The following is a 60,948-nucleotide window of genomic DNA, read 5'->3' as shown; positions in this document are numbered from 1 at the left end:
CAGTGCCATGAAAGGCCTTCCCAAGCAAGGTTTATTGCGGCCGAAGATTTATACGAAGTAATTACATCAAGTTGAAGTAGATGGGCAATGTTTACTTTCTCAAATCTTAATCACCAAAACTTGACCATAAAACTCCAATACCCAATTATCGTGAATATTGCTTTTGGTGAAGGGTCAAGAAGAGCGGTGGAGGAGGTCTAACAATATTAGGATTAGTCAAGATTGGTGGGTCGAAGATATTTATAAGGTGATGAAAAAGGTATTTTGATTTGTTCATCACTTTGGAATTTGTTCTTTTGGTCCCCAAATTTAGCCCTATCACAATTTAGTACATAATTTTTGGCTTAATTTTTCAACTAAAAAAAAAAAAAAAGTTAGATAAATCTCAATGTCACTTTAAATGAGAAGTGACTAGACAAGAGCCGCATCTTTTTTTGAAAGGGAGCCGCATCTTAATATATATATATATATGAGTATATTAATTCCTACCAAGTTATAAATATAGATATAAATGTATGTCATAAATACACAAACTTCTCTCAAATTATCATCCAATTTGTAATCACCCCCAAACTGATCTCATTTTTCACATTCACCCCCCTCAAACTACAAAAAAAAAAAAAAAAAAAGGTGATTTACCTTCTCCATAAGTGAATTGTCTTAAATACCCCTGATGAAACAAAAAAAAAGTTAAAAAATTGAAAATTATAAAATAATTTTCTTCAAAAAATATCTTGATAAAAACAATTTTGATTTAATCTTTCTTTTTTTAAAAAAAAAAAAACTTAATGTAGGTTATTTTGTCATCTGTTTTAGAATTTTTAGGGATAATTTTGTCTTTTTAGGAGAAAAAGTAATACATTGCAAATGTTTTTAATGGTTAGCACTTATTAATAGTTAAAATATATTTAGAGGCATAAATAAATAAATAAAGTTATGCCCTTCTTCCTCATATTTAATTAAAGGCATAATCTTTTTTCTTTTAAAGTACGGAACATCGACATCATTCATTCAAACATATCTTGCACGTGGGTTCAAAAGTTTGAACGTAATCCGCGTGTGTTCACACCGCGTATAGGAAGTAGGAAGTAAAGTTTGGGCCAAATCTTCTGTTGGATCCTTAAAAGTCATTGAATTTGGACCGCACAACTCTGGCCGTCTCTCAAGGTCTAAACGTACACTCGTCAAAATAAGACAGATGAGATAAAATAAAAAATATAAATTAAAAAAATATTATTATAATAAAACTTTTTAATATTATTTTTATTTAAAAATTTAAAGAAATTAAATTATTTATTATATTTTATATGAAAGTTTAAAAAAATTATAATGTTATATGAGATAAGATGAGATGATATAAGATGATCTGTGTAATTAAACTAGACCAAAGTTTGTGATGTAGATTTAACTTCACATTTCGATTGATAATTTTAACATAGTTTGGAAAATTTAATATGAATTAGACAATAAGAAAAATTAAAAATTTTAATACTCATCATAATAGGATTAAGGTGAAATTGTGTTGACTCGATTATATGAAATTAATAAAAGGTTAATTTTGTGTCTACAATTACATGATTAACTCGTAAAATTAAATTACATTTTTATAATACCAAAATGTAAATCTGGATTTGCATTTAATTGACAACAGTTTAAGACCATGTTAATAATAACTAATTATGATAATCAATGAGAGGGGCTTTATCGTGTTAGTATTATTTGTAGGAATGAAATCTATTATTTGACCTATTTGACTATAAATTAGAAATGAGTCAACACGATACGACTCATTTCAATCAATTTCATGTAAATAGATTGAATAACTCACATAATCCATTTGATCTTTGGATATGGCATGGATTTTTTGATATGACTGGTTCACATAACGATATTAATATGCTAGAGAGATATTTTATTTTTACGAATCTTGTCCAAGGGTGTGCTCATTCAGTCAATTACACAATAAGCGACAACGAGTACACTATAGGATACTACTTTGCGGATGGTATCTATCCCAAGTGAGCAACATTTGTGAAGACGATTCCATAACCCCAATTTAATAAGAAGAAGAATTTCACCTCAGTACCAAATCTACAATAAAAGATATCGAGCGTGTATTCAAGATATTTCAACAATGATTTGCAATCGTCCGTAGAGCTTCTCGAATTTTTAAAGTCAATGAGATAACAAATATAATAAAAGCATATGTTATTCTACATAACATGATCATTAAGGACAAGCGTGGTGATAGTAGGGGTCCGAACATGGAGTATAATGAAGTTGATGATCAAATTTTAGAATTGTCGTGCAATCCAATCTCGGAATTTATGAACTTCATCCAGCACCATTATGAAATTAGAGAGAACTCGACACATCATCAATTGCAAGCATATTTAATTGAACATCAATGAGAGATTTACTCCCAACAGTAGAAGGAATTTCCTATTATTGGATTATCTATATTTTCATTAGTAGCAACTATGTATTCCAATTTAACATACCTGCATTATCTGTAATTTTTATTATATGTTTTCTTAAGCCTAACATATCATGTAGTGTCGAAATTAATGATAAGCAACATCTATCCATTTTAACCTACCTCCATTGTGTACTTGCTAAATGTACAAATTATAAAATACAACAAGTGCCAAATGTCTCCATGTTAATCATCAATATGCAATCTCAATATTTATCAATTCAGCCAGTTATAGAAACAATAAAAATACAAGTTATACAAATGTTCTTTTTGAAAAAAGAATAAACAACAAAAAATGTGATAATCAATCATCCAAACCAGCTTGTCTCGCCAAGATCTCCATTTGAAATCGCTGAAAATATACCTGCTGAATGCCGAGCAACGTGTGCCGAGCAACGTGCTCACATCAAGCAACATTATTCTCTTCTCCTATTTTGACTAGTCGATTTCCACATTATCTTTCTCCAACCTCAGTCTCTTTTCCTTTTATCTACTTTATTTCCTTCTCTCTCTCTCTCTCTCTCTCTCTCTCTCTCTCTCATATGTCATCTTCTCGACCTTGAGTCAGAGAAGCTCTTTCTCCTGATCACGCGACTCCTTCAGGAGAGTAAACTTACACTTACTTAGCTTCAGAATCTCATTTGATGAGCTTCCTTGGGCCTTACACTTTCATTTCTCAGTTTTTCTTCCAATTGGCCTATCCAATTTGATGACATCATTCTCCACAACATTCTTGGCCTCTGTACTACCAACTGAATCGAGTGTAGCTGCTGAGGTATGCGAATATGTCGGGGACATCGTTGACCTTCGCTTCAACCCGTCCTTTGTGCCACGGTGACTCCATTTTGGTTGGTCCTTCAACTACTCCCAACAATGCTTGAATTGATTGGTCCTTGGGTGAGTATTCAAAATGATTGTGCGTTCAATGGATTCTATTCCCGCAGGTTCATATAAGATCTTCTCTTTGTTGAACTTTCAATTAAAGTATAAAATGAAATAATTAAGATCAATCAAAGGCAAAAGAAACAGAACGCATAAATATAATAATAAGAGTAAACAATAATATAAAAGTGGAAGCTTATACCTTGTCTTGCTTAGTCATGCCACTTTGATTCAAGGATTCAACTTGGGTGAGTTTAGCACAAAATTTGTTCGTTGCCTTCTGAATAGTAGACCATCGATGGGTTAACGACCCAACAGTTCGCTCATTTGTATTTTCTTTGTACTCATTGAAATATTGACTAATTTTTTTTTTCAAAGTTAGGAATGTTTTTGGTCTATTCCCTGGATAGAACCAACGCTACTATTCAGCCATGCGGAAATAAGTAACTTGTCTACTTCATGTGTGAAGTTTGCACCTCTGGCTAATTTTTTTTGAGGGGGAGGCTTTACTTGGTGCAAGGGGATGGGTGGAGAGTCATCTAAAGTGACAAAATGTTGTTTAAATTGACCACAAAAAGTATGGTCAAGTTCATGCTCCCGAGTCAGGAGGCTTGTGAAGAACAAATTTTCATGGTTGGATGAATCCATATCTAAAAAAATGTAGACACAAAAGAATTGGTACACATATTAGACAATTAAGATCAATACATAGAAGTGATTTTGGTAGTCGTTTCAGGAATCCTATGGTAACATTTGACCACACTTGGCATTTTCCCTTGCATGGTTACAACAACTGGTTGCCAGTATTTATTGGCTATCTGGGTTACCATGCCATAGAGAGGATGTCCTAAAGTGCCAAACGTCTCCAAATGATGAGGATTTCTAATCATCATTACCTTTTGGGTTAGACAACTCAACCCCAATAGTTAATCAGTTTGCAAAATGAATCAACATAAATACACAACATGGACAAGCAGAAAATGGCTTGTACTTTATGTGTTTTAAATGTTGCTTAGAATGGTTAAAAGAGTTTACATCATGTGTGATACAGAAGCCCAACTAAGAAAATGGCTTCAAAACCAAAAAACCACAGTTGTCTTTTGTGAAAACAATCACAAATAGTGGGCTGGCCATTTGGGTTCAGATTACCCTACCATATCAATGGAGCCCTATTTAATACACTTGTTAAATAACCCTCTCCCATAGAGTGATTGAACCATCATCGCAACATTGGATAGAAATCAATGACACTATACAAATAATGATAATTAATGACACCTTAAACAAACTGATGCAAGCAATTAAGAGTAGCTAAAGAATCTAAAAATGTATGAGTTCAGTACTATTTCTACATGTTTTATTATTTCGGGGTAGTCCCAATATGGACACATAGCACAACAAAAGCACAAGTACAAGCTAACTTACACACAGCATAACACAAGCACAAGTCATGGACACACAACATAAGCTATGGACATAGAGCATAACACAAGTACAAGCCATGGACACAGAGCTCAGCACAAGCACAAGCCATAGACATAGAGCGCAACTCAAGCACAAGCCATGCACATCATAGCATAGCACAAGCACAAGCACAAGTCATGGACACACAACACAACACAAGTATAGCAACACAGCACAACACAGAGCACCAAAAACCACAATATAGATCTTACAAGTCACAACAACCTCCATTCACAAGCCAAACATAGAGCATAAGCGACACAAGCCAAGAAATAACGTATACATTTTCAAACCTTAGATCACAACCCTTCCACTTCACAAGTTCATACGAATATAGGGAGAAACCCAAAGCTAGAAGCTACAGGAACACGGGGAGAAAAATTAAGCATGAAATTCTCATTGGATTCATGCCATGGGAGGGGAAATTCAGATCAAAATCGTTCAAGAGATAGGACAGGTTCCAGCCATTGGAGGGGGAAATCAGATGGTCAAACTGTGATAAGAATGAGAGGGATACTTATATGGGTACTACTCTGTCGAGAGAAACCAAATAGAATTATTTGTGGTGCAAAGGCAACGTCGGAGAATAGGGCAATAACGAGGGGAGAGAGAGGGAACGGGCGGGACCAACAACTGAAAGGGATGGAGAAATGGATTGGGATGTACAGTGGTTCCTCAAAAATGGGAAACCATTGTAGCACCCCTAAAAGAAAACCCTAAAATAAGGAATGAGATGGGGGGGCTTTTTTTCCATCCTCCCTATATTTTCCCCTAAATTCTGGGGAGAACAGTATTATAAGCATCCGAATGGGGGTGCTCTTAAAGCATTCACATCTGGTTTTCTATAAATTTTTTTATATTTTAATTAGAAATCACATTTCCTATAATTTTCTTCTAAATTTTACTCATCTTTAAAAACCATTCTTCATCTCATTCCCAATCATTTCTCTATTATATTAAAATAATAATTTTCTATTATTTCTACATCTTTAACTATTTCTTATAGAATATATATAAAAACTGATTTAGGGGATGAATAGTAACTTCCCAAATATAGGGAGTCACTCTTCACATCCTAACCTATACCTTAAAATAGAGAACTAGATGTAGTGCTTATTTTGTCAAAAAGTTAAGCTGATGCCCTAAAATTTAGAGATTTGGAGAGTATAGGGAATTGGATGAGAATACTCTCGATAAGTACTCATCTTCAAGCGTAGCTTCTAATCCAATGCCCAAATCAAATTTTTGTCCAAAAACCTCTTAGTGAATCACCAAGATTTAACATGTTCAACAACCATCCCAACGAAACATTCTTCCTTTAAATAATTATGCATGATGAACGATAATTAGTCAATAAAACATCATGACAATAAAATCATATAATGATTTGTATTCACTTTATATTAAAAATGACAATAAAATCATGACAGCAACATTCTTCCTTTAAATTATATTCATTTTAGTCACTTTATTAACTATTAAAAAAATTAAAAAAAAATAAAACACATGAGTGGTCAAATTGAGGGGGCACAGCATTTTCCATGTAAAAAATAATAAGTAAATAATTGCTATATCAAGAATATTTTTAACTTATCTAAATAATTAGATAATAAAAAGAAGAGACCATAAAAAGACAAACTATCGAATGTCAAAATCCTTCAACTCTAGAAATACTAAAAATTAAACCTTTCTTCGTTTAAATAGGAAAAAAAGGTTAGACCCATAGCCCAATAACATGGGCCCAAGGTCATAGATTCATTTCAAAATTGGAAGGACCATACAAAATAACTAAGGAATACATCTGTCATGCTCTTGTAACTGAATAACCACCACTTGTAACCAACCCCTCTAAAATCCAAGTCTTCCGGTACATTTGAATCCCAACTGCCAGCAGAGTTTTCCACTCATATACCTCCACGTGTATGATCCATGCTAGCCCCACACTCTCGCCTTATATATGAATCAAAAAAGTCAGTTATAATTCCCACCCCCTACTTTTCCGATCAAACCAATAAATCGCTGAACTTCAGACGTTAATCTGGAAGAACCAATCGAGAAGAAAGAAAATTACTACATTGAGACAAGAGAAACGCAATGACCACAGTCGCAGTATCTGCACCCACTGAGCCCCAGAAAAAGAACAGAATTCAGGTCTCCAACACCAAGAAACCACTCTTCTTCTACGTCAATCTCGCCAAGGTATATTGTAGATGATGCTTTTGTTGTTTTACGATTAAAATACAATTTTCTTGATGATTTATTATGCTTTAATTTTTTGGCTTCCACGAAAATGTAGAATGAGAAAGAGGTGTGGATCTATGACAGACGAGCCTAATGCTTTGGATTTTGATTCTCCTCCTTGTTCTCCTATATTGAATCAATAAATTAGATAGCTGTTCTTTCTTTCATTTTTTTTTTTTTTGCCGATGGCAATGTCCTAAATGCAGGAAACGATTGGAAACAATCTTTATCCATCGTTCTTGATCCATGCGACTGCTTTGATTGCAACTTGAATGTTATTGGTCGATGTCATATATTCGTGCGTGTGTGCGGTAGAGTAATTGGGAAATTCGATTTATTATTGAATGCTTCTCATTACAAGTGCTTTAGATATATGCTTTTATCTAATTTCTTTTTTTGTTTGATTAGAGGTACATACAACAACACAATGAGGTTGAGCTTTCTGCCTTGGGGATGGGTACATTTTCTGAAACACTCACATCTATTTATGAAGCTTTATAATTGAATATACATTATATATTCCTCTCTTTGGTCACTAGGCCTAGTTTTTTGGGCAATGTAATCCAGCATAACCGACTATTGTGATGCCATATCATTTAGTATTTCTTGTGCTATATAATAATTGGTTGAAAAATTCATGAATGATCAGTCATTGGAACATCACCATCTCTGTTGAATGCCACAAGTCTGAAGATTGCATGGATAAATATAATTTTGACTTTTACGTTTAGCACGTTTTCTCTTTTTTGTTCCTCTGCATCCAAAAATCAAGTTGAATTGGGTGGGTTTTAACTATATTTTCTCTTCCGTTGATTATAACTATGGTCAATTCTGAAACCGGTAAAGAAAATGTTGTCGCTTTATTTGAATGGATAGAAGGTAAACACTTCCTCCAATAAACTGTGCCGTGGACATTAGGAACTCCACAAAATCCAAGTTGGAGCAAAGATTGTTATTCTCCCACAATAATATAAAGATTAAATTGTCTATTATGCGCATTTGGTTCACCTAAGTGATGCTGGGTTCAGTCAATATTACCATTTTGATCTTCAAGAGTCTTTCTTTTCATTTTCTTCGGTATTCTTCACAGAACTAATGATAAGATCACATAATATGAAAGAAACTTTTAAACAATGACTTTTCTCCTTTATCTTATTCAATTTGTTTTTGCTCCTATTCAGGCCTTTTCTCGCCATCTAGCAGTTCAAACATCCATATTGTAGTCAAAGAATTTTTATATTATAATTGTTATCATACTTGCTCAAACTTTCCCATTATTTGATTTCAGCAATTACTACTGTTGTCACAATTGCTGAAATTTTGAAGAATAATGGACTGGCTACCCAGAAGAGTAAGAAGTAACACCTTCAAATGCTAAAAATGATTTCACAGACATTGTTGTGATAGTTGATTTGATGATTTTGGTATATAATGGAATGAACAGAAGTTTGTACATCTACGATTGGGATGAAAGATGAGAACAAAGGTCGTCTGATTCAAAAGGCCAAGGTAGGTTTCTCTCTTTGTTGGGTGGGGGGTACTTTGATTCGATTGGCTTAGAAAAATTGTTGTTATTTCTGATCTCTTTCATTTTTTTTGACACAATTTTCATGGACTTTAAGATTGAGATTGTTCTGGGAAAGTCTGAGAAATTTGACTCCCTGATGACTGCTGCCACAACTGCACCAGAGGCATCATCAGCTGAGGATCACAAGGAATGACAACTTAGTCATAGAGTCATGACAACTCCCTTTGTTGTACTTTTGACATGATTCACTTTTATAATTCGCCTTGTAGAGATAAATAGCCAGATAGAGATACCTTCTTTAAATGGTGCTTTCTTCTAGTAAGGAACTGTTACTAAGAGTTGAGAGGCAGCCACTTCAATCAAGCAACTGGCTTTACAAGGCAGTTGCAGTTGTATGCTTTTGTTTTTGACAAATACCTTTCCATCAATAGATCCATTTATCTTCTTACCTCTTTTTCACAGAAAACTCTCATTTCAAGACATTTTCCATGATTTGTTGAGTCTGATACCTCTAGACTCAAGGCATAAAAATTCATTTAATTTCATACTCATCAAGGCATGCAATGGAGAGACAGAAAATGAGATGCTAAGGAAATTTAGTCCAACCTTTAGACTCTTAATTTGTCACGAAAATCTCTCTCTAAGACAGTTTTGAGAAGCGCCCCCTGAACAACTCTTACAGACGGAGAAAACCTAAAGGAGAGACTCTCATCACAATGTTGGCTTATCCCTTTCTCGATCATCTCTTGTAAACAACATATAAGTAAATTAATTAAAAGTAAAGTCATTGCAAAGAACTCGATTCACTCCATTATTATCAAACTATAGAGAATCAAACTCAATGGAGCTGATCCAAATAGTGGAGAAAAACCGTACGTGTTCTGGAAATATAAGATGGGTTTGGCAAGGGGACATTGACCATCGACTCGGTGGCCATTGAAACTTTGGAGAAAGGGTCCTGTTAGCTCTTTTAAAATAAAAAAACAAATTACTTTTTTAATAATCAAGAAAAATAAAATAAAATATCTAAACAGTAATTTTGAAAGGACTATCATTTTAAAGTCACAATACTAAAGCAGATCGAAGAAAAATTTGGGAGCTAATTCAATGTTGCACGTTCATCATTCTAAACCTTTGGACTGCTGCCGTGGCAAAATTGAATTGGAAGAACTGACTATTAAACCGTGCAATTCAAAGGGCATAAAAAGATCGTTTCTTTTTTATGACACTGTTGATAAAATTTGGATAATAAAAGATATATGTGAAATTACTTTGTAAACTAGAGAATATATAAAAATAACAAGAACGAATTAGAAAGAGAACTCAATTTTGAGACACATTGTGATAGATGCTTTTCTTATTTACAGAGAAGGATACGTACTTGTGAAAGAACACAACTAAAACAAAATGATACTTGTGGAATGTCATAACTAATATAAAATGAAACGATACGTACTTGTGAAAAGTCACAATTAAAATGAAAAAACACTTGTTAAAATTCACAATTTTTTAAATTATAGAGAATACATTGAAAAGATTTCTAATTCACCAAAGGACACAACCCTTCATTTGGTGGCCAAGTGGTTAAGGCTTCTATCCTTAAGAGGCATACATTGGTCCAAATTATCATGACACATTTTCATTTAAATATTAGCAACCGAACCAACACATTGAATAATGATAATGGTTCACATTATTTTTTTACGTAATAGTAAATATTTTAATTATTCTAAATTTAAAACCAACAATCCCCTACCACATTAAAATATTTTGAAAGACAATATAAAAGAAAAATTTATTTGGGTTAAGTACTATCCATCAATATAGGTAGCTTGTGGCTTTGAATGTCTACCTAGTGTTTGTGTGTTTCTATCTGAAAGCTCTATGGTGAACCAAGTCTCGAATACGAATCTTTTAACTCATGCTTTTCCACACCACACACATAGTAAGACAAATATCAAATTCCTATCAAGGTGGTCCATAAAGGTCGTGCACCATATCTTGAATTCACAATCACTCTAGGGAATAACCCAATTACCATAGATTGCGGCTCCATGGTCATGGGTGGCCGAGGAGGGTGTGCTCGCCACTGGGTGGCCAAGCAATGTGCTTGGCCATGGAAGGTGTGCTCGCCTCTGGGTGGCTAAGCAACACACCGCGTGATCACGGTTCATTATCCCTATCGTGTGACTGGTGGGAGAAGGTGCCCACTGGCATTTTTTGTGGTCGAGGACCACTACCCTTGCATGGTGGTGGTTGTTGGAGGGCGTTGCGGTCCGTGGGCAAGGGTGGCATTGTGTTGACTGTCTCCATGGATAAGGGCCACTCAGGTGGCAACAAAAATTGCTAGCAGTCCACACGGTGGCCACTGGCAGGTTCATCAAGCTCCAGACGGGCTACCGTGAGCCTCTCGGGTGCATGGCAACGTGCACCCGTTAGGTGTGCCATGTTTGGCCCCTAGTGACGGGGCCTAATTGGTCAGAGACAAAAACCTCCCGGCGGCTTAGGTGGAGGCTGCCGATAGGTTCACGCACAGTTAGGACATGCATGTACAACAAGTACTGTTCTTGCCCGCCTATGTAAGTGCATCTATACTATGTATAGTGTGCATAGTGTTCTGGACTTGGCATCTGTGTGCATGTGCACAGTGCATTTGAGTGCACGGTACTTGCCCATGTTCTTGCTTCTCTATTTGCATAGTGCACTAAAAGTGTACTAAACACTTGCAGGACAGGTGGCCGAGGAACTTGGGTTCCCAGCCTTACACGTTGGGTGGATAAAAAGCACTTAGGTGCAAAGTGCACTTAACCATTTAAGCAAGAAAAGGTTCACTTGCCTAACTTTTTGCAACAGTACTGTTCATAAAAATAAAATTCGAAAGGCTGAGAATACTTATCTGGAAAAATTTTATTTGCTCATTTGGAGATTATTTAGCATGTCAAAAAATCATCATTTTCCCACTTTCGGTGTAGAAAGTAAATCGCATCCCACAGACGGTATCATCTGTTAATGCAAAAAATTGCATAACAAGCTAGAAAGGGAGAAAGAGTCATTCCCGACCTATTGCAACGATTCTGACCTTAATTGGTGTGGTTTGGAGCCCATGATGACAGTTCGGTGCGGCTATATGACATCCGTATATACATCCACGACAATGAATAGGAGAAAAATGTAGGACAAATAAAAGAGATGGAGATATATAGATTTACGTAGTTTGGTATAATGTTTACGTCTATGGGTTGTTTGAAGGGTAAATTCACTATAATATGATTACTTTACAGTCTCTCATTATCTTTCGTCTTCGTTGTACAATGGAAGTTTGAAATCTTTTTTCTGGAGGAGATCTTCTCTCTGGAGCTCTTGTCAGGAGGTTGGAGAAGTTGAAGAAGAAGTCGAACCCCCAAGTCATCTGGAATTTTCCTATTTCTTCTACCCCCTTGTTTCTTTACGTCATATTTCTTCCTCCTTTATGCCATATCATCTCTTTTTCCCCCTGACACACTATCTTTCCTCAGCCTTTTGTCCCCTCCACTTCTCATCTCTTTCTTCCTTCCTGATGGACTCCCACCATTGGGCTGGGCTTGAAAAGCCATTTTAGGCCTGAGATATTTTATCCCCTTCAATTTTCTTGTAGATTGTAAACTCATCTCATTTCAAGCTAATCATTAATGGAATCCATTACTTATTTAATTTTCTATAAAAAAGTTAAACTCATCTAAATTTACTTTGTAATAGCCCACTAGAAATTCAATAGTGGAATTTCTATTAGTTTTAGGAATCTCGTGAAGATTTCATAAGTTTTCATGAATCAACTAATCATATAGATTTCAGTTTAATCACATAGTTAATGTTATCATTGTTGTGCCTAAACTTTGACTCAAACTAATGAACCAAAAATTTAGTGCAGTTTTACCTGCAAGTATACAGGTGTTGTAGTACCTCACAGGGTCGAATCCACAAGGATTGACTTATGTGATAAAAAAAATAAACTCAAATAATGAAAAGAAAATACTAAAAGAAATGTGCGATCGAATATAAAATAAATTTCTAAGATGAGAATTTTTGAAATAACGGAATAAAACTAAAATGATAAAATAAATTGATATGAAGAAAGATTAAGGTTTCGAAGTTCCGTCTAATAATTTAGAATATTGTTTCTGATTGATTTATTTCAATTAAATTAGAATAATGATTCCGTTTAATTGATAAATTTAGCATTTAAGGTCAAGAAAAAATAATAATCACTAATGATTAAGCATAAGCGATTGATGATTACAACATTCACAAATCTATTTGACTATCACATGGATTCTTCAAATATTTACTGTATTCAGAAATTACAATGAATCAAGATAAATATATAGATAATCAAAATATCCAATAATAAAATCCTTCAATCGATCAAGCTTATAATAGAAATTCCAGTGACAATCCGAAAATAATATTGAAATCATTAAACTTCACCTGTAACCTTAGTATGAAAATTTAGCTAACCATGTTCATTTCAAGTGCTATAGAAATTAAATAACCAGTTTCCATGATAATACTAAAATAAAATATAAGAAAATAACTACAATAAAGTAAAAGTGGAGAAAAGATTGAGCTAAAACATAACTCCCCAAATGAAGTGCATTCAAACGTGGGTCTCGGCGTTAGACGAACAAGTTTCTCCCCTCTCCATTCCGTGTCCTAGCTGCCTCTTCCGTTGCATGTTCTGTCCAGCAAGTAGCTCACATCCAGCTCTCGAGAACTCCAGTTTATATGTACGTTCACGTCAAACCAGCTCCTCCCTTCTCCTTTCACGTGCATCTAAGCTCACAAATATTCTTTACTCCCTTTTTTTCCTTTGGTTCAACTCCACCTAAAAACCAAAACTCAATGCTCTGTTTTGGGGTAGAAAAATAGGGGCTTTAAATGGTTGGACTCCGTGAAGTGTACACATGCTACCATGTATAGTGATGGAATAAGACGGCTTGAGGTTGAAGGAAGACGATCTGCATGTGACGGGGTGGCGTTGAAAGGCAGAAGCAAGAAATTGAGTGGTGCGGGTTGGATGCGCTGGAACGTGGTGGCTTCACAGGTGAGCAATCCAACGTCTCTCTCCGTCCAACTCTCTGCTTCTGTGTTTTTTTTCTTCTGTTAAAACGTCTGGAGTTGTTACGTGAGTCCTTGTTTTCACCTCCAAAAACTAGAACGGGAGAGTCTTTCTTTCTTTTTTTCGTTTCCGTTCCTTTCCCCTCCAGAAAACCAGTCTCCTTCGAACGTTTCCTCTGGTTTTCGTCAGCCTTTCTTTTCTCTTTCGTAAGCCTCTGTTCTCCATCCAAGCCTTTGTTTTCATGTCCAAAAAACCATAACTCTTCTTTAATTTTTCTTTCATTTTATCTCTGTCCCAGTGTGTTTTTTTTTTTCGTCAGCTCCCTCCCTGTTTCAGCTCTCAATCCCTCTCCTTTTCTTGGCTTTTCATAGAACCAACCTCCGTGTTTTCCTCCCCAGATCTTTCTTCCAACGTAAGGAGATTTCCTCTTTTTCCAAACCTACCCCTTGACTTTCAGCCCACCTTCTATGACTTTCACGTTGCATGTGCTGTCTACCGAAAACCATTTTCTTCCTTACGTAAAAACGCCACTTTCAACATGCATTATCGTTCAAACCATAACCAAACCGCATGCATCTATGAATAACCAAAGTAAGAAAGTTACCACCGAAAGTTATTTAACTTTCAAAGTCATCTTTATTTTGTGTTTTTTTTCAGCTGCCCAAGTCCACCGCTTCCTTCCTTCTCTTTGTTTATCTTCTGCATATTTATTTATATTTCTTCTCAATTAGCATGCGCTTTTAGTCAAAAGTTCCAACCGGATCCCATGTGAATTTTATTTAAGCTGAAAATAAGGAGATAAAAATAACACTCAAAAATAAATTAAAATGAAAAATAGATTATCAAAAATATGTTATATATGTGAGGAAATATTGTCTAATTAAATCTTAGTTATAAAATTAAGCATAAACATGATATCAATCAATTAAAAATCACAACTCGTATTTATGCTTATTAACTATTTTTTCATCTAAAATCAATAATAATGTCACGAAACAATTAAAATACATTGGTTTTAAATATATAAAATATGTAATATTTCAGCTCAATCAATCACTCACTATAGTGTTAGAAGTGCAATTTTAATTAATTGAGGTAGTTAGAAGTGTCAGAATGTCTTATGGTTTATGCCATTAGACTCAGTTGATTATTTAGTATTTTATGGCGCAATAATCAATTTTCATATTTTCTGATGAAACACCTATTCGAAACTGTGAATTTATTTTTAGGGGCATTTCGGGGTTGAATTTTGATAAAAGTTTTTCACTGTAGTTTCATATGAATATTTAAGATTTTTTGATACCAAGTTTATCATGCACTTTTTCGGAGTGAATAGTAACATCGATAAGCACACAAAAGTGCAGTATTTTCAAAATCACAGTGAGCAATGTCCAAATTAGGTTAGAGAGGTTTCATTTGGACACTTGAAAAAATCTTAGTCACACATGATGAATAGTATTAGACACTTGGTACATGAGGAACATTGATAGATTTGAAGGAATCAAGGTGTGAGATCATGCCACCTAAGCAAAAACTCTATTCCATCTGACTAATCGAATTGTGCCAAATTAAAAAGGATTTAGACCCTAGTAAAACCCTATATGGTTGGAATCCAGCGAAGAACCCAAAAGCATGGTTGAAACTGAAATCCTAAACGTTTTTATCCAAATCCTAAAGTTGACCTCAAAATCCTAACTGGATCGATTTCTAGTATTATGTTTAATCGTTTGATTAAATTATTTCCACAAGCTATTAATCATTCAAATTTATGTTAGAATATCATCATCCAACCTTTTTAACTTTGGATATTTGATTGGACTAAGATAAATTGGATTTGGGCTTGATAGCAACCCAAATCCTCTTAAAACCCCAAATTGAGGCCCATTTGGTTTAGGCCCATTAAGGTCCACGAAATTGGGCACCTTAGCATTGCTTTTGGCCAAAGAATTTCATCTCCCACATGGCTGACTAGATGTCTTCAAGAGGGCCTAGAAGGTTCTAGAAGGAAAAATCTAAAAAGCCACCTCACTTTTCCAAGTCTACACTCCACCATTAGGAAATATCTTAGGCTGATTTTTGTGTATTTTATTGGATAAGAAAGGCCAACACTCAAGTCTCACTTCAGCCTTATCCTCTTCCATATCTTGTGCAAAAATATCTCCAGCCCACTCCCCATGAAATTCATCTTCCTTTACACTTTTCATTGAAAGAATACCAAACACTCTCTCGGACAGCTTTTAAGAGTTCTTTTGCCCTCCCATTTAGAAGTTTTTGTAAGTGTTTTCTGTGATGACCCATTTTTACGTGTATTTTTACTGAAGGAATTGTTTTAATTTAATTATATATTAGCTCTTTTATTTTAAATTATTGTATTTTAAATTAGTTTTAATTTATTTGATGTTGTGTTTAATTTATTTTAGTCGTTTTATGATTTTTAAAATCATTTTCAGCGGATCAATTTTTGGATTTCGGAGTGAGAACTGGACCTCATTTCTTTCCCTCATCTTTTCTTTTCCTTTTTTCTTTTTCTCTTTTCTTTTTCTTTTTCTTTTTCTTTCCTTTTCTTTCTTTTTCTTCTTCTTTCTTTCTTCTTCCTCTCTCTCTCTCTCTCTCTCTCTCTCTCTCTCTCTCTCTCTCTCTCTCTCTCTCTCTCTCTCTCTCTCTCTCTCTCTCCACACGCGCAACCTTCTTTCTCCTTACCATCGCCTGCCCTTTGACCGCCCGGTTCGCTGCTGTCTGGCCACCATGTAATACACCATCCCCACCAAAATCTTTCTCTCCCACTAGTGATCATCCCCACCAATTTTCAGGGCCATCCAACCAGCCGTTAGCCACCATGCACGGCTGGAAGTCACGGCACCAGCCCTATTTTCTCTCTCTGTTGCCGGTTGCTTTCTCAGCCCAGAACCGCTGCTCGTCGGTGGCGTGGTCTACACCACCCACCCAGTTTTCTTCCCCTCTCACCGGTGAACGTCCCCACCAAGTTTCACCTCCATCCAAGCGACCGTTAGCCGCCACGAGCTTTTCCAAGCCACACGGTTTTTGAGCTTTTCCGGCGCCGTTGTTCCACCTCCGGCCACCACCTCTTCACAGCTTCTTCCCCTACCTTTTGCCGACCTAACCCACCCAATTTCGGCCCCGATCTGTTGCCGGAGCAGCTCCCACTAGTTCAACTCCGTTCAGTCCTTTTTGGCCTTTCACCATCGTTTCCACCGCCACCCACAGCCAAAGCTCACCTCCCTTAACTTCATAAACATCTCAAGACCATTTCCTATCAATTTCGTGCCTTGATTTATCCCTGTTTGAAAGTGGGTAATTTATTACCCACGGCCACAGTGTAAAATACACTGTTATGTTACTTTTCCTCCGTCGTTTGCAACGCCGCGAGCTTTCAAAAAATACTGTATAGTGCTGTAAGTATTTTTCAAACTCTATTTTTAGATTTAAATATATTTTACTCTTACAATAATTATTTGTTGGATTGGTTGGTTGATTCCGGACTGAGTCTGAGGAGTTTGTGGGTCGGATGGATTGAGGACGGAGTTGTTTGGTTGATGTTGATATTTGTTTGAGATATTTGTGTCTTGATGTTTGTATTGTATAGTGCACGCATGTTTATGTTTAAAAATGGAAAATCGAGTTTTCATGTAGTTGCATGCATGTACATGTGTTTGTAAAATGAAAACTGGGCTTGTAAGCGAGAAATGATTTATGATATATGTGAAAGGTTGGATTGACTGGTTTGAGTCAGAGGCATGTGTAGGGATGGTGGTAAACAGGGACGGTGGTAGAATCCCGCCTACGGTGTGCGCGTAGGGATGGTGGTAAGCAGGGACGGTGGTAGAATCCCACCTGTGATTCCCGCCTATGGTGCACGCGTAGGGACGGTGGTGAGCAGGGATGGTGGTAGAGTCCTGCCTGCGATTCCCGCCTACAGTGCTCTGATGGTTTGGTTTTGGGCCATTATCGGGGTTAATGGCGAGATTATATTTTTGGGCCAAATGGGATTTTTGGCATGCGTGGAAATATGTAGTTTTTGTGGGATATGTGCATTTGCATTCATCCATGCATATTGTTGAGTTTATATGTTTTTATCTTGTGGTGTTTGGGTTTTACTTACCTGCGGCACCATTTTTGGTACCGTAGATTTTGGTGCAGAGTTCGAGGAAGAGGAGGAGGCTGAGCCCGAGGATGCGGTTCCACCGGAGTTCTGAGTTGGAGTTATGCTTTATAGTTGGCTTTGAAATATATTTGTAGTTTGTAATATTTTTATTATGTATGTTTTGAACAGCTTTGTAGTAAACAAGAAAAATTCTGGTACTTAGTTATACAACCTTGCTATCCGCTGCGTGTTTCTTCGTGCACATTTGTTGCTTATACACACACTTGGCACTCGTCGATAGGGTGGTGATCCGTGTTGTCATCATCCGGACGTCTCAATTTTTCTGTGTCCGTATGTGGGGATTTGGGGGCATCACAGGTGGTATAAAAGCGGTTTGGCTCTGGGTAAAACCACATGTCCCGTAGGGAGTACTAGAATGTTTTTAAAATTGTGTTTTAAAATTTATTTTAAGTAAAGTGTTATTTGATTTGTTTTATTTGATTTGAATTTGTTTGAACTTGTTTGCTTGTATTTATTTATTTAGTTATGTTATTGCATGCTGATTTCTTTTTGTTTCTTGTTATGTGGTTTGGTTTTGATTTTTGGTTTTATGTTGTTGGTTTTATTTTTTTTTCTTAAAGGGGGTCAAAGGTTGGGTTGTGGCAGGAAGATGGTGAAACCAAGAAAATCTACTCAAGGGCCTCGGGACGATACACGTAGAGATGATTCTATAGCCCAAGCAATACGGCAGATGACTGAGTTCATGCAGCAGAATTTTAAGCCCCAACAAGGAGGGCCTTAGCCACAACAAGAAGGGCTTTGGTCACAACAAGGAGGGCCTTGGCAACAAGGAGGGCCTTGGCTACAAGGAGGGCCTAGATGAATGGTGCAAGTTGGATGCACATATGAGCACTTTCTAGCGCATAGAACTCCACCACGGGCTGGAAAGTGGGTCAGAGATCTAGAAAAAACCTTTGAAGTATGTGGTTGCACTGAGGCGCAACAAATACTCTACGCCAGCTATCTCTTGCAAGGCATCGCTTCTGAGTGGTGGGATACGAAGAGAGTAATGCTGGAGTCAGAGTTGAGATCTTTTGCCGCTGTGACCTGGCAGCGATTTAAGAAAAAGTTTAATAATCGCTTCTTTCCCGCTTCTGTAAGGCGGCAAAAAGTAAGAGAGTTCTCAAGTTTGGTCCAAGGGAGCATGACCGTGGAACAGTACGCCCGGAGATTTATAGAACTTGGGCGATTTGCTCCCCACCTCATCGCCACTGAGGAGATGCAGGCCGAGCGTTTCCAGGAGGGTCTACGTCCTGATATACGCCAAATGGTGGTCAGCCATTGGATATCCACTTTTCAGGATTTAGTGGATGTGACCACTCTTGTGGAGCGAGAGAATAATTTGAGTATGGGCTCCCCTCTAGGACATAAGAGGCAGAGTTTTTCTAGTGAAGGAAGTAGTTCGGGTTCACTTCAGAAGTTTGTTCAGCGGACCGGGACTCGACCATTAGCAGCCTCGGGAGTGCGTATGGGAGGACGAGTGCCAGTTTGTGGAAGATGTAATAGAGCTCACGGAGGCGAGTGTCGTCTGGGTAGTAACCAATGTTTTGAATGCGATCAGATGGGGCATCTTGCTTGTGAATGCCCTAGTCGAGTTCAAGAAAGTCGTGGAGCTCGTCGCAGTGGTAGAGCTAACCAGAGGCAATTAGTTCGGGCTCGAATGTACGCAGTGACTCCTAGTACCATTGGAGGCGAGGTTATGGAGACTCAGAATGCTGGAGTCATGGCAGGTATGGGTCTAATTTAATCCTTCGTGATGAACGCCTTGCGTGGTTTTGTTTTCTTATATATATATATATATATATTTTATCGAGGCTTGGAGAGAATAGCATGATCTGGGTGATCTTTTAGGGAAGTAAAATAATTGAGTTATTTAGTTCCGTGGAGTTTATGAAATAGTTTATAACGTAGTAGGTTGTAAGTTCAACAAATTTCAAGGATAGATTTTATGAAGTTTCATTAAAGTTTTAAAGTTTGGAGCCTTATAGATTTTAGAAAAATAAGTTTATGGTAATTAAGGTTTTAGGTTCGACAAGCTTTGGGGGGGAAATAATTAAACTTCGAGTTTTAACTTTCGTGATTCGGATGAGTAATTTGGTGGAAGAGTTTTGCTACATACAAGCACAGTCGTGCACTAATCTGTGTACCAATACTGATTTATTCATATTTAAAATTTAAATTAACACTATTTTCAATCAAATCTACTTTTTGACTAATCACATCACATTAGTGCACAATTGTGCTTGCAACTATATTTTTCCTTGGTGGAAATTGGGGTTTTAGATTTTACAAGCTGTTAAGGTGAATGTTTTGGATTAAAGCCACCAATCTTGGGAATTTCATAAAATGATTTACTACCTACTAATGTTTTAGAATTTGAAAGATTTGAGAGTCGATTTTCCTATTGTGGGATGTAAGTTCATTGATCTTAGAGCTTCCGAAAGATAATTCTTATTTGATTTAAGGTTTTAGAATTGCAGAGTTGAAGGACTGATTTATAATAAGAATTGAGTTCTTAGTTTTACAGACTTAGTTCTGTAGCTTGATCTACTCTAGTGAGTGATTAGTTAGTAACCATTAAAATGAGGTTGATTAAAGTTGAATTATTGATATGAAAATTTTTCTAGAGTAGATTTCTTTGAGGATTGAAGATATCGAGCTAGTTTAGAAAATAATTATTGTTAACTCGAGGTTGTAGTAGCAGATCTTAGGAAATGATTCTATCGATTCGAAAGATGTAGGTCCATCAAGGTGTTGGAAATAGTAGACTTTGTGTTGGTATTGAATACGATTAAATTTGAGGCTATATGATCCGTAGATTTTTGGGAATGGATCACTTGTACGTTTGAATGATTTTTGGTTTTGGTTAGGAGTGCATGAGATCGACGAGTAGTAATGGCACGTGTGTATGGATTTCGGAGAGTGCTGGTCCTAGTCTCATCTATTTTTGGCTTGGTAGGAGTTGAAGAGGAATTTGTGTGATAATATTAAATTCAAGAGATTTTGGCTTTGAGTTGTTTGGTAAGTTGAACGGAATGTGCAATCGAAGCGGTTTACCCATTGGGATGATGGTTTGTAACAACTGCTGTGTTTATCTTGAAAATTAATTACGATTTGAAGTCAATGGTGGTTTATAGTGAGTTAGATATTGCAAGAGTAGATGTTATTCAAAATATAGGTAAAGAGCTTGAAGTGTGGGATATCGGATAGAAGTTATAGGTGCTCTTGTTGGTTGACCGGGAAGGACTTGGGCCTTTTGGATATGTTCCTTATCTTTAAAAGAGGCATGTGTATTTTGGGATGATGTTATGTGTTTTCAATTTGGGCCTAGAGGTTGATTAGGGCAACGATGGCCCACTGAGGAATGAGTGGAGAAGTGTAGTTTTGGAGGTATATTATTTTCTATAGAAATGTGGTAAAAGTTTTCTTGTGATTAGGTGTGGATTGGGCTTATACTTCATGATGTTAATTTTTTGATGATATAGCCCTTATGTATTTTGGTGAGTTATCAGAGCGCGCGCGAAAGCATGATTTTTGGAGATACCTAGATATTCAAATTTTGTATTGATTTTGAGGAATTAGCAGTGATTCAGAGTTTTAATGAGAGACTAATCTTTTGGTTGTGCAAATTTTGTTTATTGATGGTTAACTTTGGAAATGGCTGTTAGGTTACCAAAGTTGGAATAGGATGGAAGTTTGGAAGGTAAAGCAGAGACGTTGTTGATATTAACAAGTTATGGTATGAAGATAATAACTATTGGAATTTGTTGGGAGTTGTTGATGATATGTATTTCTCAAATATGTTCGGAGTTGTATCTTGTATCCTTTTGGCGCTGATGGTTGATTTTGTAAATTTCGAGGATGAAATTTGTTTTAAGGGGGAGGATGTGATGACCCGTTTTTACGTGTATTTTCACTGAAAGAGTTGTTTTTAATTTAATTATATATTAGCTCTTTTATTTTAAATTATTATATTTTAAATTGGTTTTAATTTATTTGATGTTGTGTTTAATTTATTTTAGTCGTTTTACGGTTTTTAAAATCGTTTTCGGCGGATCAGTTTTTGGATTCCAGAGTTAGGACTGAACCTCATTTCTTTCCCTCATATTTTCTTTTCCTTTTTTCTTTTTCTCTTTTCTTTTTCTTTTTCTTTCCTTTTAATTCTTTTTCTTCTCTCTCTCTCTCTCTCTCTCTCTCTCTCTCTCTCTCTCTCTCTCTCTCTCTCTCTCTCTCTCTCTCTCTCTCTCTCTCTCTCTCTCTCTCTCTCTCTCTCTCTCTCCCCCCCGCGTGCAGCCTTCTTTCTCCTTACCGTCGCCGGCCCTTTGACCGCTGGGTTAGCCGCCGTCCGGCCACCGTGTAGTACACCACCCCACCAAAATCTTCCCCTCCCACCAGTAATTATCCCCACCAATTTTCAGGACTATCCGACCCGCCGTTAGCCGCCACGCACGGCTGGAAGTCACGGCACTAGCCCTATTTTCTCTCTCTATCCCCGGTTGCTTTCTCAGCCCAGAACCGCCGCTCGTCGGTGGTGTGGCCTACACCACCCACGCAGTTTTCTTCCCCTCTCACCAGTGAACATCCACACCAAGTTTCACCTCCATCCGAGCCACCGTTAGTCGTCACGAGCTCTTCCAAGCCACACGATTTTTGAGCTTTTTCGGTGCTGTCGTTCCACCTTTGACTACCATCTCTTTACAACTTCTTCCCCTACCTCTTGCCGACCTAACCCACCCAATTTCGGTCCTGATCCGTTGCCGGAGCAGCTCTCACGAGCTCAACTTCGTTCAGCCCTTTTTGGCCTTTCACTGCCGTTTCTACCGCCACCCACGGCCAAAGCTCACCTCCCTTAGCTTCATAAACATCTCAAGACCATTCCCTATCAATTTCGTGCCTTGGTTTGTCCCCGTTTGAAAGTGGGTAATTTATTATCCACGGCCACAGTGTAAAAACACTATTACGTTGCTTTTCCTCCGCCGTTTGCAACGCCGCGAGCTTTCAAAAAATACCGTATAGCGCTGTAAGTATTTTCCAAACTCTACTTTTAAATTTAAATATATTTTACTCTTACAATAATTATTTGTTGGAATGGTTGGTTGATTCCGGACTGAGTCCGAAGAGTTCGGGGGTCGGATGGATTGATGACGGAGTTGTTTGGTTTATGTTGATATTTGTTTGAAATATTTGTGTCTTGATATTTGCATTGTATAGTGCACGCATGTTCATGTTTAAAAAGGGAAAACCGGGTTTTTGTGTAGTTGCATGCATGTACATGTGTTTGTAAAATGAAACTGGGCTTGTAAGCGAGAAATGATTTATGGTATATGTTAAAGGTTGAATTGACTGGTTTGAGTCAGAGGCACGTGTAGGGATGGTGGTAAATAGGGACAGTGGTAGAATCCTGCCTACGGTGCTCGCGTAGGGATGGTGGTAAGTAGGGACGGTGGTAGAGCCTGTGATTCTCGCCTACGGTACACGCGTAGGGACGGTGGTGAGCAGGGATGGTGGTAAAGTCCCGCCTGCGATTCCGGCCTACAGTGCTTTGATGGTTTGGTTTTGGGCCATTATCGGGGATAATGACGAAGTTATGTTTTTGGGCCAAATGGAATTTTTGGCGTGTGTGGAAATATGTGATTTTTGTGGGACATGTGCATTTGCATTCATCTATGCATATTGTTGAGTTTATATGTTTTTATCTTGTGGTGTTTGGGTTTTGCTTACCTGGGGCACCATTTTTGGTACCATAGATTTTGGTGCAGAGTTTGAGGAAGAGGAGGAGGCTGAGCCCGAGGATACGGCTTCGCCGGAGTTCTGAGTTGGAGTTATGCTTTATAGTTGGCTTTGAAAATATATTTGTAGTTTTTAATATTTTATTATGTATGTTTTGAACAGTTTTGTAGTAAATAAGAAAAATTCTGGTATTTAGTTATACGACCTTGATATTCGCTGCGTGTTTCTTCGTGCACATTTGTTGCTTATACACACACTTGGCACTCATCGATAGGGTGGTGATCCGTGTTGTCATCCTCCGGACGTCTCGATTTCCCCGTGTCCGTATGTGGGGATTTGGGGGCGTCACATTTTCTCACAACGTTTACTTCATGCAAGTTGTTTCTTTTTTAATCTAGTTTATGTGGATATCTTATTTATTCTATTTGAAGATCATTTGGTCAGTAAAATATTATTTGAAATCTTGGAAGGTCATTTTGAGCGATAAACTAGAGAGTATGTTATATTTTGGAGTTTTTGACCAATGTAATGGAGAGATATTGGTCCAAAATTTTTATGGAGTATTATTAACATGTGTGTATGATTATTAGTTGAGGATTTGTTGCATGATTAAAGGTTTTGATAAAAGAGTTTTTTAGATCTAGAAACTTAGAAACTGGAAGAGGAAAAATAATTTCTGGTTTGAGAAAGTTTAAATCTTTGGTGGTTTAAACCTATTCCAATGACTTTGATAATTTTATTGGAGGATCCTAAGCCTCTTATATATGTTAGAATATTATTTTAAAGATATTTGATGTTAGGTTCAAAGATATGAAATTTTATGTAAAGAGATACTTGGATAGGCCAAAGTATTGATATTCTTGGCTAAATTTATGTGTTGGTTGATTTTTAACCATGTGATCTTGAATTTGAAGTTTAAATATGTTTTAGGATACCTTTTTAAACCAAGTGATATTTTGATTTGAAGATCATATCTATAAATCATGGATCAAGAAGTTGATCAAAACAAGTTAGAAACAAAAATAAATGAAAATAACATATGAGAATTTTGGCCCTATAAAGTTTTCATAGTTGTGATTAATTTTAAATTTTTCTAAATTGATATTTGAGTTTGAGATAAAATTTATACGAGGCATGTAAATTTAGGTGATTTTTGGAGTTAGGATGCAAAATCCTTAAGTTAGGGGTAAAATGACCATTTTTCATATGTAGAGGGTAAAATAGTAGTTTTACTCTAAATTAGTATTTTTCCATATTTCTAATTGGTTGTGATTAATTTTTAACTTTTAAAAATCACTATTTTCAGTTCCTTGTGATCGCACTTGAAACTGTTTAGAAAACGTGAAGACCGAGGTAAGTTAGCTTTTAACTTACTAACAGTTTACTGTGGATGAGTGATAAGTAAAGGAACTACAATGTATATATGTATGTTATCATATATGCCATGCCATGTCAAGTTCTCACATATTTTTTTGTTATACATAATTTATTCTGTCACGAATTATTCATTAATTATGCAAGATATTCTGTTACGTATTGCTATACAGTGCAAGTATTTCATGTTAAGTATGCCACTTGTTACATGTAAGTCATGTCACATAAAGTAAACTATTGTAAGTATGCTATGTTATGAAATGTTATCTGTTGCATGCCATGTCAAGTTATGAAATGTTTTTGTCCCATGTATGTCCTCGTCCAGTTAAGTTATTGTTCAGTTTATGGTGATTACACCATCATGGTAATCTTGAGAGATAAGAGTAAGTAATCATGGTGACCCAATGAGATAAGAATAAGCAATCATGATTGTTGAACCTAAGATTTCAAGTTTCTTATAATTATAAGTCTACATATAGATTTTGATGATAACAAATGAATATAAAGAATAAAGGAGTCTCAAGCTCAAGTTGTCCACACAATGTTGTCAAGCATATCAAGGAACCAAGCATGAGCAAGAAGGGAATAAATTCACATTAAAATCATAAAGTAATGTTGTAAAACTCTTAAAACTTTAAAATTAGGATTAATGATCAAAATTAATATTTTATCATAAAACATTAAAATACATTTTCCACATGTGCATGAATATTTTGAAAATTAAATTTGAAAATTTTGAAAGATGATTAATTGTCATCTTTCACATGTGCATGACATGATTAAATGTTTGAATTTTGAAAATATTAAAGATGATTGATTGTCATCTTTCACATGTGCATGTTTTATTTGAATATTTTCAAAAGTGATTGATACTCTTTTTGACTTATACAAAAGGTAGATGTGTTTTTTGAAAAATTTAAAAAGTAAAATGTGCTCCTTTTGTCATATGCAAAAAGTAAAAAGATTAGGTTTGAAATTTTTGAAAAGTGAATGATATTGTCTTTGACATATGAATTTTTTTAAATTTGAATATGAAATCTCATATGCTTATAAATAGATCATTTGAGAACTTCACATTTACAACATCAAGAGCATACAACATTCATTTAAAATTTTCATTCTCTTTTCTCTAAGCATTAAGCTTTAACCCTTTTTTATTTTGAAAGATATAGTTTGTGCTGTATTGTTCTTATTTCACTCATTGAGGAATGTTTTATGATAACCTACCCACTATCAGCTTTTGTATCAGTAAAAAAATGTGTATAACCCTTGTACGTGTAGAAAATGTTTTATATAAGGAATAGTTAAATCACGACGTGTAAGGTGATTGCAAGTGTAGAGGGTGTTCTACAAGGATCCTTTGTAGCGGTGTTGTTCAAATGTGTAATATGTTTCTATCTCCACCTGAAGGATGTTGAAAGTGAATTTGGAGATCCTCAATGGGTAGCTTGAGGTGAGGACGTAGGTAGTGGGGCCAAACCTCGTTAAAATATTGAGTTTGTTTCTCTTTTACCTTTACTCTTTATATTTATTATTGTTTCGTATTTTGTTTATATTTTATATTTGATTTATAATTGTTATTTTTTTGTGTTAGTCATCTGGGCAACAATGGTGACTCCATGAGATAAGAATAAGTAATCATGGTAAACCCATGAGATAAGAGTACACTATCATGGTAATCCCATGAGATAAGAGTAAGCAATCGTGGTGACCCTATGAGATAAGAATGAGTTTCAGATCAAGTTCATGTTAAGTCAAGTGCATGTTAAGTCATGTCAAGCAAGTCAAGTTTAGATCACGTTTTAGTTTAAGTTATGTCAGTTATGCCATGTTATATGTGAAGTTATGTTATGCTTCATATCAAATTATGTTTTGTTATGCAATGTCAGATGTGAAGTTATGCTATGCTTTATGTTAAGTTATGCTATGCTTACTTATAACTGTGATTATGCATTCATATTTTTACTGCCATGCATGCATCATTAACTTGTGTGGAGGTTTTCTGTCAACTTGCTGAGATTTGTGGTAGTTTCAACTACCATTCTCCCGAATGGTAGATTTTGTTACAGGATCTGAATGAGAATCGTGAACTGACCAATTAGATACAGTTGACTGAGCGACGGTGCAGCAACAATGTTAATATAGTAGTTAACTTAAATTACTACTTGTTTTTGGATCATAACCATTTTGGACTAGTGTTGTGATCTTAGTTGTTCAATGGGTTTTTATGTATGAAGTTTATTTTACGCATTTGTGATATTTTCAGTTTGGTGCATAGTATTGCTAAAGAAAAAATTTATCTGTTGTGAATATTATATAATGTTAGATGCATGTTAGGAATATTGTATCTTATATGTCATGAACATGGACATATAATCTTGTGTTACATATCTCGATACTTTAAATATCCGTCCAATCCCAAACAAAATTTGAGGGCGTCACATACTTCATATATTTTAACCTAAAAAGTTAAACACATCTCAAGGAGACCTATAAAATATTATTATTTATAATTTAACTCAATTCATCTCAATATCTAAATATAATCGTAAACTTGCTAGAATACCTTTTTAAAAGAAAGGCAAAATGCAAAATCAACTTCGCGAATGTCGACAAAAGAAAATTGAGAAAAGATGGTAGGTTAAAAACTAAAAAGTTATGTAGAAAAAAGGGAGTAAATAACAGAGTTCATCACGTACTCCTGCCCAACAAAAGTGCTAGAATGCACGATGGAGGAGGGCACAAAATGCATGGAATCCATGTCAGTTTCGTGAAAAGTCAATTTTAACCTTGTATAAAACAATCCCTTTGCACACTAATTTTATTTGAAATTTAGACTGAATTGAGATCAGTTTAATTTTAAACTGAATTTAACATCTAAATACTTAATTATTACTTTATTCTAGTTCTTCGAAATACGGTTTCTATTTTCTTTTGGGATTGTGAAGACGCGATAATTTTTAAGGGTGGTTGGATGTGATTCAGAATCCAGGAGCTCGAGTTTCTTCTGGCTTTTCAATTTGGTTTATGTGAGTATTAAAGTTGTATTACATTGAACTTCTTTTTTGAGTTTATTTGATGCTTATCAACGGAGGAATGTTGAGGGAGCGATGCTCATCGTAACGAGGAGATTGGCTGCCCTGGGAGAAGAAGAGAAAAAAAGTTTTAGAAAGGAGGTCGAGAGAGAGAGAGAGCGGGTATCCTGTGGAAGAGAGGAGGGAGAAATTGGAGTTTATTTTGTTGAGTGCTTAGAGTGCCGTACCACTAGGCAATATTTATTTTTTAATTCTATTATTCATAAAATTTAATAGTTTTAAAATATACAAAAAAAACCAATCACTTATTTAATACTAAAAAAAAATAAAATAAAAAAAAAACAAAAACAGTTAAAATAAAGAGAGAAAATATAGAGATACAGCAACATTATTCTTAATTTGTTTTAATCCAAATCAGCATTTATCGTGCGGTGTATTTCACTTAAAACGCTTCTGTGTAGCATGCTTGCTGGTCCAAACGGCCCCACACCCTCTCAACTACATAAAGTATCCTATCTACTAAACACGAGAGCTTCTTTCTCCTCCAAACGCACCCTTCGAAACCCTAAAACCTCTAATTCCTATTCTTCCAAAACCCCAATTCCTTCTTTCAATTTCCCATGTAAGTTTTAAAGAAAATATTGTGCGTAATTTATTACAATAGGGCTTCTGTTAGTTTTGTGATTTCTTATGCACTTTGTTGTCTTCTCTCTATGGTTTTTTCGTTGGGTAATTGGGTGTTTCTTAGTTTGAAGTTTTCATGGGTTCATTTTCTTTTCATTATAACTGTTTATACTCCGCAAAGGCTAGTTTTAAGGAGTGAATTTCTGGATTGGAGGGCTTGCGAACTTTGGGGTTCTGGGGTTCTCTCTTTTTGTTATTATTTTCGGTGAGAATAGCTTATTTGTTTTTCTTTTCGTATCTGTTTTCTTGTTCTGCTAAAATTGCAGGAGGATTGATTTTTTAACGGGTATTTTACCCTATATTATTATTCTTTGAGGGAGATCAGCCTCAGACAGTAAGTACTTTATTATAGAATTATATGGAACTTTTGCGATATGCTTGTGGTGGAACTATCATTTTGAATATCAAGAATTTAGCATATTTGGTGATGTGGCTAGTGGCCTTCAAAGGTTTTTGTGTGCACTAGATATGGACGTCATGTCTTGAGACTTATGGCCTCTTTTAAACAAGGGCTCACTTTAAAGACCATCCCTTGTTTTCAAAGATTTGGAAAATTCAAAATTTTAATGAATGAGTGATAAATCATGCTAGACTTACGTTCATGTGTGTATATATATACATATTCATGCCCAACTTTAATTCGCTTTTAATGGTAAATACTTTCAAAGTTATAATAGGATTAAGATCACATAAGATATTGTTAAACCCTGGGTGTGCCAAATATGACGGAGAATTTTGATACTCTGACTTGATTCTTTCTAATTTAAAATGCTTAATTTTTTTCTTGATAAATTGGCTGTGGTATGGTACAATCATAATATTCTATGCTCTTTTCTCTTGATGATATAAGTGATAAACTGTCTTATTTTACTGTACCCAGCACCACGCTAATGGCTGAAGTTGAGGTTGATCAAGGTTTTGGTGAACCAGAAGACGATCAAATTCCTGATCAAGTATCTGATCAAGTATTTGATCAAGTAGTCACTCAGGTTCCAGAAAACTCGGAGCCTGAACAAAAGAAAGAGCTTGACGAGGATTCTGTAGTTGGAAGTAATGAAAAAAAGTGGCCTGGGTGGCCTGGAGAGAGTGTTTTCCGGATGTTGGTTCCCGCACAAAAGGTTGGTAGTATAATTGGTCGTAGAGGAGAGTTCATAAAAAAAATAGTTGAGGAGACAAGAGCTCGCATCAAAATTCTTGATGGTCCTCCAGGGACGGCAGAAAGAGCTGTGAGTTTGTTTCTAATTTCATTTATTTCAGTCTATTTCCTAATGGGATATTCATGAATAGACTGGTATGCAAGTGCTGGTTAATGTATGTTGCTTGGTGGTTTTATCTCCTATGTATATACTCGTTTTGGGTAGATCAATTTGTTCCCTAACATGCCAAATATTAATATATATGTTCTTTTCATTTTTGGTAAATGTAAGTTTCTACATGGAACTTCATCATTTTTTGTAACTTTAAGTTTTTATATGGAACATCTTTAACTATTTCTTTGTATTGAAAAATAGTAATGTAACGTCCCAATGGAAGACCCAAATCACATGGCCTATACTTTAAAAGAACTAGTCAATGATACAATTGGAGCCCGTATTGGAACCTTATAAAGAGCAAGAACTTCTCCCTCCCAATTAATGTGGGATCCCATACACCACCTACCTTTATCTTTATCATATGTGATATCACAATCTACCATCCTTAAATTCCCGACGTCCTCGTCTGCCTGTCTGTTGTAGGTGGCACGGCTCAAGTCCCACATTTCTGGTTGGGATAGGCTCTGATACTATTTGTAATGCCTCAATGGAAGACTCAAACCACATGATCTATACTCCAAAAGGATTAGTCAATGATACAATTGGAGCCCCCATTAGAACCTTATAAAGAGCAAGAACTTCTCATTTCCAAGCAATTTGGGATCTCATACACCTCTTACCTTTATTCTTATCATATGGGATATCACAAGTAATGTATAAGGTTAGGTATGTATGGTAGTGCTGTGTGCAAATTGTCTCAATTGCTCCTTAGAAGTTAAGTTTGGTTGCTTATTAATTTTTATTATTGTTGAAGAGTTTTTGTTCTTGATGTTGTGGTTTGACCTCAATGTGTGTGAAACCAATTATGTCAGCCATATAGTAGTAATATGACATGTAGGATTTGCTAGAGTTAAAATAGATGAGAGTTAGGGCTTTCTATTCTTTTCCTAGAGTTTTTTTGTCAGATTTGTTAAGAGTTTTCCTATCATTTCTAATCCTGTTCCAATCCATATTAGGTATATAAGTACTTCACTAGGACATTTGGGAAAAAGTAATGCTATTATGAGTTGGTGTAGGATTTTATGTTTAAGTAAATAATGGCATTATACACCTAGTCTTGATTTTATAACGGGAATTAGGATGGACTTATGATATTCTAGGAACTCAATTATTCTCCATATACACCAGTTGAGTACTATGAAAACTTAGGGGAAAATCCTTTACAATTAATATAATATATTAATTGTATAGATGCAGTCACTTCTTGACTGCTATTTCGAAGAGTAGGTAGTTATCCAAACTCATCTAAACTATGAAAAAAACCTAAGAGACATAAGAAAGGATGGGACTGGGTTGTGCATTGTAATGGAACCGATCTTTAAAATGATTTAACTAACAGAAGATACGAAGGAAGGATCAAGGCACAAAATCCATAAAATATGAATATAATTCCATCTATTGTAATAACAAAAATGAATCTTTGCAGGTTTCATTTGCAAATTTTTAAGGCAACGACTCAATCATCAATAAGATCTCAAACTTGAAGAACCAAAGACCCAGATTGTAGGGATCAGCATTGTGTATTACAAAGTGCTGAAAAGTTGTTCTGGAAAAACATATGCATCTTTTACCAACAAATGTACCAAGAAGCTCTGCATTCTATCTGGTAACTTCAAAACCTGGATGATTGATGTCTTACGGCAGGTTGTAAACATCATAAAAGAAACTCGTTTCATTCAATCAATAAAGTTTCTTATTTATCAAAAAATAAATAAATAAAAGAAACTCGTAATCCACAATAACATGATACAGAGATTGCCAGAAATTCTATATTGCTAATAAATATGCTTGTAATGAATTAGGACCAATAGAAACTATATCAAATATAACTTGTGTTCATCTTACCAATCAAAAACACTGTTAACTTACTCATGTAAAATTATAAATTTATTTCTTTATAGTGTTGTAGTTTGTTACAAAACACTATTATGAACCGTAAGTTATTGTATAAAGCATCACAATCCACTACTATGCTCTTGAAAGAAAAAAAAAGAAAGAACATACTAGTACTTGTGCATAATGCTGCAACCAAATTGTTACTTCATAATACAACGATTCTGATTTCTTAGCTTATAAGTCAGTATGGTCTAAGGCTTTACTATTGTTGAGCTGCAGTATTCTTTGGCATGGTGGAATTTCTACTTACCTTATGCCACTAACAGGAAATTCGCTAAAAGTAATCTAGGTTGTAGGTTGATGTAAATTAATAGTTTTTCTCATTGTGTTTGCCATTTGTTTTTAAAATTCTTGGAGGTCACAAATTTGCTATAAATATCATATCAAATCTGGTTTAGTTTCCACATCATGCTTTATATTGGTTATATATGATAGAAACCCCTATTTCCTATCAAAAAAATATTTGAAATACACCCCCATGTATCTTACTCGTTTGCATCGAAATGTTCTTCCTTGTTAGTTCTTTTCCTTCTACTCTCTCTCCCCCCTTAAAACAAATTTACAAAAAATCTATGTTTTAGTCAAACTAGTTTTTCTTGGACCAATGTAAATTTGGGTGCTTGTTAATGAAATGACAACGATCACAGCATGATGAGGTTTGGCAGCTATGTTGGCCACTCATGGCTGTGGGGAGTTAACTGCCTTCTTGTTTAAATTATGTTTCTTGCAAGACATGAGAATTGCAACTGGCTTGTAATGGCCTTTTCTTTGATCTTATTGTGTGTGTAACCTGTGCTACCATATAAACCTTTATTTACCTAACTCATTTTTATTTTTTTATGGTAACCTAACTCATTTTTATATCAAAGAACTATCTTTTACAAATAGATATTCAACTGTTTGAAAGTTTTCTTCCAGTTTTGAATGTTGCTTCAATTTAAATATCTGACTCTCTTGAGTGTTGGTTTTGAATTTTTTTGGGATAAGTTGTAAAAAAATTATATTAATAAAAAAAAAAAGTAGTCATAGCTTAAGTACCTATGACTTATACAAGAGAAACACCTAACTAGGATATACAAAATGATACAAGAATTGTGGACAGTCCATTAAAATCTGTCTCAACTGCCCAAAAGAACAGTGTTGAAAATGAAATCTTTAAGCTTGTCCATTGTCCTCTTGCAATCTTCTGAGCTTCTATCATTCGCCCCTCTTTTTTAAATCACTGTTCTCATGGGTGGGAGCCATTGTTCCTGATGGGCTAAATGTCCATGATTTTCTCCTCTTGATTGTAAACTCTAACTAGGTACTTCTCATGTATACTTCATCTGTACTTGGGCTTTGCCTATTTCTATGAATAAAACTTCTTGGTTACCTATAAAAAAAAAACATTTGCCCCTCTAAATGCATCACAATAGGTATATGGAAACCATCTTCCATATTGCAGCAACTTATAGATTGTTATGCTAGCTTGCTGATGTAATAGCAAGTGATCTATAGCTTCCCTATTCTTTTTGATTCTTTTTGCACATACAACACCAGTCCACTACAATGGTCAAACATTTCTTTAGGTTGTCTATAGTAATAATATTCCCTAAGGAAGTAGTCCAAACAAAAAGGCCTCTTTCTGAAGTACCTTAGCCTTCTAGATAGTCCTCCTAGAAAATGTCCGTCTCCAACTATCATGCTTGAGGAGTACAGTAGGTTGAAAAACTACGTCTCAATCTTGTGCTACTCTGGAAAAACAGGCATTCATTGTGCAGAATCACTAGAGAGTCCCAAAAGATCAGCTATTGAAGCTTCCTTCGCTCGTACAAGCTCATATACTACTGAAATGGTTAGTTCAAGGACCCCATCTCCACACGGATGGATCACGGCAAACTTTAATTCGTTAACCATCACCCACCTTATGTCGTGTGTCAAGAAAATCCCATAAGCCTCCTCTTATATGCTTCCATAACCTCCTTGGAGCCCGATTGACACCTTTTTACTAGCTCCCAACCCACCCTTGGAGATTGGATTGCATAACTTCACCCAATATCTCAGATGAAATTCAAACTTATCACCAATCCTACTACATAAAAAATCATGTTGTAGCTACTCTATATGGTTAGCCACCTTATTGGGAAGTGGAAATAAGGAAAAGAAATATGTGGCCAGTTGGAAAGGATGCTTTTAATACTTCCACCTTTGGACAAGTAAAGCCTCTTCCAACTATCCAATCTACGCTCGATCTTTTCAATCAAACCATCTCAAATAGCCATTGTATTGAAAAAACTAGTCTTTTGTTTTGTATCGTTTAAAAGTTTATAAAACCCCAAGGGGTTGGTCCAAGTGGTGAAGGCCTTGGTTTTGGGGTATCACTCCCTTCAAGGTCCAAGATTCACATCTTATGGATGCAAACAATCCTTTGGGGCCACACTTCTTGGTGAAAAGTCCATGATTTAACTAGTTCCGTGTAGGGAAACTTCCGAGGGTGCCGTGCATGGGACCAGGGTTTACTCTGCAGGGGTGGGTCCAAAGGGCCCTACCTTGGAGAAGTTCCCCAACATAAAAAAAAAAGGATTGTAATTCCCGTTTAAATTTTTTAAAAGAATCCTCAACTATCCAAAAAATTATAGCAATATTACTATTTTCTAGAAAATCTTAAAACATATATAGAATTTGGTTTTTATTAGAATTCTCCATATAGCTCCAAGTCTTATGTATTAAATTTCAAAAGTTATATATTAAAAAAACTCAATGTCTATTCTTTCTATTCTTCTTTGGGTCTCATTCAAAGTTTTTCTTATTTGTTTTCTTATATCTTTTTTATGCATGACATTTCTTTTAAAGTTTCTTCTAAAATTTTCCTTCTAGTTAACAATAAATGTAATCAGTTTTTTTCTAAATAAGGTAAAGTATTATCTATCTTTAATTACTATATCTCAAATTGATAGATATATTAATCATATTTTTTATACTTCAAATTGTTTATATGATTATTTTGTGTTATATATACATTATGAAGATATATAAAAATATTTATAATATTTTAGACATTTAGTGATAAATCTTTAATATCTTCAGCCTCCCTGAGATAAATTTTTGGATCTGCCACTGTCCACATTAGTTATTTCTAACCGATGAATTAGCTAGATTCACTCTCAAATTAGAGAACTTCAAAGCATAAAGGAAGTGCTCTGGTAGCTTGAATGTGACATTGGTTTGCCCTAGAAAAACTGAAGGTATCATTTGCAAATAAGAGATGTGAAATATCAAGTGTGCCATAGTTGCTATTCCCCATTGATAAATAAGAAATAAAGCCGCTATCCACAAAACCTATTTTGCTGAGAACTTCCATGAAAATGACAAAAAAGTAATGTTGATAGTGGATTCTATTACAAACCATGAGAGTTTTTGAAGAAACTAATTGGAGAGCCACTCACTAAGATAGAAAAGAAATTTGTAGAGAGACAACATGCTAACCAAAAACTCTCTCTCCTTAAAACCAATTCTCACAAGCAAGTTAAACAACAAATTCCATTTGATGTGATCATAAGCCTTCTCCTTGTCCATTTGATGTTTCTTTTTTTCCTTTAAGAATCTTTATTCATAAAGGAAAAAGGCATAGCCCATGTACACATGATGCATACAAGAGAAATACTGAACTAGGATTTACAACTAAAATAAGAAAATAATGGGCACTAAGCCATTTAAAATTTATTGCAACCGCACACAAGGTCAAGTTTTAAAACAGAACGCTTTCAATTAATCTATTGTGTGCTCGTGATCTTCAAAGCTTCTATCATATCCCTCCAAATACACAAACACCTACATATAGGTGCCATCTTCCAAATTATTGCCACTTGTGGTTTGCCATGAAGGCCTTTCCAACTTGCAAGAAAATCCACTAGTCTTCTAGGCATGACCCATGATATTTCAACTCTTGCGAAAAAGTCATCCCACTAAGTCTTGGCCACCTTATAGTGTAGAAGGAGATAATCCACCAGTTGACCATTCATCTTGCACATGCAACGCCAATTCAAGCCATGATCTATCGATTCCTTAGGTTGTCAACTTATTGCTCTATGAAAAGGCATTTGTGCCTTGGCTAGTCCGAACCTGATAAAAAGATCGGACAGACAGTGAATGTACCTTTCTTGGAGGGGCTCCATGCGATCTTGTCAATAGTTCCAATTGTGACTCTTGTGGAGTACAATAGAGTAAAAAAAATCAGTGAAGACATCCAACTCCCAGTCTTGTGCTACTCTGATAAAGTTAACATTCCATTGAGGAGAGGCTCTAGGGAATTTGTAAGAGCTAAACTATTGAATCTTCCTTCACCCGTGCAATATCAAATAATGCTGGAAATGTGTCTTTGAGGCTTCGGTTACCACACCATATGTCATGCCAAAATTTGATTTGAGAGCCATCACTCAACTCAATGTGACTGTTTTTGGAGTAGGCTTCCCATCCTCTTCCCATGTGCTTCCACAAACCCACCCCATGTGGTCCACTTACCTCATTCGAGCACTAGCCTCCCCATGCTTCACTGAACTTTGATGTTTCTTTCCTCATAGTCTTTCCTGTTCTTATGTTATTGAGATAAGCTTTTTTTCCCAGAAATATCAAAGGATAGTTTGTTTTGGTAATTTTGTTTTGTACGTAGATCTTAGTGCTTATGCTTAATGCATGTTGCCGGTGTTGTTATTTGTTGTTTTGAATAGGTGATGGTATCTGCCAAGGAGGAGCCTGACTCTTCTCTTCCTCCAGCTATGGATGGCCTTCTTAGAGTTCATAAACGCATTGTTGATGGTTTGGAGGGTGATTCGTCTCATGCTCCTCCTGGCGCCGGGGGCAAAGTTTCAACAAGGCTTCTAGTGGCAGCCTCTCAAGCTGGAAGCTTGATTGGAAAACAGGGAGGGACAGTTAAATCTATTCAAGAAGCCTCTAATTGTATTGTTAGAGTTCTTGGAGCAGGTTATTTATTTATGAGATTTATTTTTCTACAATTTTTGTTCATTTCGAGTTATTCTGTAAATATCAAATTGGCACTCATCTCGAGTAACCTCACATATCTATTTATTTGCCATTGCTGCAAGCCGACATCAAAATGGTTGATCACATGAGCATATATTTATTTGCTTCTGAGAAAATTGTTGGTGGGTTATGTTTGTACTGAACCTCAGAGATTGGTGGCATTTTTTGTGGTGCACTGAAGCAGAAAGTCGTAAATTTGCAATATAAATTTTGCTTTCCTGTTTAATACAACTGTATAACAGACAATTACCTATCAAAAATAAAAAATAAAGTAACAGAATCTTTTTTTTTTTATTAATATGTGCAATGGTGCAACCTAGGGTGTGTAAACCTTGTGCAGTCCCTTTGAAAAAAAGTAGATTTACCATAAAAAAGTTTATTTTTTCAGTTGGGTCCGACTCTTTTCAAAGGGTTTGCATGCCCTAGGCCTGCACAAATAATTTTCCTTAGAATTATGGTCGTTCTTGCGCCATCTAACTTTTGGAGCACTGATTTTACTCTTCTTTCTTCTTTTGCTGACAGATTGTGGGGAAGGTTCTTGTTATTTTGTGGACACCATACCTATTTCTTGCATTAATGCTTCTGTTGAAATTGAATTTTATCCAAATGGAAGACTCAAATGTTTGTTTATTAGAAGTGATGTATGGCTCAATAAACTTGTTTCAATATTACCAAGAGAAATCTGCAAAGAGGGAAGGAAGAAACTAAGAGCAGCTTTGCAAACTGTCTCGTCTGCTGTTGTTGCTACATTAAGGCTTTGCTGCTATCATATCGCCTCACTGTAAATAGCATTGATAGGGTCATTTATCCTTCCATTTCTATCATGGTTGTTATGATCGGTCAACTGCTGCTATGGATCTCCTACCACTTCTGATGACCTCTAATTGCCACCTCTGCTAATCATCTTAGCATCTCCTTCTGAGGGCTATTACCAACTACCCGTTGAAATTCAAATCTTTCAATTAAATTGACTCAATATTTTTCTTCTTTATTTATTTTTATTTTTTAAAATCACCTCATTGTTGTAAAAAGCAGTCACAACCAGTCACTAATTGTGGTAGTTCTTATCTTCTTTTGGTCTTGCATTTTTGTTTTGCTCGCCTCAGTAGATCATTTTACGTGGATGAGTTCATTTTTAAATTTATATTTCTTTGTTTCTTCTAAGAATATGTTGGTACATATCTATCTCTCATAGTCCATTTGTTAAATGATTTATGCAGAAGACCTACCAGTTTTTGCTCTTCAAGATGATAGGGTAGTTGAAGTTGTAGGGGATCCAGCTGGTGTGCACAAAGCGGTGGAGCTAATTGCATCTCATCTCAGGAAGTTTTTAGTTGATCGTAGCATAATTCCAATATTTGAAATGCATGTAAGAAGACGATTCTCATCACTGAAGCAATAAATTGAAGCCAGTTACATTTGCCAAGAAATGAAAATGTTGATGTATGCTTTTTTGACAGATGCAAATGGGGAATCCTCAGATGGAGCATATGCCGCCACACCAGTCATGGGGTCCACCTCAAGGTGTTCCTCCAAGTGGTGGTGGAGGTCCTGGCTATGGACCTAATACTCAGTACATGCCACCTCCACGGCAACATGATAATTATTATCTGCCTTCTGACATGCATCCTCCCATGGAAAAGCAGCCTCATCATGGGATATCGGCCTATGGAAGAGAAGCTCCAATGGGTCTACCTGCATCGTCAAGTGCCCAAGCTTCATCATTGGTTACCCAGGTTGCTGTGTGTTTCCTATCCTCTTTTATTTTCTTTTGGACCTTTGGTTATTGATCTACTGAAAGATGCCTCCTGACACTGTTTTGATATTCTATAGTTAGAGGAACTAAACCATCCAAGGTTACAGTGATGTGGCATGCTAACCAGATGGTTGCAATAATAATAATAATAATAATAATAATAAAATCAAAGTTCTGTGTTGTGTTTTAAACGTCTCTGTGCTAAATTTGTTGTCACCAATCAAAGTGCACTTTGTATGTGGACAGGTCGTTTGGGATTGATGCTCTTCCTGTATTTGCAGGTCACACAGCAAATGCAGATCCCACTGTTATATGCTGATGCTGTTATTGGGGCAGCTGGTGCAAATATAAGCTATATTCGTAGAGCTAGTGGGGCAACCGTCACCATACAAGAAACTAGGGGTGTTCCTGGAGAAATGACCGTTGAAATCAGTGGAACTACTCCCCAAGTTCTAGCAGCTCAGCAGCTGATACAGGCAATATTCTTTTCTCTGCTTTGACTTATTATCGTGCCTATTATCACAGTTTATTGTAGATGTGTGGAAATGTTAAAGTTGCTCTTATTATTTGGGGTTAAAACAGTAATTGTCCCAAATTAGGGGCAGGCTCTAGTCTTCTTGGGCTCAGCTCAATGAAGAGGTTCATAGTCAAAGGAGGTTAGCATGCCTTTTTGGTATGGGGGTATGGAAAACATCAAGAGAGGATGGGGGATGGGTCTAAAGATCAGATTATGGCATGATATATGGTGTGGGACCAGCCTGTGAAGATAGGAAGAAGAGGATCATGAAGATCATGGTTCTCCTCTCTTTACGTGTGGTTCTAATACCACAATAACCGGAGAATTAAATCAAGGAAGAAGATGGTTGTTATAATGGCAATTCCATTTGCATGTATCCTCTGTGTGTGTGTGATGTAACGTTTTAGTCTTTCAAGCATGGGTATGCTGGAGTGCATGCATATTTTTTGTTTTTCTTTTGAAGGGGTGGGTGACTACTTTGATTGATATTAACAGTTGAGGGTTTATATTGCCAAAGTGGTATTTGAAGTTGCAAATGGATGGTTTTGGTAGTTCCATGTGCAAAATGAGAAAATGATGGTAATTTCGTGCATGTTACATATCACAATGCTGGGTAATGAGTTGGAGCTGAACTTAGGCAGCTCATTTCATGAACTTGGGTGTAATTTAGCTCAGGTTTGTGTCATTCAATAAATGAGCCGAGTTCAGCCACAATTTTGAAGCCACTTATGAGAGGCTTTTCTCTTTTACACCCTTAATAGTATTTTGCTAATTCTGGCGGAATTTTTTCCACATTATTGAATTGTGTTCTGTTAAATTTTTGTTTTAGAATTTCATGGCCGATGCTGGAGCACCAACACAGGCTCAAACAGGTGGGACTACAGACCCAGGTTATAATTCTTATCCACCTCATGGTTCTGTATATGCATCTCCACCTCCCAATTCTGGACATTCAGGCCATACTGGAAATTATGGCTCAGTCTATGGCACAAACTATGGGTACTAAGCCAGCTGATTGATCGTTGTTGTGGAGACTATAATGCACTCACCAATTAAATTCCATTAGGTTAGTTGTGATGTTGTATTATTCTTCATGCCAAACTTTAATGTTTTTTTTTTTTTTTGTATGGGTTAATACCAAAACTTTAGCGTGGAACTAAGTTTGCATTTTCATTAGAATTTTATCATGTTTCTTAGGATTATTTGATGCTTGAGCCAATTTAACATTGATGAGACTATTGAGCCAATATTTTTGCTTCTGCTTGTTTTGATTTGCTGAACAAACTCAAATCTTCATCTCGTACTCGCTTCCATATAAGCTGGTGACGTGCTATTCCAGATCAGTGCTCAATGTTTTTAGTACTTCACGAGTGGTGCTGTATGCACTACTGTGTCCACGTGGATCTAATTATATAACATCCTGCACTTTTTAATGAGTTCTTTTTCTCTTCACATCCTGGGTATGACGGACTTCATGGTGCAGGAGAACTATAAATTTCTATCTTTTTATGAATACTAAAAGTCCTCGTAAAGGCGGAGGAAAGACCCAAAACCGAGCAAGTTCAAACCAGTAATTGTTCATGTAAATGGACACACTGGAAAGCATAATGGCACATTCTGCTTCCACGATCGTTCAGATTGGTAACACGAGCTGTATATTGAAAACTTGGCTTCATGCCTGGAAATTATTGTGCTATATACTTCTCGCAAGCTACGGTGGAGCGGCTGCTCTTGTTCCAGCAGTCTGGTTTATATGGCTAGTAACTTGGACTTGGGCAAGTGAAGCTCTTGAATTCGTGTGGATCTAAAAGTATATGATAAGTTTATGAATAATCCAGTCTCTTGAGGCTTCATCCGTTTTCTCAGTTACCTTGCTTTGTAATTAGTCTCTGTTGGCAAGGTGAAAATCGGAATCTGCCATAATATCATCTGCAGGACTGCAAATGAACAAAACAGCTCATGAACAGCTCGAAGTTGGCCAAGATTATAATCCAGTCTCTCGAGTCTTCAACCATTCTCAGCCTTGTAAGGAGTCTCTTGGCAAATGAACATAGAAGCTCATAAAAAGTTCAAATTCGGTTTGTTCGTAATCGAATTTGGATAATTTAGTAAATGAGATGTTCGGAAATACTAATATTGGTTCGAAAAATAAATAAGCAAAATTCGTATAAAAGTGGCTCAATTCAGTTTAGGCTTGTGAATATAACTCATGTAACGCTCGTCTTGGTTTGTTTGAGCTCGTCTTGAAGCTCGTCATTTGTTATATATGTATATTATATTTATTACATGCTAGCTGTATTTTATATACTTCATTATATATTATAACTTATTTATAGTTTACCTTATTTATTGTATTTATTATGTTTCCAAAATGTGTATAGGATACTTTGTATAATTCTTTTTATAGAAGATATTTGTTGTAATTAGTTATAATATTTAGTTGTCTATTTTATTACAAGTTGTTTTATATATCAAGCTATCTTTGTAATATTAGTTATTTAGAAATTTAGTAAATTATGTATTATGTAATTCAGCATTAATGTTTTATATAAATTTTCTAATTTTATATAGATTATAGCCTATTGATATAATTAGAAATGTTTAGAGTGCACATTTACTCTAAACATTTACCTAATTAGCTTTAATTGATTAAGTAAAATTTGTATAAATAATATATATCATAACATAAGTTGATAGTATTTCTTTTTAATTAAGAAATCATATCCTTAACCTTGTACACAATATGGTTTTAATTATATTAGATAAATGATAACACATTGTAATTTATAACTATTATAGTATAGTTTCATATTATTATATTTCTAGTGTAAATATGTACGATAACTTATATACAATAACTATTTAATCATAATATATTATACGACTACTTTTAACTTATTATGCTATATATATATATATAAATATATTAGATAATTTAATTTATTGCATTTATTTGATGCATTACGTTTTAAATTTATAACTATCAAGTGATTTTATTTTATAAAAATTTATATCATAATTTTTTTTAATAAAAAATATGTAGTTGAATAGTTAAATGGTTAGGATTTTTTTTTTTTGGTGAAATTTAAAATTTTTTATATTAATCAAAATATAAGAATAAGAAAAAAAAAAATTGAGTTCAAGCTTGAGCTACTTGAGTTCAACTCATTCGTTTATTTTTAGTTGAGTTTGAGTTGGGTACGAACAATATTAATGGCTAGCAAGAAGAGTTTGAACAAATATATTTAAGATTATTTTTGAGTTTGAGATTAGTTTAAATGAGTAAATATATTAATCGAGTTTGAGTACTCCTGATCGAATCGAATCGGCTCGATTGGATTCATTTACAAGCCTGAGATCCATTTGCCTAGAGTCCCAAATGTTACATTTTTTTAAGGCATCATGTTTTTAAACAAATAACACACTTAAGTTGCATACAAGTCTACCCTTAGGAATGATTTGGATAGAGAGATGCATCCATATCATTTCATCCCATCTTATCTCCATTCCATCTCATCTCAATATCTAAACACCATAAACACAAATATATCTTCTCTCTTCGAACTCATAGAGGAAGTAAAGAGTACTGTTACTTCGTTTGCAAGATTGGAGTAAATAGGTTTGTGGTGGATAGGGGAGAAATAGGATGGAGGAACTTTAGAGTGTTTGGACAAAACTATCTGAAGAAGAAGATTTATCTATTGACTTGGACTCGCAAATTTCGAATGAAGTGCTGAGAAAAGGTGAATGGAGTCTAGGCGGGATGATTGTGTTGATAGACCGATAGGGCAAGAAATCTTACGATCCACAATGGCAAAAGTGTGGTGTTTGAGCAAACCAACAACTTTCTATCATCTCCTTTGCAACAGAGACTGACAAGTTGAAGATCTTAAGTGGGAGACCATGATTGTTAGCAAATATTTATGCTACACTGGGGAAATGGAAGGATGTGGCCCAATTAAGAAGAGGAATGAGAAAGAAACTTGGATGTAGTTGGATCAAATATAAGAATAGACTGCATATTTTCTTATCTAATGACTAGTTTCTGGTAATTTATTTTCGTATTTTTACATGTAAAAGGGTATTTTTTTTTAAGTATGAAAAAACTGAGAGTGAAGGGTGCTATCTGGATTCACCCGCGGGGGGGGGGGGGGGGGGGGGGGGTTGTGGGGGTTGTTGTTTTGCTTCATATGTTCTTCATTTGGTTTTAGAAAATCTTCAGAGTTTGCTTACTTAGATTTTCTTCATATTTTCTGTGTTCGGCGATGGGAGGTAGGCAACGTCTTTGTCTTGGGTGCCCATGCAAAGAGACGGCGATTGGCGGTGCAATGTCTTGCCTATTGTGATTCTATGTGGTGAAGCCTAAGGAGCTTATTGTGTTTTTTCCTACATGTCGATGGCTGAATGGAGGGTTGCTCTTCCCCTATTAGAAGCCTGACCGTTCTGAAGCGTTCTCTAAAACTGGCCTTGGTTCAATAATATCAAAAATATATTTCTTTAAAATAATTTTGGACATTTAAAAATTCCGAAGACTTTAAAACACTAGACTTTATTTGAAAAATCACCAAATAAATTTAAAAACACAATTTTGAGGTTAAAAACACGACTTTGATATTTGAAAGGCGTAGACGACACTCGTGACCAATAGAAAGAAAAGACCGGTTGGTCACAGTTCTACATTCTAAAACTAAAATATTTTGTTTTGTATTCTGATTCAGTAAAAGGCTCATGTTTACATACTAGTATATGTTCTCTGTATTTTTTGTTATTGATAACTCACCCCTTATCTTTACTATTTTTTTAAATGTTTTGGGTGTTTCAGTTGAGGATTCAAAATCAAAATAGCAAGCATGGGTAAGACTATGTGAGCATAGTGGATTAAGTACAAAGAGAGTACTTTGATTATTGGAGAATTTTATTCAATAGATTTGTTTTGTTTTGTTGACTTAGTATTTTGAAAGGTTGACATTTATTTAGGGTCGAAAAACTCTACTTGCACTCGGGTTTGGGAAACCCTGCGTACCCGTCCCTCCACATGTACAATAATAAAACAGTGCTTTGAAACACCCCCACAGACGAAACATGAAACAAGCTTCCCCACAGAAAAAACACCCTCATAGACCAAACACCCCCACACAGTGAGAGAAAGCTAACTTGAGGAAGGGAACGAGACTTAGAGAAAGAGAGGGAAAGTTTTACCAAGAGAACAGCTGAGAAGGGTGGAGATACCCTATGATGGTGGCTCACAGAGGCACGAGCTTTGTATAGTGAGGGGAAATGTTAGGTTTAGTGATATTGACCAAGGTGGAGAGAAGAGGGGGAGAGGTGGCAGTTCAAAGGTCTTACCGAGAGTGAGAAGGGTAAAGAGCTAGTGGTTAGAGCAGAAGTCGTCGGGGATAGAGATTGCAGGATGGAGGATACGTGGCGGCACAGCACGACATGGAGCAGTTGAGAGGGTGGTGGAGGACTAGGCTTCCATGGTGGTTGGTAGAGTGCTCTGTTTCAGAGTAGAAAAACAAAGTATGTTTCATTCGATTGCGGTGTGACGTGGAGGCCTTAGGTGGTGGTTGGTGGTTCTTGGTGTAGGGTGGTAACGACAAGGAGGAGCTTGGGCAGTATTGGGTGGTCTTGTCCGATTCTCCTCAAACGAAGGTGGACGTGTGCATGGGGCTGCTTCTTATTTGAGGACATGGAGGAGTTGGGTCATGGGGGGTTGCAGTGGCTTCGTCATTGGGTTGGCGAATGAGGGAGGAGCATGCGGTTGTGGTTGTTGGGCAAGGAGAATGGAACAGAGTGGGGGAGTGCTCATCGTCGAGCTTGAAGATGGCACCAGTGGGGACTCATGGGTTTGGCAAAAAATCGTAAGAAGAACGAGAGAGAGGGTGAGTGGCGTCTCCTGTGAGTTTGAAAAGAGAAAAAAAAAATTGCAATGTAAAGAGAAAAACAGCTAGATCGTGGAAGAGAGGGTCATGGGTGCAGGCAAAACTAAAAATCAAAAAGAAAGTGATGGTGAGAAATCGTTGGGGGTGGGGGAGAAGTATGCATGGTGGTTGCTAGCTGAGTATGGTTTGAGAGAGTGATGGGAAGTTGAAGGGTTTCATTTTTCACTTTTGGGTTTCATTTCATTTCCTTTTCATTTTGTTTTTTACAATCGATTGTCACATCACCTGATTCCCCCAAAGGTACCCAACCGGTGTACCTGTAGCAAAACTGTTTTGGGACTTGGTGGTGTTTCAGACAAGACCAACATTAAATGATGATCAACATATCCTCCCCCATGTCAATCCACCAACTTCATTATCCCTTACTCAACCACATTCTTGAACCATTCTGATTAAAACCCTAGCATTCAAAGCTTCCGCCACTGTCTCTCTCTTGCCACCAGCCTTTCTACTCACACTTTTTCCACTGCTGCACCCTCTCACAGTATGCTCGCTACCTTGCCGTTGCCACCTCAATGATACAACAAGATTGTGCATCCTTAAATGTAGAAACAGGTTGGGACTCTTCAATCGATCTTGCTTAGGTAAGACAGTTGCAAATGCATAACCTTTTTGTAATACATTGGGACCCCCACCACCACCACCACCACCACCACAGACAAGTCCAATGAGCTCTGTCGACTCCTCTAAGGGCACTCTGGCATCAATCCTTCCTCCAGAGACTGGGATTTTCTAAGGAAACCTTTCTTTTGGTTTCGTCATTGCATATTTGGTGTAATTTACGCTTAATAAGCATCAAATCTACACCAGATCTGCATTTTATTCATGTATAACATTTTTTCTTCTTGAGATGATGACGCAAGATGATCTTGGGATATGATCTCTAATTTGGAATTAGAGGATGACGACGTCAGATGTAGAATCGTATCAGATGGAAGTTGAAAGGTGGTTGAATGTGGAATTAAAAACTTTTGTTTTTACGAAAGAGGGAGGAAACAACTTTTGCATCTTTGAACGTAGCAAAAGAATGACTAAGTTCATGTGTCTATGTGGGTTGGTGGCTTTATGGGTTGCTAAGGGGATAGAGGATTGCTTAGAACACACCTGTCATGAAGGATTCTTCAGGAAGCTAAGGATGGTCAATGGAGTTCTCATCATTCAACACCATATTAACGCAAGGGGCAGTTTTTTGCAACTCTCAGAATTCCGAAATGGAAGAAGGAAAGTTTTGTTGGTGATCCCTGAAGGTGCAAGTGGCATCGGATGAAAAGTTTTTGTGCATTCCATTCAAAGTGTGATTGGGTCCAAAGCCTTGCTCTGGAGTAGGCAAACAAAGGGGAGTTTGTTGATGGAAAGATAGTGGGAAGGCCTTTCTCAATCAAAGGGGCCTTTTGTGCACATTGGTGTTTAGGTCACTGGCATGTATACCGGCCAAGAGTAGCCCTGCAACGGAAGGAAAGGGTAAGGTACTTGTAGGAGACAAAAGCTGTTAGGGTGGGGAGAAGTGAAGGGTAAGCACACTCCCCATGTGTTACATGGTGGAATGGGTGCCTCTATCGAGTGTGTGAGGCTGGGAGAAGTGGAGGGTAAGCACACTCCTCATGTGTTGCATGGTGGAATGGGTGCCTCTGTCGAGTGTGTAAGGGTGGAAGGGGTCTTGTGGGTTGTCAAAGCTCAATTGGTAGGAGTTATGGAGAATATGAGAGATTTGATGATTAAAGTGGATAATGGGCTGGACCTGGTCATGGGTTTGGGTGGTGGGTTAAAAAAGGATCCCCGGGGGGGGGGGGGGGGGGGGGGGAGGGAGGGCTCTATCCTACCAGTTTGAAGGTTGCCGGCCCAGGGCACCTCGACGAATGCTGGCATCACTATTCACGCGAGTGTCACTTAGGTCATCGGCAGCTTGCCGTCTGACTGCTTTCAATCACCAGCTGCAAATGGGGTTGGCACATTTTTCTAGGGTTCACTTTTATTTGAAGATATGGGTCCTTCAAGGGTTTTGAGTACTTTGGAAGAAGCAGACGAGTCTCTTTTAGAAGATGAAAATGGTGTAACAGAAGGTAGTGCTTCCCCACTTGTTTTGGAAAGCGGGGATGAGCCCAGTCCTATATGTTCTATGCCTCCTGAGGGAGTAGTGGCGCGGAAAGGGTTGTGGTGTAATTGGTCTTAGTATTTACCAATTTTATTTACGGCCTGTTTGGAATTACGTTAGGAGTATTAAAAAGTATTTAAATAGTCTTAAAAGCTCTTTAATAGAAAAATTAGGTTGTTTGGGTGTTATATTAAAATACTTTTTAATCTCAAATAAGTTAAACAGTACGGTGCTTTTCTTCAAACGTGATAATGCAGAATGTAATTTAAATTTTAAAAAGACTATCAATAAATGAAAATATCTATACAACTTTCTTTAGGATAATTACAACTTTTAAACTTTCAAAAATATGGTCATAATCTTTAAGAAAAATTCAAATGATCATCTTTTCTATATCAGAAAGTACTTTTTTAATAGTGCTTTAAACACATGGTTACCAAATAGTAAATAAATTTTTAATAATAGAACTTATTACTTAAGCTATAAGTTATATGCCCTAAAACTATAATAGAACTTATTACATGGTTACTAAAAAGTTTACATTTTTAGATTAAGTGTAGAATCAAAAACTTCAAGTGTTGTTTTGTGATTTTTGGTACTTTTGTTTGATGATTTAAAGCATGGTTGATCTTAAGATGATGTTATGAATATGTTAGAAATAAGATTTGATTTTCTTGGAATTCTTGAAGATGTTTTATTAAGGTCAAAACTTGTGATTCAATAGTTTTCCTTTTTGTTAAAAAGTTTGGGTCTTTTTACAGTAAGTTCGGTGTTGATGATTAACTTTTTCTTAATGGATGATTCAAGTATGTTTTTAAACCAAGGATATGGAGATCTTTGTTTTAAAATTTAATCATGAGTTTTGAAATTGGAAGAAATTGTAACAAAAATCATGAGAAATGGCTTATGAATGTTTCGGCTATAGTGAGTTTTCCATAGTGATGGATTGTTTTAAATTTTTTGGAGTTGGTATTCGAGTCTAGGAAAAAATTTACTTGAAGAATGTGAATTTTGATAATTTTTGAAGTTGGGATATGAAATCCTTAAGTTATAGGCAAAATAGTCATTTTTCTACATGAAGAGGGAAAAATGATAATTTTACTCTAAGTTAGTATTTTTTTTTTCATTGTTTCTAATCCATAGTGATTAAATTTCTAACTTTTAGAATACCCTCTTACAGTTCCTCATGTTTTGCACTTTGTTCTCATAGAATGCGACAATCGAGGTAAGTTAGCTCTTAACTTACTATCGGTTTACTGTGTATGTGTGATAGGTAGGAGAACTACAGTTTATGTTTGTATGTTGTCCTTTATACCATGCCATGCCATGTCATTATATGTTTATATGTTACACTAATTATTTTGTCACGAAATACTTATTTGTTGTAGAATATATTCTGTCACATATTGCTATCTATTGTAAGTATGTTATGTTACATATGCCATTCGTTACATGTATGCCATGTCACGTAATATTCACTGTTACATTATGTCATGTCATGAAATATTATTTGTTACATGTTATACCATATTATGAAATGTTATCTGTTACATGTTATGTCATGTTTCTATCTCAAGTAAGTTATATCTCTCGAGTTACGTTCAATTAATGTTATGGTGTGAGGACTTCTGTCATTTAATATTCCAGTAACGTTTAATCTCGAATACAGTTGTATATTTTGAGAACAATTAAGTTTCAGTGATCAGTTAATTTGTACTACGATCAAGGTTGATATGTGCTACCTGGTATTGCGGTCAAAGCTATGTACTGTGGAGTATTAAGGTGAATGAGTATAATCTCCCATACTACAGATGGATAAATCAGTTAAGTTATATTACGGTCATGGATAATATATGCTGCTTAGTACTGCGGTTAAGGCTATGCGTTATCGAGTACTATAGTGAAGAAGTATAATCTGCTATAGTACAGAAGGAAGATATGTACTACCTGGTACTATAGTCAAGGCTATGTGCGATCGAGTATATGGTGAATGAATATAATCTATCGTTATGTTAAGTTCAAATTCATGTCAAGTTAAGTTTAAGTTCACATTCATGTTATGCTATATTCACGTTCCTGTTATGTTTCAAGTTTATGTTCATGTTACTTTATGTTCACGTTCATGTTATGTTCATGTTTTTATTATGTTCAAGTTCATATTTATATCATGTTATTCTCAGGTCCATGTAATGTTCAAATTCATGTTCATATTATGTATGTTCACATTAATATTATGTTTAAAGTCCATGTTATGTTTCAAGTTTACGTTTATGTCATGTTATGTTTCAAGTTCACGTTCATGTCATGTTATGTTCACGTTTATGTTATATTCAAGTTCACGTTCATGTTATGTTATATTCACGTTATATTTCAAGTTCACGTTTATATCATGTTATGTTCTGGTTCATGTTATGTTCAAGTTCATGTTCATGTTATGTATGTTCACGTTCATGCTATGTTTCAAGTTTAGTTTATGTTTCAAGTCCACATTCATGCTATGTTGCTAGTTTATATTATGTTTTTTAAGTTCATGTTCACGTCATGTCAAGTGAAATTCAGTTTAAATTATGTTAGTTATGCCATACTATATGTCAAGTTATGCTATGTTTACTTACGACGTTGATTATGCATTCATACTTTTATTGCCATCCATGCCTCATTAATTTTTGTGGAAATATCCTGTTAACTTGTTGAGATTTGTAATCAAATCTTACTGTGGTAGTCCCAACTACCATTCCCCCCGAATGATAGGCAATGTGTCAGGACTAGAGCATGGAGTGGACATTGGCAGACCAGAGGGCGTTGACTAGACGCAGCAGATGCGACATTGAGCTTAGGCCTCCATAGTTAGGTTTTTGGACAGTATTTTGGCATCGTTGGTCGAGTTACAAGAGTTACTCAATGAACTAGCCCAATAGTATATTTTGGTAATATAATTATGAAGCTCAGTCTCCCATGTTTTGATATTACAATCTTTTGAGACCCTTATTGTAATCATAGATGTTCACTTTGTTAAGTATGCATGGATTATATTTTAATTATTTGGGATATTATCAATTTAGTGCATAGTATTGCTCAAGAAAAAATTATTTACTGCAAATATTCCATAATGCAAATGTATGTCAGAAATATTGCATCTTATATGTCATGAACGGAGGCAGGTAACATTATGTTGCATGTCTTGACATTTCAGATGTCCGTCCAATTCCAAACGAAAATCTAGGGGCAACCATGTGTTAGGATCAGGAGGCGCACCAGGGTTCGACCAACTGGAGATGGTCGATTAGATTTCAACAACATGACGTGGAGCTCATAGCCTCGATGCTCCAATTTATCGCTAGTATTATGGCATCCTTGACTGAGTTGCGTGAGCTACTCGATGAATAGCCTAGTAGAGTTGTGTTAGTTACTACTTGTATTTAAGGAGCTTAGTCTCTAGTACTCTTATGATTACAAACATTTCAGACTCGTGCTGTAATAATGGATGTTTAGTTTTTCCATAAAAATGGATTATGTTTTAAGTATTTGGGATATTATCAGTTTGGTGCATAGTATTGCTCAAGAAAACAATTATCCACTATGAATATTACATAATGTTAGATGCATGTTAGGAACATTGCATCTTATATATCATAAACGAGGGCAAGTAACATTGTGTTGCATGTCTCAACGCTTCATATGTCCATCCAATACCAAGCAAAATTTGGAGGCGTCACCCTTTGCATGAGACTTGTGGAGGATCTTGTAATATTATGAAGAAGTTTGAGAGAACTTGGCTGATAAAATGTGGACTATTGGTGTTTACCATGTTAACATGAATTGTCTCTTTCATAATACTAGTATTCATCAAAAGAACCTTTGTAAATCTGCAGATATATGTTGATATTTTTGTGAGTTTTAGATTTCTGTAATGTTTGCTATTAAATAGTCATTCCTAAAACATTAAGAAGGTTTTTCATATATATATATATATATATATCCTCACTGCCTCCTCAATCTAGTAATAAGTTTGGAATAATGGTCATGTTATTTTTATCTTCATTCTTCACATCTTCTTCCCTGCCATTAAGATAACTTGCATTCATGGCCTTCTCACGCCGGTGAGCAAAGTTGTTGACCATCGGGCTCGAATGAATGTAATCTTCAAAAAACATATTCATGTACTCATTTCATTGAGGAATATTGGACATTCCAATACAAAAAATGCCTTTCAAATAAGTTGGCACCCACTTAATTTGTCTGCCTTGAATACAATTAGTCAACCTAACCATTTTCTTCCAAATCGAACTTCGCTAAGATTTCACACCATTAGTACTCAAACTTATATAGTGAAAGTTTCATGAATAAAATGGCAAATCTTTATGAAATGTTGAAAAATTATTATAAAATGAGCAAAATGTTCTTGGACTTTTTGTAAAAGATGCCACAAACACAATTTATAAATCGTATTCAATAATACATTTGCAATTGCCTTTGTCATTACTTTATCATCACCAATGATAATGATAGGGTGGCATCTAAATAGAATAGAGAATACCTGGGGACCGGTTGGGCTGTTAACCCTCAAATAACAGCCCTCCAGTAATTGGCTGCCATGTACGCGTCTCATGTTCTTTATGTCTAAACCGCGATTCACCCAATCTTTTTGTTACTTATCTTTGGTGCACTCTCTTTCTGTTACTTGGGGACTCTATCAGACCCAATCAAAATGGAGTTCACCGGGCCCGGGCACCGTCACCGCCGTTCACCCTCCTCCGACCACTTCCTCGGCGTTTTCTCCCTTCCGGCACCATCATCCACTGAATCGCCCGGAGAACACGAGCTCAACGAAGTAGAAGTCTTTTGGACCACTGATTTTACCGAACCTAACCACTCCGATACCCACCATGATCACCATCGTCGCTTGAATTTCGGGCAATCGATGGAATAAGAAATCCTCTCCGTGCTACCCCAAGCCGATTGATTGCGCTACCAGACTCTCCGTGAGGGACCAGTCCTGTGCCACAAGCCTTTAACATCATCCACGTCTTCGTCGTCAACGAAAGCGATTCCATCGATCCCGAGACTGCCGGAGAGGGAGTACTCGCAGTCGTTGCAGGGCAGGAACTTGCACCACCATCAGTCTATGCCGATGAAGGTGCCGGTGCTTTCGAATGCCATGGCGAAGAGGAGTAACGTACTGCTTCTCGACGTGGACGACGATGACGGAGAAGAAGCCGACATGTTACCGCCTCACGAGATCGTTGCCAGGGGCTTCGGGGTGTCGCCTAAGACGACGTTTTCGGTTTCGGAAGGTGTTGGTAGGACTCTCAAGGGAAGGGATCTGCGCCAGGTTAGAAATGCTATCTGGCGCAAAACTGGCTTTCTCGATTGATTTTCCCTCCTCTTTCTCGGTATAAGTTATAACATAACTTATATATGGTTTGGCCACTTTTTCTTTCTTGTTTGAGAATTCCTTAGGACCGGTTAGGAGGACGAGAACAAAGATGCAGAGGAAGCAGCAACATGGACGACAATAGCTTCTGCGCCTCTTCTTCGGTGTGAAAGATGGCAGGAGGGCCGGTTTGCAGGGCGGTGGTGTTTCAAAACGATATTGTTAAAAATAGAACAAGCAAACCATTGATGAACAGAGAAAAAGAAAACTTTTCGGCTACAAAAACTGATGAAGTAATTGTAGGGTTCTCAAGATTGATTCAAACTCAAACCCAGAACCTCAACTTTGCATTGAAAAAAAAAAAACTTGAATTAAAGTTGATAGAATCTGTTTAATCCGTTTCCAAAGATATTAAGTCAACTTTTTCACCTGGTCAAGCTTATGGTAAAGGACGCCATGAGAAGGTTTGAGCTTGCCTTTGTGTGACGGCGTGTTACCAGAGAACGGTGACACTGTTGTAGGTGTCGACGATGCTGTTATTGTTGGAGATGCTGAAGGTGATGGCGGTGGCATTTAGGGTGCGGGTGAGGCTGATGCGGCTATCAGTGATGGAGACGGAGGAGCTGAGGTATACCTGGACGGAGTTGTAGAGCTCGTTGGTGTTGACTCCATCAATCTCGGTGATGTCGAAGTAGTAGTAGGAGGAGAACTAGCGGAAAATCCAGTTGAAGAGCTTGACAGTGGCGAACCGGAGTTCGGGTGGGAAGACTACTCGCGTCGGCGTCAAACTGAGGCCGTGCCAAGGGATGCAGTGAGGAAGAGAGGGGTGGAAGGGCTGGGCTATATACGATCGTGATTCTCTGTGGTGGAGTCCATTTTTTTAACAGTGTATTTTCTTACGTGGAGTTAGCTAAATGGAGGGCTGCTTTTGTGGGATTCTCAGCCCGACCGGTGGGAAGCGTTTCTGAATAGAATAATACTACAAAAAAAATATAGTTTTACAATGAATGAAAAGAATATTTAAATCAAATTCTCATAAATTGATATTTAAAACAATTCAATTTGTGATGTACCGCTAGACATGGTCATGCCAAGTGCGGTGACGTGGCAACTTAAAAGGAAAGTAAAAACTCTCACGCCTATAGAAATAGCTACCTCCATTAGAACCACACCAGGGAACTTCATTTTTCCACACAAGGTGTTGAAACCATAAAAACTTTCTTAGATTCATTTCCTCTTATCATTCCCTACGTCTTCTCTCAAACCAAACACTAAAAAAATTGTGGAATATAACCACCCGTATGAGGAAAAACGAAGATGAAGAAAGAAAGAAAATAATTCCTTCTTTAACCCTACTAGTAAAGCATATGCTTTTTAGCTGTTTTTCAGACATTCGACCAAAACCAGAAACTGGACAATAATGAGCAGTTTTTTATTTACCTTTTTTTAATAAGTTGATAATGAATTTTCCCCTAGTTTCGAAATCCTTTCACTGTAAATGCACTACCTTTAAGACATCTTATTGTCCTTTTAAGAAAAATAAAAATGATATTTACAGTTTTAAAGTGTGCAAATCCCATATATTTCATTTAAAAAAATGGATAAACATGAAACTTACACGAAAAAACTAATCTTTTAATAGGAGACCTCATCCTCTTTTCATCCTCTTTCAAATAGAGTATATGGGAATTGCACACCCTAAAATTACATCGTACGTACTTGTGATTCAAGTCTTGAAACCTTAGAAGAACATTGCTCTAGAGCTAAATTAAGTTTCAAGGACCAGAAGAAGTTGAAGAAGATATGTTGGAAGTTTAATCGTACGTACTAATTATATTTTTTCTTGAAAAACGTATCAATCGTTTTTTGCTTGTCCATGATGTATATTGTATTGATCTATAATTTTTTGAGATTTTCTTTTTTTTTTTTGGAAAAGGGGGCCAGAACCTCCGAGTCTTTATTAAAAAGTTCTTAATACGGTAGTTATATTACTAATAACCAACCAAAAGGAAATATAGACAAAACAACCTTAAGATAAAAAAGACACTAACCACCAACTTCTTATTGTAAACAAATGATTAACCAATGAATCAAACGGAATAAAACTAAAGACCCGTGTAAAAACCACAGCAAGCACCCTGTGGTCATGACCGAAACATCCAAAATCTTGAAATACCATTTCATATTAGTTTTAAGACTTGCTACACATAACGTAAATTCTTTCCATAATCTAATTCAATACAAAAATATGATATATATATATATATAACACAACTTAACAATGGTTGCAAATTGATAATTACAAAGGACAAATAAAATTCCTACATGCACTCATATAAAAACATTTTCAATAATATTATAACATCATAAATATATCAGTTTTTAATAAAAATAAATAAAGTCACTTTTGTTAACTCCTTATGTGTGACGCCCCCAAATCCCCACGCCCGAATACGGGAAAATCGAGACGTCCGGATGGTGACAACCCGGGTCACCATCCTATCGACGGGTGCCAAGTGTGTGCAAAAGCAACAAATGTGCACGAAAGAACACGCAGCGGATAACGAAAGTCATAACTAAGTACCAGAATTGTTCTTAACGTAATACAAGCTGTTTAAAACATACATAAATAAAATATTACAAAAACACAAATACAGTTTTAAACCAAATATAAAGCATAGCATCAACAACCCGGCGGAGTCGCATCCTCGGGCTCAGCCTCCTCCTCTTCGTCCTCCAACTCTGCACCAAAAGCTACAGAACCAAAAATGGTACCGCAGGTAAGTAAAACCCAAACACTACCAGATAAAAAACACATAGAACTCAAACAAAATGCATGAAACATGCCCAATGCACAAAGCCCATAAAACACGATTTTTCCACACACGCCAAAAAAACCCATTTGGCCCAAAGACACATCCTTTCCGAAAAACACGCCAAAAGTCACATTTGGCCTTTATCCGACTTAAACCAGAATCCATTTTTATCCGTATGCACCATGACCTCCCCTAGGGGTCATCCGCACACCCTGGCTCCAGTGCCACACTGCAGAGTACCACTACGCATGTGACACCTAACGAGCGATGCCCAGTTCCGCGCCCCGCGCGTTCGTAGCCAAGCATCCTCTAGCCCTCACCAGCGAAGGGCCACGGAGTCGGTGCGTAGGGCGATGCTCGGTTCCGCGCCCGGCGCGTTCGTAGCCAAGCAACCCCTAGCCCCCGCTCCCGTCGTCTAGCGACAACCCAGGGGACATCACTCAGTTTATTCCGCTCCCGAGTGACTAGAGGAGCTCCACCGGGATAATACCCCATCCCGACTTGGGGTCGTGATACGCATGCACCCTTAAGACCACTTACGCCAATACACAGGCTTTTCACACTTAAACAAAAATACACGTGCATGCACCATGCAATGCCATAACAATGCATAATAAAATAATCCAACAACATAAATCAAGTAAACAGGCAACTCCGTCCTCCATCCATTCGACCCCCGAACTCCTCGGACTCCGTCCGGAATCAACCAACTAGCAGATAAAATAAATTGAATGAGCAATATATTTTTAAATCTGAAAATAGGGTTTGGAAAATACTTACAGCGCTATATGGCAATTTTAGAAAACACGAGGCGCTGCAAACGACGGAGAAAAAGTAACGTCACAGTGAAAATACACTCAAAAGCGGGTCATCACATTATGCACTCCACTAATATGATTAACTGCATCATTTTTTTTAACATAAAATAATTATTTTAACCTATCACTTTAATAGAATGCATAATAAATATGTAAAAGTAACTGTAATTTACAAAACTCAATTATGAAACACCGTATAGTGGGAATAGTTACAAGTCTTGTTACTAACCTGAGAGAGAGAGAGAGAGAGAGAGAGAGAGAGAGAGAGAGAGAGAGAGAGAGAGAGAGAGAGAGAGAGAGAGAGAGAGAGAGAGAGAGAGAGAGAGGTGGGCATTGGGAAGATGGTTGATGAGAGACGTTCTATCAAGAATAATATATAGTTGTTTATTTGTTTTATTTTAATATTGTGTCTCTCATGGTTGTACTGTTGACAACTAGAAAATGTATATTTGCTTTTAATATTTTAATTTTTACAGCCTTTTAAGGATTCCTAGATGAGATTGAAACTATAGATGAAATGCTCCCTTTTCCGTAGAGAGAGATGTTATGTGTTTTTTAAAAAATATTCTGACAAGAGATCTCTCTAATAAAATAAAATTTACATTTATTTCATAAAAAGATGTCTCCCAAAAAATATTAAATAAAATAAATTGAATAAAATTTATGTTATAAAAATAATTTATTCTAAGGAGTCTGGAATTTAATCGACTGCTCCAACTAAGTATGGCCTGGCTCGTACTCGTCATCATGCTTACCTGGAGTGGTTTAGAAACATTTAAAAAAAAAAACCTAAAATGAGTCGATGACTCAGTAAAAAGCTCATCATAATGTAAACATACTTAATATAAGGTTTTCATAAAATATTTAATGCTAAGAACTTAAAATCATGATAATTCATATTGATGCTTATGCTATACATATGTCTGATTTATCTGAATTAATTGACTGATCTGACTTATCTATCTAACCAACACACTTAACTATGTGTATAAGGTTGTACACTAACTTCCCGTGCTACAACTAGGGGTGTAACTAGTCCGGTTTAGTTTGATTTTAGACAAAATTTGAGACCGAATTGGTATGCGCTGATTTTATTTTTTCGAAAACCGATTATGCACCGATTACCCTCCTAGACCAGTACGTTCAGTTTTACTGGTTCCGGTCCGGTTTGGTTTGGTTCGGCTTTCGGTTTTAATAATAATTAGTATATATATTAGTATTAGTATAGTGATTTTAATTTATTATAATTATATCATTGATAGCGATAGTATTTGTATTGCTATATTATTATTTCATATATAATTATTTAGTATATTGATTTATATAGTAATTTATATATAGACTTAAAATATATTACTAATAGTAACGTAGTATTAAACTATTAGTATTAGGCCATAAAATGTAAATTGTAATTAAAATACATTATATACTAATGTATATTAGTATTACTAATTTACTATTGTACTTATAAACAAGAATATATTGAGAATTTATTAGGCTATAAAATGTTATTAATATATATATTTTATCATTAAAGCATATAATCAAATAAATTTTCATGTTTGGGATTAAGATTTTATCTTATAAATTATAATAACATTATCTTATATACATAAATTAGATATAATATTAAAATATTATATATAATATTAAAAAATAATTTAAAATATATAATATAGTGAACCGATCTAGTCCGGTCTTAAAAAGCATAGATTAGGAACTATACTGATACCAGCCGGTTTTGGAACTAAGGGAATGGGTTCAGTTTGGTTTTCCAGTTTCTCGGTTAATTTTTACACCCTTAGCTGCTGCAACGGAAGCCGACTGTGTAGTACTCTAGCGTACTATATGGACCACGCTTGAGTTCATGGCTTGCACATCCACCTTAAAATCGCATTGGTATCATGCATTTAAATGGCCTTTTAATTATACTGATATGATATTATCTTGCACTTGAACGTAAGATAGCTTGCATGTCTTATGCAATGTTAGATGTATGAGATAATACATATATAACTATAATATACGAGCCAACTAATCACATAGGTTTAATGTGTCAGCATAGTCAGTATTATTACTCACTATAGTACGAGAGCGATTTTATTTATTTGAGGTAGTTAGAAGTGTTAGAATGTATTATGGTCTGCGCCATTAGACTCTGTTGATTATTTAGGATTTTATGATGCAATAATCCTATTTTCAATTTTCGAAAGATACAATGGTTCGAAAATGCATTTTTGTCTTTTTAGGCACTTCGGAGTGGAATTTTGATAAATTAATTGCACAATAGGTTTGAATGAGTATTTATGATTTTTCAGTGCAATGTTTATTTTTTACTTTCCCAAAGTGAATAATAACCTCAATAGTAATACCTAGCGCAATGTCTCCAAAATTACAGTATGAAATGTCTAAATTAAATTAGAGAAATTTTATTTAGACATTTGGCAAGATCTTAACTACACTTAGTGAATAGTATTAGATACTTGGCAACATGAGTAACCATTCGATGGAATTGTGAACAAAATCAGGGGGTGAGATCATGCCACCTAAGCAAAACTTTATTTTTTCATCTGATCAATCAAATTGTGTGAGACCAAAGAGGGTTAGTAGAGTTGAAACCCTAAATGGATGGAATCTAATTGAAACCCAAAAGCTTGGTTGAAACCGAAACCCTAAAGTTGGTTTCCAAACCCTTTCGATCCAATTTCTAGAATTGTGTTTAATCACTTGATTAAATCACCTCCACATGCTATTAATTCATCAAATTCTTATTATGACATCATTATCTAACATTTTAAATATTGAAAATTTAATTGGGCCAAGAAAAATTAAATTTAGACTTGATAGCATCCCAAAGCCCATTTTAATCCTAAATCAAAGCCTACTTGGTTGAGCCCACCAAGGCCCACAAATTTGGCCACCTTAGGAAAATTTCTTGAATAAGTTTTATCCCCCACATGGCAGACCATCCACTGGCCTTAGCTGCACCCAATAGTATCTTGATGTGAAAGAGAAATCCATCTCATCACCCTCAATATCTCACAGTAGCAGCAGGCAATCCTTGCCCTTTACTATTTTTCACTTTATGTGACATAGGCACCTACAATCAAGGGTCACTAAAACCCGTACATTCCCCCTCCAGAGGTCTAAAGTTGTGCAAGACACACTTCACTTTATTTCATCACTTATTCACCCCATTCTTAGAGAGAAACCAAAAGAGCTCTCTTGAGCATATTTATGAGCCTTTTTGCATGGCTATTTCTTACCCTTTGTAAGTATTTTTTCGCAATAACTCTTTCATGAAAGTTGTTCATATTTGAGTTTAGTTTTCGTGGATATCTTATTTATCTCATTTCATGGTAATTTGTTTGGTCAAAATTATTTTTAACCATGGAAAGGTCATTCTGGGCATTAAAATGTAGAGTATGTTATGTTTTGAAATTTTTGACCAAGCTAATGTACATATCTTGGTCTAAAAATTTTATGGAATTGTTAGTATGTGTTTATTAATGTTCATTGAGGTTTTTTTACATAACTAAAGTTTTTGATAATAGATTTCCTTATATCTAGAAACTTGAAAATTGGAAGTAGAAAGATAGTTTTTATTTTGAGAAATTTTGAATATTTCGTAGTCTAATCTTACTCCAAAGGTTTTGATATTTTTATGTGATAATCATAGTTTTTTATATGCAAGTTAGGATGTTAGTTTGAAGATATTTAGAACTAGTTTCAAAGATATGAGTTTTCTATACAAGAGGATTTTGGTTAGGTATAAAATTTGATGTTTTTGGGTTAGATCTATGTTTTGTTGATTTTTAGCCATATGATTTTAAGTTTGATGGTTGGATCTTCTTTAGGACACATTTCTAAACTAATTTATGTTTTAGTTTGAATATCTTACATTTTTAAGCCATTGACCAAGAGATTGATCAAAGCTAGTTAAGAAAAAGTTTTTGTTTTTGGACTAAGTGTAGAACTAAAAACTTCAAGTGTTGTTTTGTGATTTTTGGTACTTTTATTTGATGATTTAAAACATATTTGATCTTAGAATGATATTATGAATATGTTAGAAGTAAGATTTAATTTCTTTAGAATTCTTGGAAATGTTTTGATTAAGGTCAAAACTTGTGATTCAATAGTTTGCCTTTTTTGTTAAAAAGTTTGGGTATTTTTACAGTAAGTTTGGTGTTGCTGATTAGATTTTTCTTAATATATTTTTTAAATATGTTTTTAAACTAAGGATATGAAGATATTTGTTGTAAAATTTTGATTTAATCATGAGTTTTGAAGTTGGAAGAAATTGCAACAAAGATCAAGAGAAATAACCTATGAATGTTTTGGCTATAGTGAGTTTTTCTAGTTGTGAATTGTTTTAAATTTTTTTTGAGTTTGTATTTCAGTTTACGACAAAATTTACATGAAGAATGTGAATTTTGGTAATTTTTGAAGTTATAATATGAAATCTTTAAGTTATAGATATAATGATCATTTTTCCACGTGTAGAAGGTAAAATGGTAATTTTATTCTAAATTAACATTTTTTCCATGTTTCTAATTCTTGGTGATTAAATTTTTAACTTTTAGAATACCCTCTTATAGTTCCTCATGTTTTGCGTTTTATTCTCGTAGAATGCGACAATTGAGGTAAGTTAGTTCTTAACTTACTATCAATTTACTGTGTATGTGTGATGGGTAAGGGAACTATAGTTTATGTTTGTATGTTGTCATATATGTC

At 35.9% G+C, this 60,948-nt stretch overlaps 2 protein-coding genes across 3 annotated transcripts; both read left to right on the top strand.

The window, feature by feature from the left end:
• Window positions 1-6,796: 6,796 nt before the first annotated feature.
• On the top strand, window positions 6,797-9,039 carry LOC122319232 (uncharacterized protein At2g34160-like). Its single transcript, XM_043137201.1, has 5 exons — window positions 6,797-7,021; window positions 7,472-7,520; window positions 8,352-8,414; window positions 8,508-8,572; window positions 8,686-9,039. The coding sequence occupies exons 1-5, from the start codon at window positions 6,917-6,919 to the stop codon at window positions 8,782-8,784; spliced, it is 381 nt and encodes a 126-aa protein (XP_042993135.1). The 5' UTR covers window positions 6,797-6,916; the 3' UTR covers window positions 8,785-9,039.
• A 19,412-nt stretch (window positions 9,040-28,451) lies between these two features.
• Window positions 28,452-40,419, top strand: LOC122318541 (flowering locus K homology domain). 2 transcript variants are annotated; one of them, XM_043135989.1, is made up of 7 exons: window positions 28,452-28,609; window positions 29,552-29,897; window positions 36,587-36,839; window positions 38,120-38,268; window positions 38,360-38,635; window positions 38,937-39,131; window positions 40,002-40,419. In XM_043135989.1, the coding sequence occupies exons 2-7, from the start codon at window positions 29,562-29,564 to the stop codon at window positions 40,176-40,178; spliced, it is 1,386 nt and encodes a 461-aa protein (XP_042991923.1). In that variant the 5' UTR covers window positions 28,452-28,609; window positions 29,552-29,561; the 3' UTR covers window positions 40,179-40,419. The 2 variants fall into 2 exon arrangements, with proteins under 2 accessions (XP_042991923.1, XP_042991922.1); XM_043135988.1 differs by having other exon boundaries at window positions 38,360-38,641.
• Window positions 40,420-60,948: the final 20,529 nt, after the last annotated feature.

The sequence above is a fragment of the Carya illinoinensis genome, chromosome 8 (assembly GCF_018687715.1).
Source record: "Carya illinoinensis cultivar Pawnee chromosome 8, C.illinoinensisPawnee_v1, whole genome shotgun sequence".
Classification (NCBI taxonomy): Eukaryota; Viridiplantae; Streptophyta; class Magnoliopsida; order Fagales; family Juglandaceae; genus Carya; species Carya illinoinensis.
Note: the sequence above shows the minus strand (reverse complement) of the source record. Positions and strands in the feature narration are given on the sequence as shown.

Excerpts from the sequence above, each read along its gene's own strand:
- LOC122319232 (XM_043137201.1), top strand. The coding sequence starts at position 6,917 with ATGACCACAGTCGCAGTATCTGCACCCACTGAGCCCCAGAAAAAGAAC. Across the intron at positions 7,022-7,471 it reads TCTACGTCAATCTCGCCAAG|AGGTACATACAACAACACAA; the intron begins GTATATTGTAGA and ends TTGTTTGATTAG. Across the intron at positions 8,573-8,685 it reads GTCTGATTCAAAAGGCCAAG|ATTGAGATTGTTCTGGGAAA; the intron begins GTAGGTTTCTCT and ends ATGGACTTTAAG.
- LOC122318541 (XM_043135988.1), top strand. The coding sequence starts at position 29,562 with ATGGCTGAAGTTGAGGTTGATCAAGGTTTTGGTGAACCAGAAGACGAT. Across the intron at positions 38,269-38,359 it reads TTCCAATATTTGAAATGCAT|ATGCAAATGGGGAATCCTCA; the intron begins GTAAGAAGACGA and ends CTTTTTTGACAG. Across the intron at positions 39,132-40,001 it reads CAGCTCAGCAGCTGATACAG|AATTTCATGGCCGATGCTGG; the intron begins GCAATATTCTTT and ends TTTTTGTTTTAG.